We start from the raw sequence: 72,089 nt of genomic DNA on the forward strand, positions 1-72,089 counted from the left end.
CATTTTTGTTTCCTCATTGTTGTTATTTAGTTTACCATTTCACTTGTATATATTTTGTTCACTGAAAATAATGAGTAACTCATTATTATGAAACAAAATCATTACAGGAATGACTATCTGTAAATAAATGCTTAAAACATAATGTTTTCTTACACCATACACACACAAAATGAACGAAATTTCTTCACATAATGTACACGATATAGAATGCAATATAAAACAAAATTCAGCATGATTTCCAACTGTCATGGGTGACCCTCTAAATATCTTGATTTGTATGAGACATATTTAGTATATTCGTAAGCCTTGGCAAAGAGAACTGTATATATACTACTGATTGCAGCTTGATTTTACTGTTTCTCGAGTGGAGATTGATGTCATAATCATCCAACAGAACTAGATCAGAAAATCGTCTCACAGTATTCTTCCAACATCAAAAGCTGTTTACTTCTCCTGACTATAATGGTGCCATGAAGCCCTTTGGCATCACTAGATGAACAAGTTTCTTGTTCTCAGGTATGATGCTATATATGGTTCTTTCACAATGGCAGCCCTATGAATCTAACAATAATACAAATTTTTCTCCCTCACTGGACAGAAAACATGTTTCAAATATCTTTTCAGTTAGTCAGAGTTCGTTTATCATATTTCAATGCTGTCTCAAGCACATTTGGAGCTTCAAAGAGAGATTCCCGAATTATTGGTCCAGACTCACCATTGTTCTCTTTTAAAACTGTGAAAAGTCATGTGGATGATACACCACATCCCAAGGACAAGAAGCTTCTTTATCTGGTGATCCCAAAAGGCTCAGTGGCCAGGTACATTCATGAGATGCATATGGCTTTTGATCTTTGACGAATTTTGTGATAATATTTTCAGATCAAGTTCTGTTGAATGATTATGTCAACCTTCACTTGAGAAACAATGTAGTCAAGCTGCAGTCATTCATATACATACAGTTCTCTTTGCCAAGGCTTACAAATGTATTGAAATATGCCTTATATAAATCAAGATATTTAGAGGGTCCCCCATGACAATTTGAAATAATGCTGAATTTTGTTTTACACTGTTTTTTCTATCATGTACATTATGTGAAATAATTTCGTTGCTTTATGTGCATGATGTAAGAAAAGATTACGTTTTAAGTATTTATTTGCAGATTATGATTACTGTAATGATTTTGTGTTATAATAATGAGTTACTCATTATTTTCAGTGAACAAAATATACACAAGTGAAATGGTAAACCAAACAACAACAAAGAGAAAATAAAAATGAATGTACAACATAAAATAACAATTTGAAACATATATATAAGTAAACTAAATAACTAGGCAAATAATGATTGTTTAGATATTTTAATTAGGTATGTTGAAAATATGGCATTTCAGAAACCAGCTGCATTGCATATGGATGTACAATGCTTGAAAGCTTCTTTAACTTATGTTGGATCAGAAGTTCCCACTTTTCAAAATTAATTGATGGTGGTGGGCATTTTGCAAAATTTAAAATTTTTACAAAATTCTACTATACAGTTTTCAAGTATGTTAACTGTGCATCAACTTTTATAAGAGAGTCTTTTTTTATATATAATCGTTTTGAAGAAGTTCCCTCTGAACCTAACATGTCAAATTACGTTTCAGGACGTGTTTTACCCCTTTACAGTGAAACTGAGTTCAAACAATAATATACAAATTGAACTGTTTTGCTCCCTCTACACAACCACAAAATTTCACAAACTCGTTTAGTCAAACTTGGGAATGTTCCCTTGTACGTGTGCCACAATGAAAGTCTGAAAGGTACCAACACATTCAAAATCCCAATAGAATAAGTAAAAGTTTAAGTTTGACATAGTGCCTATGAAAAGGACGGTGACATACGTTACAAAGTTCGACTACTGGTCATGGTGTTAGAGGCCATGTCTCTTCAGTGTAGAGGCCAAGCTGGCGGATTCTTGATGGGAAGGTTGATATGGATGGCGAGGTCCTGATCGTAGGAATGATTTCACAGCTGATACTTGGCCTGGAAGCTCACTCAGAGTGAAATGGTTCATTTTGACCTCAATGCTGGCTAGAATGCTGCTCGTGTTTGAGGATACTGCTGGTGCTATTGTCAGTCATGTGACCCAGGAGGAGAAAAGATCCATGTTCCAAGTGATCTCTTGTGGCACACAGGTTGTCACCTTGTGACAGTGTTGAGTGTAGCCCTCTTATGTTATGTTGCCCATATAACCTGCCTGTGATGTTGGTTGCTGTCTGAATAGGCACAAGGCCTCAACACAGCATTCCAAACCCCCACCCTCCTTGAAGGGGATAGGGCTGGGTCTCTGCTGGTGGCTGCAGCAGCTGTGAGGTTGAAGTCCACCTCTAATGGCATTGTTGCTGTTGCTGGTATGGTGTGGTGTGGTGTGTGGAGCAGCTGAGAATTTGTCACAGACTGGAGCTGAGAAGGGCTAGTGATGTCAAGGATGTGCACTGTGGAGGACCACCTCTGGAATAAGAGTTGATGTAGAGTAACAGACCATGGAAGAGGGCCACAGCGAGACCACAATTAGTTAATATTCTTACAACAACATACTGTGCCACAGGGAACCAATGCTCATGGTCTTTGCTGAAGGCAGTGGCCCACACAGGACCTGGAATAGATAAATAGTGGCAGCTGTACTAATGAACTATGGAGTGGGCGTTGGTGGGATAGCTGACAGACAACTGAGATTGATGTGGCTGCCAGTGACATTTTTCTACTGTTGTTGACCCTTTCTGGAATGATAAGATGCCAGAAAGAGTGTGAGGGTCTCATTCAGTGTGTGAAGGAGGTTGGATTTGGACAGTTGGACTTCAAAGGTATGCACGTCATGTTTGGCTAGACAATTAGAAGCAGGGTTTCCAGTATGTATTACGATTATGAAACCTACTTCCCTAAAAGTGGACAACTCTGCAGAAGAAAAGTATGGCTGTTTTCTGTGACACCAGTTTCTGAGACCCCTTCAGTCGCAAAAATCCAGGATAGGGTTTGAAGGTCTCCCCTGCTGATGTGTTAGACATGTGTGAGACGTAGTGGGAATCACTGACAGCATCAGTGTTGATCAATCAGGTGAAGCTGATACCATGGGGAAGAAGTGCATGGCCAAAGAAATAAACGACTTAGAGGCATGGATTGTTTGCTCTGGCAGGTGGGCAGGAAGTAAAAATGTGGTTGATCACTGCACCTATGCCCCGCCACTGGACATGTTGGCAGGTCAGGCACTTGGTGGACACCACACTCCAGTGCCAGAGGTATAAGAAATACAAAACAGTGCTGAAGGGCCGCTGGAATCACGACTCTGGTGTGGCAGTTGTTCCATTGTAGCAGGAGCACATTGTTGAGGCTGGAGACCTCAAGCTGATCATCCAAGTATGTCTGGACCTCTGGTTATCACAGCTGCTTGCGATATGGCAGCTAACCACGTTGCACTAGGTGCAGCACCTTGCAATGCACTGGGTCCTTGGTGGTGTGACAGCTCACAGCTTCCTAAATGGCAAAGTGTAGGTGAAAGCAGACTTCAGGATCTGCATCAGAAGAAGGGTCCTGGTCTATGGGTACACGTAAGAGGAGGCTAGTTTTGGCATGTTGGGATTTTGAACAGAACTTTTAGTAAGAGTAAACTATTATTTTTCTGGTCTTCAGCCCTGAGACTGGTTGGGTGCAGCTCTCCATGCTACTCTATCCTGTGCAAGCTTCTTCATCTCCCAGTACTTACTGCAGCCTACATCCTTCTGAATCTGCTTCATGTATTCATCTCTTGGTCTCCCTCTACGATTTTTACCCTCCACGCTGCCCTCTAATGCTAAATTTGTGATCCCTAGATGCCTCAGAACATGTCCTACCAACTGGTCCCTTCTTCTTGTCCAGTTGTGCCACAAACTCCCCTTTCCCCAATTCTATTCAATACCTCCTCATTAGTTATCTGATCTACCCATCTAATCTTCAGCATTCTTCTGTAGCACCACATTTCGAAAGCTTCTATTCTCTTCTTGTCCAAACTATATACCGTCAATCTTTCACTTCCATACATCCCTACACTCCATACAAATACTTTCAGAAACGACTTCCTGACACTTAAATCTATACTCGATGTTAACAAATTTCTCTTCTTTAGAAACACATTCCTTGCCATTGCCAGTCTACATTCTATATCTTCTCTACTTCGACCATCATCAGTTATTTTGCTCCTCAAATACCAAAACTCATTTACTACTTTAAGTGTCTCATTTCCTAATCTAATTCCCTCAGCATCACCTGACTTAATTCTACTACATTCCATTATCCTCGTTTTACTTTTGTTGATGTTCATCTTATATCTTCCCTTCAAGACACTGTCCTTTCCGTTCAACTGAAAGAGACAGAGTTCACCAATCAAAGCGGTCTTTTTTTGGTGGGGATATTTCCTGAAACTTTCAACAGAGGGAGTAAGGGTTTGTGGTTAGTGCACCACATGAAATGGCGGCCACAGACGTAGTCATGAAACTTGTGAGGCCTTCTTTTTCTATGGGGCTGTTGTTACTCTATCCAGCAGATAGGGTCTTAGATACAAATGCGATCGGTTGCTACAGCCCATCAGTTACATGTGAGAAAACCGCCCCCAAGCCATATTCCGATGCATTAGCCGGCAAGATAAGGGACATGGTGGGATCATATGCCGTGAGGCACATGGGACAGAGAGTGGCCTCTTTAAAGTCCCAGAAAGTTTTATCAAATGCTGGAGCCCAGTGTCTCGGTCGGTAATGTCTGCTGCATGCAGGATAAATTTATGGTAATAATTGAGCTGCCTCATCAGTTTTCAGCTGGCTGATGTTGGTGGGAGCCAGGAGCATTTGCACAGCCACAGTATAGTGTGAGGTAGAGAGAATGCTCGATACACTAAAAACATGATGCAAATTCTGTCTGTAGCACAACACCCATAGCACTTGCGTTTGTTGCATTTGAAGTTTGCATGCTGTAGGACTGTGAACGCCCTATGAAGTTTTTTGGGCCAGTTTCGTGCTCCTTTCCTACGATGAGAATACCATCCAAACAGTTAGCTGTGCCTGACCCACTCTGGATGTAGTGCTTGACAAAGAGCTGAAAAATGGCTGGCGCACTGGCAATGTAAAAAAGATGTCTATTATACAGAAATAGACCAAAAGGAGTATTGTTCGTTAACAAGTGTCAGAAATCCTCATGCAGTGGAAGCGGGAAATATGCATCATGGAGTTCAATGTTGGCAAAAACTTTGCCACGCATGAGGCAAGTCATTATGTACTCTACCTTTGTAACAGGGTAGGTGTATCAGAATGGACATTAATGGTTGTCTTGAAGTCCCCAGTAAAGGACAATGTCGTATTTGGTTTTTCAGTGATGACGACAGATGAGGCCCATTGGCTACTGGAAACAGGAGTGAGAATACTCTCATCCTGTTGCCACCGTAGCTCCATTGAGGAACTTTGGTGTCGCTGTTGGGAGAAGAGCTAATGTGCCTCCAAATCTTTTACACCTGAGGAGGACTCTGTGAATACTGAGCTGAACTCAGCAACTTGAGGGTAAGGGTGGAGTCATGGGTGTTTAAGCTAAGCACATTTCACAGGTCAGAAGCATACACGACACAACGAGTGCTGCTTGGGACACTTCAGCTCTAATTCCATATTTACCACAAGAGGTACACTTAGCACATCGGTAGCGACATTGGTGTCTGTAGTGACTAATAAACCGCTGGCTGCAGGAAGGCTGTTGTTGAGGATGGCGTCTGGCCACGGACGACCTCGGTGAGTGGCATAACTGGGGCTGTGGGCGGTGCGTCAGTCAGATGGAGAACACTTGCATATGGTCCTTTAGGTTGGCGGACAATTCGTGAGACTGCTCAGAAGGTATGATAATGGGGAGACATGTTTCTAACGGAGGATCCTTCAATATAAGGATGTCCCTGCGCAAAAGGTCATCATGAACAGGCAAGAGAATGATGTCTGGACCAAAGAAGCCACATATGATTGCTTACATTGAGTATTACTACACTGGAAATGGCAATCGCGAGATAAACCCTGATGATGGGCGACCCTTTCGCGGTAGGATTGTCCATCAAGTTTATAACAGTGAAAACTTTGAGGTGAGCTGCTGCCCCATCCTCCTAGGATTCAAAGTATTCTAACAAGCTGAACTATAACCTGTCATAGTGGAGAACACCTGTGGTCTAATAGCAGCGTCTTTGACTAGTAATCAAAACGTCCTCAACCCTATATTCGTACTTCACCACTGCTTAAATTTTGAAGAAAACTCATCAGCAATGGCCCCCAACGACTTCCAGCATAAGGAGTAACCCTCGTTCTGCCAACGGGCTTGTCAAAGAGGACGGAGGAGTGGACAGAGGTCCAGGGCACTCTCTTCGCTTCGTTTGGAAAACTGGACATGTGACCTGTAACTGAAAAGTTGTCATACTGATCTCTCCATCGGAAATGATTCCAGACTAGTCCGGTTTCGGATCTCCGGGAGGAGACTGTCCAGGGGAGGTGACCACGAGAAAAAAAAATGATTAACCAACAAAAGGGTAACATTCTACTAGTCGGGGCGTGAATGTCAGAAGTTTGAACGTGATGGGTAAGCTAGATAATCTGAAAGGCGTAATGTTAAGACTCACTCTATTTGTATTGGGTGCAGTGAAATGAAATGGTAAGAAGACTAGGATTTCTGGTCAGACGAGTATAAGGTAATATCAACAGCAGAGGAAAAGGGTATAAGGGGAATGGGATTCGTTATGAATAGGAAGGTAGGACGGAGAGTGAGGACAGAGACAATAAACAAACACCGAGAATAATAGTTTAGGTATGCATACCGAAGTCGCGAGCAGACGATAAGAGATTGGCAAGCTGTAAGAAGAAACTGAACGGGTAATTCAGAACATAAAAGAAAATTATAATCTAACAATCATGGGGGATGGAATGCGGCTCCAGGAGAGGAAGTAGATCATTAGAATAGCAGAATATGGGCTTGGTAGTACGAACGAGAGTGCAGACTAATTGAGCTCTGCAATAAATATAAGTTAGTAATAGCGAATACTCTTTTCAAGAGTCATAACAGGAGGAGGTATACTTGGAAAAGGCAGGGAGGTACGGAAAGATTTCTATTACATTACGTCATGCTCAGACAGAGATTCCGAAATCAGATACTGGATTACAAGATGTATTCAGAAACAGATATACACTCCGATCGCATTTTAGTAGGGATGAAGAATAGGACGAAGTTTTAGGGACTAGCAGGAAAAATCAATATGCAAAGAATTGGGATAAGAAGCCGCTTAGGAACGAAATGAAATGCAGGGAAGCTAACGTGAAACGGCTGCATGAGAAAGTGAAGGAACCGAAAAAGAAATGATTGTAAGGAGGATGACTCAGGATAGAGAAACTTCAGAACAAGCTTCGTTGAAGTTAAAAGCAAGGCGAGTAACATTAAGGATGACATGGAAATTCCACTGTTAAAAGCAGAAAAGAGAGTGGACAGATGGAAAGAGTATATTGAAGGCCTCTGTAAGGGGAGGATTTTTCTATAACGTGATAGAAGGAAACAAGTCGACAGGGAACACATAGAGGATCCCGAATTAGAATCAGAATTTAAAAGAGCTTTGGACAATTTAAGAACAAATAAGGCAGAAGGTATATATAACAGTCCATCGGTGTTTCTAAGGCCGTTGGGGGAACGGGCAATAAATCGACTGTTCACGTTAGTATGTAGAATATATGAGACTGGCGATGTACTATCAAACTTTCGGAAAAACATCACCCATACAATTCCTAAGATAGAGAGAGCCGACAAGTGCGAGAATTATCGCACAATCAGTTTAAAAGCTCATGTAACCATGTTGATGATAAGAATAATATACAGATGAATGACAAATAAAATTGAGGATCTTTTTGTACTTAGAAAACGTAAAGGTACGAGAGGAGTTCTGATTCTGCGGTTGATAAATGGAAACAAGACTGAAGAAAATTCTAGACACGTTCACAGGATTTGTCTACCTGGAAGAAGAGTTCAACAGTGTCAAATGGTGCAAAATGTTCGAAATTCTGAGAAAAATGGGGGTAAGCTATAGGGAAAGACCGGTATATGCCACATGTTCAAGAATCAAAAGGGAACAATAAGACTATAGAACCATAAACGAAGTGTTCTCGATTAAATTTCAGGGTGAAAAGATATCAGTTATAAGAATCGCTCATGACATTGCTATTCTGAGTAGAAGCGAAGGATCTGTTGCATGAAATTAACAGTCTAATGAGTGCAGAACATGGACTGAGAGTAAATCAAAGGAAGAAGAAAATAATGAGATGTAGCAGAAATGAGAACAGCAAGAAACTTGACATCAGAACTGAGGATCAAAAAGCAGATGAAGTCAAGGAATTTTGCTACATAGACACCTAAATAACCCATGATGGACGGAGCACGGAGGACATAAAATGTAGGCTAATACTGGCAGAAAGGGCATTCCTGGCCTACACAAGTCTTCTAGTATCAAACATAGGCCTTAATTAGAGAAAGAAATTTCTGAGAATGTATGTTTGGAGCACAATATTGTGTAATATCGAAACATGGACTGTGAAAAAACCTGAACAGAAGAGAATCGAACCATATGAGATGTGGTACTACTGAAGAATGTCGAAAATTAGATGAGCTGATAAGGTAAAGGGTGCGGGGTTCTTCACAGAATCAGCGAGAAAGGAATACAGGGAAAGCAGTAAAAGAACAACGGATATGATGATAGCGCATCTGTTAAGGCATTAGGGATAACTTCTGTGGTGATAGAAGGGACCTGTAGAGTGCAAAAACTGCAGAGGAAGACAGATATTGGAATACATTTAGCAAATAATCGAGGAAGTAGATTGCAGATGCTACTCTGAGGTGAAGAGGTTGGCATGGGAGAGGGATTCGTCGTTTTCCATATCAAACCAGGCTGAAGAATGATGACTTAACGAAAAAAGTCTAGAGCATGTGATTCCATTTCCCATCAAAGATTGTGCAAGAGATGATAAATGCCTGAGATAGCATATGCTCGAAAAAAGGTGCTTTATTGGATATCACCTGCGATGCTGTGAACTAATATATTCTTTTCCTAGAATGCAAAGTAGTTTCCTCATGGCTCAACCTTATCGTCGAACTGCTGGAACCACACGAAACGCTTGGTCATATTGTCGTTGCGGGAGATGCGCTTGAAGATCTCAAGAGGTGACATGGAGGTGACCACCAGATGCATGATCAGAAGTTGATGAGTGCGCTATATCTGGTGGAGCAGTAACAGCCATTGGACAGATACATCAACTGGTTCCGCAGTGCTCAAAGTCATGTTACATTAAGCGTACTTGAAAGCGGACTAGCACACGCCAAAAAACTCTCTATTTGGGCTGGAGTACACACAAGAGTACTGATTAAAAAGGAACCTCAATGCTAACTGATATGTCCGCCGAATACTGTGTAGGAAAAATACTCAGGTGTACTATGAATATGGAGTTTATTGCACTACAAAAACAGTTTTTGCTGAAGGGTGTTAGATGGAACACACTAATGGAAAATCAGAACAATTCTTAAATATAAAACAACAAAATGATAACATAGGCAAAAAGGCCTGAAAATATCACAGTACATTGAAAGTTCCACAATCCCTTAGGCGGGTCACATTCAAAATCTGGAAAGTGCTCATCAAATTTAAGGTCCTGAGAGGACGAGTAAAAGTTTATGTTCGACGTAGTGACAATGAGAAGAATGATAATAAATATTACAATGTCCAAATGCTGGTCATGGCTCCAGACTATTTGTCTTCAGTGTTGAGCCCAAGCTAGCAGCTTCTGGAAGAGAAGCTTAATGCAGACGGTGACCACCCTACTGGTGGCTCCACAGAGAGATCCTGGTTGCAGGAATGCTTTTGCAACTGGTACCTGTCCCAGGAAGCTCCCTCAGAGTGGATTGGCTCATTGTTGCGCAAGTGCCAGGCTAAATACTGCACATGCTCCAGGATAATTCTGGTACTATTTTCAGTCACATGGATTCTGGAGGAGAAAAGGTCCATGGTGGCAGTGGCCTATGGCAATGCTCAGACTACAGCCCTATTACAGGACAGAGCGAGAACCTCTCGTGTCTGTTGTCAGCAGAGATGTCTGTTGCTGGCATGACTCATCCGTGTTGTTGACTGCTGGCTGAGTAGGCACAAGACCTCGACATAGCACTTACCAGACAGGCTTGGCAAAGGACGCTGATATATTTATAATATTCTAACATTCTGTGTGGTGTCTGTTTGTTCTATATCGTGTCTCCCTACCACTTTCGCGCAACGACGCTCTGAGCGTGTTTTTTACGGAATTGTCTAGTTTGAACCTGGGACCTGTTGCTGGTAAGGAGACGCCAGACCACACATGGCATGTAGAATTCAGAAGAGTTCAGTGACACTAGCGATGATATAGCCAAATACTTAATGATTTCAGCGTCAGCTCCACTGCACTCCCCGTAAAAGGATCTTAATACTAACTAAATTTAGTGGAAGGGGTTCAAGGCCTTCCTATTTTTAGTTACCTGGTAAAATAACGTCGAAAAAGCAGCTACGTTTACCATTGGAAATTTTATTCTACTCACAAAACATCGTTTATAAATTACACTATTGATAAAAGGAAATATTTTAATACAGGATGGTAAAAACCAACTGCGTTCAACAAAAATGTGAACGAATATTCCCTGAATGGGTTTCCAAGTTCTACAATGGATCGAAGGATGACCTATGCCATATCACATCTATAATCTAGGTTTAAATTAAGTTTCACAAAAGAGAAAACTATCAAAATGGTCTACAGTGACCCTCAATTATCTTTAATTACTTATCTAACTTGTCGTAAATTACAGTGGCTGATGTGGCTTCTCAATAACTATGCAGGGCTATTACAAATGATTGAAGCGATTTCATAAATTCACTGTAGCTCCATTCATTGACATATGGTCACGACACACTACAGATACGTAGAAAAACTCATAAAGTTTTGTTCGGCTGAAGCCGCACTTCAGGTTTCTGCCGCCAGAGCGCTCGAGAGTGCAGTGAGACAAAATGGCGACAGGAGCCGAGAAAGCGTATGTCGTGCTTGAAATGCACTCACATCAGTCAGTCATAACAGTGCAACGACACTTCAGGACGAAGTTCAACAAAGATCCACCAACTGCTAACTCCATTCGGCGATGGTACGCGCAGTTTAAAGCTTCTGGGTGCCTCTGTAAGGGGAAATCAACGGGTCGGCCTGCAGTGAGCGAAGAAATGGTTGAACGCGTGCGGGCAAGTTTCACGCATAGTAATGTGAAAGATTCAGTGTTTAAACCCCCTCTACCAAGAAACGTGCCAGAACTGCGAGCTCGCATCAACAATGCTTTCGAACTCATTGATGGGGACATGCTGTGCCGAGTGTGGGAGGAACTTGATTATCGGTTTGATGTCTGCCGAATCACTAAAGGGGCACATATCGAACATTTGTGAATGACTAAAAAACTTTTTGAGTTTTTGTATGTGTGTGCAAAGCAGTGTGAAAATATCTCAAATAATAAAGTTATTGTAGAGCTGTGAAATCGCTTCAATCATTTGTAATAGAACTGTATAACAGAAAAATCACCGCATTTCGGATTTTTACTTCGAGTGAAAAATGTGAACACCATGAGCTTTAATTGACGATCGACACTAGTATTACGCAAAAAGGGGGTGTACCAGATGAGACTTCTGCAGTTCTGAGTGAAGCTTTATGCGCTGTTATGCAGCATCACGTGCGTTCATTACCCTGTTGGTGTTCGTCAGGGGGCGGCGGCCGGTGCAGCTCCGTCCAGCTCGCCCTCTCGGAAGCAACTCTGTCCTAACTTCTTCTTACTACAATTTACTGAAGTTGGTTTAAAACAAAGCTATCTGGCTGTGTTTTCATCTGACCAATCAGGGCCTCAATGTTAACCTTAAGCTCCGCCTACAAAAATTCTGTCTATCCAATGAGAAACGCTATAATTTTCGTGGTGGGGCAATGTTTTTAAAGTTTGCAACGTAACAGAGACGCGAAAAAGTCTCACGCTAAAACTTGCGGGTGGTGCGGTCCTAGCGGTTACCTGGCGACGTGGGTGTCCGTCTGTCCCTTATCGTAGGGCCTTCCAGCTTAACACGGTTCTGCTCTCGGCTTCTGTTCTCGTTTCTCCTCTCGGAACTGTGTCTGTCTCCGGGAGGGAAGGTATGACATGCATTTAGGTATTCTTGTGTTAGTCTGTGGTATCCCATTTGCTCACTCGTTACTCGTATTACTTTGGTTAATTTAGTGTCATGATTTACTCGGAGTTATGTGGCATACAACTGGATTTGCTTATCATGTCAGGGTTTTCATGGAAGGTGTTGGATTTGCCTGACACCTTACATATCACCACCCTTCGAACTTAATTTTTGTACTGAAGTTAGGCAATGATTGAATCGTTGTCTAGGCCAGTCAAAAATTATTCCGTTATCTAAATTTTGTTGCTTACTGTTCAGCCACGTTATTCTGGTTCTATGCTAGTTTGTATTACTAATTTATATTTTTATATTCTTCCACATTATTCTCAAAAATGACAAGAGAAGAATATTTTTGTGCTATTATTAGTTTTTAATTATTTTCTTTCTTTATTTAAGTGTGAAGTTTGTTTTTTAAGAAGTTTGTTATCGAAAGTGAGGAGTCATTCACATCGATTTTCTTAGAAAAATATTTTTTTTATAAATGTAGTAATTAAGTAAAATCTATTCCTAACACATTTTCTAAATATCATGTACAAGTAAAATGTTTTTGTTTCTAGACACTCATTTCAACATTGTTACACTAACAAATAAGAATTATTTCCAAGAATTGCTTTGACAATGAAATATACATACACAAGTATTGAGATATTATCCTAACAAATGGTAGAAATGTTAAAAAAGGGAAAACATCCAACAGGATAATTTTTTATTCTTTGTTTTTATAAGGAGAAAAGGAAAATTTAGTTATTCTTTTATTTTTATGAGGAGAAAATAAGTGGCATATAGTTTTAGTGTTTATTATGCCTTACTTTTGTTCTTTATATACTGTCCATTTCAGAACTAATGACTTATTTTTATCGATAGTCTATTTTTTACTGAAGTCCATAGTCAATGACTGTTATTTTGTAGTTTATTAGCTGTCTGGTGTGCTTAACTTATTTAGTTTTTCACACGTTTCTTTAGCACAATTCCTACATCACATAATTTGATTTCGCACATTCACACAATCCTATGAATGTTTAAGCATAAGGTTGGCAAATGTTTTTGCACGAAGGTGGTGGACTTGAGCGAGATGGATGTGGGCAAGTATTTGATGTACAGCTTCGTTCGTCGTTCCTTGTTGGCTTTGCAAGTGTGTGTTGCTGTTGTGGAGGTCCCATAATGGAATGGAGCTGTGAGTGCACAATCTCATGGTTTACTGGCTTTGTATGCGTGAAAGTTATCGTTATGTGTCGCTGAAACCGGTCGTTTTTCGTTGTAATACTTCGCAGATGACTAGTTTAAAATAGGATAGGGATTTGGGAAGGTATGTCGTCTATTCTTCACCCATCTTCTTTCTTGGCCTCAATCTTGCGAATCTTCAACTTCTGTTCTTCCTGCTTTTTCTCTGCTTCTTACTTGATTCTTGGTTCTTCTCTGGGCAGGATATGGAGATATTTATTGATAACCTGTCGCTTTGAAGTTCTCCTCTTAGTAACAGTTTGATAAATTGTTTGGGCATGTCATTTCTACTTTGTGGACGTTTTCTTCAGTTTGGTGCATCAGCGTGCTGTTTAATAGCGGTAGTGTGACTTTTACACATTTTTTTTTTTTTTTGCCAGTGGTGGCTTGCCCAAGCAGTCTTCTCGTTGGGCCGTTTTTTGCTCGCTCCGCTGTCTGGAAGCGCTCGGAGATTTACGAGCGGTGAAAGTCCAGTGTTTGCTAGTCAGTCCCTGCACCCGTCCCTTCCATGTTCCAACACTCTGTGGTTCCCTGTTCTGTCCCAGCAGGGTTCTGCCACCCTGTGGTTCAGCAGATGTACAGCCCACTTCAGCTACCCTCTGTTTTCCTTGCTGTCCTTTCCCTTCTCTCGACACTTCTGCCTTGTAGGCATTGTGTCTTGCTAATTACGTCCTTTTCCTTCTTGATACTTCTCTCGTTGCAACTTGTGGGTCATTGCATCTGGTCTTTGCTGGAGTTTTTACAATGGTTCTTACAAAAAGTTTTACTTATATTCATCTAACATATGTCTAGTACCTACATTATTTTGTGCCTTCTTAAAAAGCTTTACAAATTTCAGCATCCTTTCCATGTTACAATTCTAAGATATTTTGAATCTTAACTTCTACAAAAATCCTCAAATTCGTTTTATTTTTATTTTTTGTGTAGTGTCGTGGTGTATAGCATTTTAGTATTTCATGCTGTTAGACTATCTACGCTTTATCCCTTCATCTTAATCTGTGGTACTATTGGTGTTATTTTTGTTTTTGTTTTTATTGAAACTACTTTCTTTTTCCCACCTTCCTCTCTCTTCATTCTTCTTTCTCCTGACGATCTTATCTGCAACATAATCTTGAAATATTGTGCTGATTATTTACCAGTAATAAAATTAATCTTCAAACTTTTTGATATGGCTCACATGATGAAGTCCTAAGGTTTTGCCTGTTTTTGGGTTCATTAGTTCCACAGCATTATCATGAGCAATTCGGCTAATTATGACAGGTCCTTTGTATGCAGCATAAAACTTATGAATTTTGTGTCTCTGTTTGCTGGAGTGATGGTGTGTTTTTACAAATACTTTATGGCCTACTGAGAATGTTCTTTTAATTGCTGTTCTATCTGCTCTTTCTTTTCTTTTAATGGCTGCCTTTCTGATGTTGGAGAGTGCTGTTGCTATGACTTGTTTGTCATGTCTATGTGGTACAATAGGAAATCTAACATTTTCTCTGGTTATGTTTAGGGGTTCAATATTTTTAAGTACAGTAACTGGAGGTAGTAGTGTAGTGCTATGTGGCATTTCATTTATTACTTCTTGAAAATCTTTAAGGTATATATCCCAAGTGTTGTGTCTTTTGCCTGCATATAATCGGCATAAAGTGCCTATGTCCTTCATAGATCGTTCTGCTGGATTAACGCTAGGTTTGTACTTAGATATGTAGATGGGTTTTATTTTGTGTTGTTTTAATGTGTTTTGCCATTGCACTGATTTGTATTGTGGGTCATTATCCGAAATTATTCGATCCACTCGACCTACTTGTCTGAGAAAATCTTGTCTAAATGCTTTACTTATAGTAAGACCTGTTGCCCGTTTTAATGGTGTCAAGGTAACATATTTAGAAGTAAGTTCCAAAACGACAAATATAAAAATATATCCATTTTTTGTGCGTGGGAGGAGCCCCATCAAATCTGTTGCAGCTATTTGTTTAAATCTTTTAGGGAATATTGGAAACATAGGTGGTTTGGTCTGGAAAGTGACGAGTTTAGCCCTCATACATTTTTTGCATTTGACTAATACTGTTCTAATTCGTCTTTACATATTAGGAAAATGGCTTGTTTGTTTTATTTTTAAAAAGCGTTTCTTTGGTCCAAAGTGGCGATTACTTAAATGTGTATACCATATGTACTTATTAATTAGTTCATCTGGGATATAAATTAACCATTCATTCGTTGCAACATTTCGTCTAAAAAATAAAACATTGTTTTTTACGAGATAGTGCTGTCGAATGTCTGGAAAATCCTTAGCTCCACTTGTGTTTGATTCCTAGTATTTCGGGATCCTTGTCCTGTTCTTTGCCCATTTTTTTCAATGCTGTCGTAATGTACTTTTCGAAAGGTACTTGTTTCATATGGTACATTGTAAACTGGTCTTCTGCTGCTTCCAAACCTATGTTATTGAATGCACCCTGTGAACATCGTGATAAAGCATATGCTAATACATTCGCTGGTCCTGGTATGTGTGTAATAGTGAAGTCAAATTCTTGTAGTATTAACATCCATCTGGCTAACCTCCCATGAGTTAGTTTGGCGGATAACAGAAATTCTAATGCTTTGTGGTCAGTGTATACTTTCGTTTTTCTTCCGAATAGGAAGTATCGAAAACGTGGGAAGCCCCATACAATGGCCAATGCCTCCAGCTCCGTGACTGAATAGTTTCTCTCGCTTTTTGTGGGTACCCGACTGGCAAATGCAATTGTTCTATATGATCTTAGCCATGCCTGTTCGTATTCTTGGAATAAAGCAACTCCTAAACCTGTTTTCGCGCTATCAGTGGCCATATAAAAATTTTGTGCTAGATCAGGATGTGCTAAAATCGGTGCTGTTGTTAGTGCGTTTTTCACTTTTAAAAATTCTTCATTGGCTTGTTGATCCTATAGCCATGGCGTGTTTTCTCCAGTCAATGCACACAGGCGTGGTGTTGCGAGAGAGTCGATCCAAATAAATTTTTTATAGAATCCGGTGAGACCTAGAAATACTCTGACAGTTTTCTTATTATATGGAGTACAGAATTCTTTGATTGCCGTTAGTTTTTCTGGGTCGGGCATTACCCCTTTCTCTGAAATTATGTGTCCTAGAAATTTGACCTCTCGCCTCCCAAATTTGGATTTTGTTATATTTACTGTGACCCCATGCTCTTTCATGATCTTTAAAAACTGGTTAAATTGTCGTTGTGATGTTCCCAAGAGGGTTCTGCTATAATCACATCATCAACATAACAAGTAATTTTTTGTAAAATTTTAGGACTGAGTATAGTATTAAATCCCCTAATAAACGCTGCTGATGATATGTTTAAACCAAATGGCAATCGTTTAAACTGGTAACATCTACCGGATACGATAAATGCTGTAAATTTTCTACATTCTGGGGCCAATTCTATTTGCCAGAAACTACTCCGTAAATCAATTGGTGAAAATATCGTAGCACCGTGGAAGTTTTGCATCAATTCCTCTAATTTTTCTGGGCGATCTGTCTCAATGATTATGATTGTGTTGATCTGTCTGGAATCAAGCACTAACCTGATGCTCCCATCTCGTTTTTGTACAATATGGAGCGGGCTGTTATATGTGGAGGTAGCTAGTTCAATAATATCGTCATCTAACATTTTGGATATCTCCTGGAATACTTTATTCCTGTAGCTTAATGGGATTGTATAGGGTAGCACTCTAAATGGTTTGTGCTGTTTTACTTCAAACTTGTACTGAAAGTGCTTAATACTGCCAGTCTTAGGTAAAAATACCTCTGCTTTATCTCGTAAAATACCCTCTAATTCTGTTTTACTGTGTTCCGAAATACATTGAACTTCTTGCAAATTTTCGTCGATTTCTTTATGGACTTCTAACATGAGTTGAGGCGTTTCCCCCTTTTGTGCATACCATTCTAATTCTTCATCCTCTTTATCTCGCATCATTCTTAATTGTTTGTTTATAACTGGTATTTCTTCTAATTTTAGCTTTTGCTCAAAGAGAAGTGTGACATTCCCGAATGTTACGCTACCTTTCCCCATATCTATTATCGCTCGTCTCTCATTTAAAAAAATCTGCACCTATAATCAAATCTACAGTTAGTTTAGGTATAATCACGATGTTGGCTTCGATCTTTTGACATTGGCACGAAATAGTTAACCTTGTTTGTCTCGTAACTTCCACAGCATTGTTTCTAATAGGACCTCTTACTTTAATCTTACGTGTTTTCAGAACTGGCAATTCCTCATTGGCATTACACTGCATGAATAAATTTTCTGAGATCGCAGTCAGTTCACTTCCGCTATCAATTACAATATTGACTGGGATATGCTTTACCATGGCCTTCACAATTGGTTGAATTTGAAAGGGTTGGTTCTGTTCTTCTTCTTGCATCAACGAATCCTCCACTGAATCATACATGAGTCTTTTTAGGAATTTCCCTTGCGAATTCGAACTTTCTGTAGGATAAGCTTCGACTGCTACTTCTCTCTCTTTTATTTCCTCTTCTCTATTTCTTCCTTCATTTACGCTTTCTTCAACATCCTCTACTTTTTCCTCATCCTCGTCTATCTTCTCCTTCTTCGTCGCTACTTCCACATAATCGCATCCAAATGCTCTAATTATCGCTTCCTAACTTCCTTCATTATATACGTTGGGTTGTGTGCCCACTCGTAACTTATTTTCAACTTCTGTCGACTGCGCATTATTCTCATTGAATTCGATTTACCTGGTTTCCATCTCAAATAGCTCTGCAATACTCATTACTTCGTCCTTTCCTCCTACATTCGTTGTGCATGCCTCTGGTAATTCATCTTCCTCGTCAGTATTCACCCAATTAATTTCGTCCCAACACGATATTGTTATTTTCTTGTTTTCGTTTTCATCTGGTCCCTGCGGATTTGTTTCTTCCTTCTTCTCTTCTCGTGATAAGATTTTTACTTCTCTGTTCAAGGTGCTGCAATTGTCCTGGGTCGGTGCGTCATTCTCTTTGGCATGGGCGCTTAGCTGTCGATTCGAACGTTTATCGGGGTTTGGTGGTCTTACCTCCACCTCTTCTATGTGTATTCTCTTTTCTTGTTCAACTTGTTGATAGTGGCTTCTTTGTTGATAATTTGTCGGTCTATTGGTTCTCCAGTACCCGTTCCGGTTGTCGTTATTCCCTCTGTAATAGTGGTTGCCGTTCGTAGGTGAATTATAGTTATTGACATATTCTCTTCTAAATCCATAACCGGTTCTTTGTTGAAGTCTATTGTCGTTTCTTGGTGCGAAGTTATCACATGGTTCCGAATTATAGTTTCTTCGTACTGTGTCTTGTGGATTCCACTGCTTTTTGCTTTCGTTTTCACGTGCGCTTCGTCTTTTTCTTGCGTCATCTTCCGAAAATATGAACTCTAGTTCCCTTAGAAAACCTTTAAATGCTTCGACGTCATTGCCTCCGCAACCTACTAATGATTGCTGGTATTTCAATGATAGCTTCATCGCGCATAATTTAATCAACTCTCCGTCACTGTATGGTACATCTAAGCATTGATTTTTCTTTGCCATTAATTCGAAAAATTTCACGGGACTCTTCTCTCCTGAATTTTCAAAATATGGGTTCTGTAATAATTCGTACTTCACTCTGTTCTGTGCTTCGCTGAACCAGTATCGTGAGAGAAACTTCTCTATGAAATCTTCGTACGATCGGCATGTCGCTGCAACATTCTGCATGGTTTCTGCGACTGTTCCTGACATGGGTGCACATATAAAGTCTAATTTGTGTGCTAGTGTCCAGTGTTTTGGTAATCCTACTCGGAATTGATCAATAAAAGTTCGTGGATGTAATGTTCGGAATTTCTGAAATTGTCGCTTCGTTTGCGCTTCTATTTTGAATATGCGGTTATCATATCTTTTTAGTGCTGCTTTTGTGATACGTTTGTGTAACACACTGTTTTCAACAATTTCACGCGCTGTACCTGCTGCTTGTCTAGTAATTTCGTTTATCTGTTTCTCTAGTTTCTTGACTTCTCCCTGGGTGTTTTCACGTAATGTTTTGATCTCGTCCTGAGTGTCATTACGCAACGTTTGTACGTCGACTTGTACCTTGTGAATGTCTGTTCTCAATTGATTGTAACCTTTATTAAGTTTCCTATCACTTCTCGAGATTCTTTTGCCTCGTCTTCAATATGACTTAGGTGTAACTGATTTTTTTTGTTTTGTTCTTTAATCGCACGCATTTGTCTCGTGGTTTCTGCATTTTGTTTCGTCATTTCTGCATTCTGAATTTTAATTTGGTTCGCAATTTCTTTATTTTCTCTTGTCATGGTTTCAGTCATTAATTGTAATAATTCTGCCAGATTGGTGGGTCCTATTGCGTTTTCTTCCGACGTCCTAAGCTCTGTGTTTTCGCCCAAGTGTTGGTTCGCAACAGATTGTATTGAACTGTGCTGTGACACGTTTCTGCTCGCATACCTTGTGCTCTGTGGTGAGGGAGCTCTGATTACTTGTACTATGGGTTCTACGTATTCAAAACGCAAGTTAGAATCCTCATCGACTGTCTCTCTACTTTCCTGCTCCTCTGTCGTATGGTGACTTACGTTTTCTATGCCTTGACGTACATTATCCTCGTTATGGTGCGTTATATGTCCTATTTATCGCGATATTGCATCGTCTGTTGTACTGTCCTCTATTCTCTGTCCATTTTCATGCTGGGTCTCTACCTCAACTCGGTCAAGGTCTCGATCCGCCATTGCTAATCTTTCCGAATCTTTTATTTTCTGTTTTAAAAGCAATTCACGCGCCCTACTTCGAGTCAACATGCGCTCATACGATCTCACACGTTTCATAAACTTTTTGCACACACGACTTGACACTACCAAGACTGACAATCCATTCACTTACTTGTTGGGTCAGAACCAACTTGTCAACGATGTATCCGCCACCTGTGCGCTTGCAGTGGAGAGAAAACTTAATTCTAACAATTTTTAAAATTCATAACTTAATTATACTATTTTCTCTGCTAGAATGTCTATCTATTGAATACTTTATTACTATCTATCGCTACAGCTACTGTTTTGGACTATTTATAACGTTCAAAAAAATTTTTTTTTATTACGAAAATTTTTCAACAGGATATTTTTCTGACCTAGTTAGGCATGTGGTCGACCTTCAATCATGGTATCTTAACATCCTGGCAGGGTCGCCATTTTCTAACATTCTGCGAGGTGTCTGTTTGTTCTATATTGTGTCTCCCTACCACTTTCACGCAACGATGCTCTGAGCGTGTTTGTTAGGGAATTGTCTAGTTTGAACCTGGGACCTGTTGCTGGTAAGGAGACGCCAGACCACACATGACATGTAGAATTCAGAAGAGTTCAGTGAGACTAGCGATGATATAACCAAATACTTAATGATTTCAGCGTCAGCTCCACTGCACTCCCTGTAAAAGAATCTTAATACTAACTAAATTTAGTGGGAGGGGTTCAAGGCTTTCCTATTTTTAGTTACCTGGTAAAATAACGTCGAAAAAGCAGTTACGTTTACCATTGGAAATTTTATTCTACTCACAAAACATCGTTTATAAATTACACTATTGATAAAAGGAAATGTTTTAATACAGGATGGTAAAAACCAACTGCGTTCAACAAAAATGTGAACGAATATTCCCTGAATGGGTTTCCAAGTTCTACAATGGATTGAAGGATGACCTATGCCATATCACATCTATAATCTAGGTTTAAATTAAGTTTCACAAAAGAGAAAACTATCAAAATGGTCTACAGTGACCCTCAATTATCTTTAATTACTCATCTAACTTGTCGTAAATTACAGTGGCTGATGTGGCTTCTCAATAACTATATAACAGAAAAATCATCGCGTTTCGAATATTTACTGCAAGTGGCAAATGTGAACACCATGAGCTTTAATTGACGATCGACACTAGTATTACGCAAAAAGGGGGTGTAACAGATGAGACTTCTGCAGTTCTGAGTGAAGCTTTATGCGCTGTTATGCGGCATTGTGTGCGTTCATTACCATGTTGGTGTTCGTCAGGGGGTGGTGGCCAGCGCAGCTCCGTCCAGCTCGCCCTCTCTGAAGCAACTCTGTCCTAACTTCTCCTTACTACAGTTTACCGAAGTTGGTTTAAAAAAAAACTATCTGGCTGTGTTTTCATCTGACCAGTCAGGGTCTGAATGTTAACCTTAAGCTCCACCTACAAAAATTCTGTCTATCCAATGAGAAACGTTATACTTTTCGTGGTGGGGCAATGTTTTTAAAGTTTGCAACGTAACAGAGACGCGACAAAGTCTCTCGCTAAAACTTGCGGGTGGTGTGGTCCTTTCAGCGTTATCGTAAGATCTATACTGTTCTTCTGGAGGGCTCTATCTTTTAACATGGGCTGGGGGATGGTCCTAACGTAACAGAGACGCGAAAAAGTCTCACGCTAAGACTTGCGGGTGGTGTAGCCCTTTTTGTGTTATCGTAAGTTCTATACTGTTCTTCTGGAGGGCTCTGTCTTTTAACATTGGCTGAGGGGGTGGTCCTGACGTAACAGAGACGCAAAAAAGTCTCACGCTAAAACTTGCGGGTGGTGCGGTCCTAGCGGTTAGCTGGCGACGTGGGTGTCCGTCCGCCCCTTTTCGTAAGGCCTTCCAGCTTAAACGGTTCTGCTCTCGGCTTCTGTTCTCGTTTCTCCCCTCGGAACTGCGTCTGTCTCACGGAAGGAAGGTATGACATGCATTTAGGCATTCTTGTGTTAGTCTGTGTTATTCCATTTGCTCACTCGTTACTCGTATTACTTTGGTTAATTTAATGTCACGATTTATTCGGAGCTATGTGCCATACTACTGGATTTGCTTATCATGTCAGGGTTTTCATGGAAGGTGTTGGATTTGCCTGACACCTTACGATATATATTTATATAAAAAAAACAGCTCGTTTTGTGCTATCGTGAAATAGGGGGATGAGTGTTCCGGACGTGATACAGGTGTTGCGATGAAGTCTTTTCACAAAATTTCAGTCACGATCTTTCTCCCTCACATGGTAAACTATTTTGTTGATTCCCACCTACATAGGGAGAAATTACCATCGTAATAAAGTAAGAGAAGTCAGAGTTAGCATTGACAGATTTAGGTGTTCATTTTTCCCACGTGCTTTTCGAGAGTGGAATGGTCGAGAAGTAGTGTGCAAAAACAGAGTAGTAATGTTGATCGTGCAAAGTCTCACTCGTGGCTGCTCTAGCTGTATGAGAGAAATCATGTAATGTACTGCACTGAAGATAGAACAGGAAGTGTTTACTGGCACATTCAGGACAATGTTACACATACAGAATAGTGCTGATGGATTAAACCTATAGATTTAAATCTGACAGTGCTCCAAAACAAATGATCAATGCCCTGTTGACATGTAACTGCATTCAGAAAGATATGAGAATCTACTCTTGGACTGGATAACGTACACCGGCTTCTCAATTCTTTCATATGGTTCCTACCAACCATTATTTCCACCAAAATAGAACAGAGTAACAGTTTAAATTCAACAGATCAGAAGTTACACAAAAATACCACACTTTAAGTTCACACAGAAACAAACGCAATTCACGTCACCATGTTCATCTCTTTTATTAACCAATTATTCCCATCCGAGTTTGATAGTGACTACGACCTTATATGGAGCCGAGTGTTAATTTTTCTAAGCTTACTACACTGAAAATATTGCTCTACAAAGGACCACTAACTCCCGACGTAATGCTGTTACACACTTTTAAACAATATCTGTGATACATTTTAACATGCAGGTCTTTCAGCTAATCAGCTTCAGGATTAGACTACAAGCATTTTCACCCATCATTTACTTCCCCCTGCTGATGGCATTTGCTTGAAAATTGTTAGTTTTTTTTGTACAATAAGCGCTGCCATGAAAGGAAAATCACAAACCTTAAGCTAGGTTACTTTAGACCAACCAACAATTTGCAAAAGATGGTGGATGCCAGCTCGTGCGTCCATAACAGCCAAGACCATGACCCTTGAAAAATATGTATTTGACGCAACAGTAACAGATGAGCAAGAATCAAACACACCCAGTTATGAACAACTACTTTAAAGTAGTCTAGGAAAAAATCCCGGATCCTTGTTGAACTTTAAATTCAAGAACAATGTGAGCATATTTGAAATTGTAACAATGACTCTTAAGCGCACTAAAAAGCAGGAAAGTTACAATTAAATGACAGAATTGAAGAGTTCTCTGTGAATATTGAACATATGCACGAAACTATTAACAACATACAAAACAATCTCCAAGAGTTACAAATCGTACCTTACGAGTACAACTTATTTATTCGTTTTGCCTAATAAACTATAAATATTTACTCTGTGTGGTGACACCAATGGTCCACAATCACATGGTCTCAGCAGCAGAAAGTCTCGGAGTAAGTGCAGTTGCTTCAACTTACTTTGCTTACTGAAAATCGTCTGTAAAGCGAGAAATTCTAACAGGCAACGCATGTGCAGTGTAACTCTGTACTTTAGTCAGAAAAGAAGAAGCACTCTACCCCATGAAAGTACACCCGATTTCAAAACATGCAGGCAAATACACGCGACTGAAAGTGCTTACACCAGAAAACGATGTAACAAGACGCCGACATGAATCGACAGTGGGAATACATGGCAGCATCAGGGCTGTGGAAAATATGGCTCTGAGCTGCGTCGTGTCAACCCTTCCGATATGCGGCTCACGTAACTCCGACTCAGATCTGATTTGACGAACTATGCGCAACGGAAGCTGTTGGGAAATTAACACCCGTGATAAATGACTCGTGGGTGTGTCCTTGCCAAAATTAATAGCAGTTAAAGGAAATGAGGGGTTCATTTAACTACTGAAATCAAAGTTGCGTTCACTTTGACCGACGTTTATTACTATACAATGAAAGAGAAAATGCAAGAACATTATTCATGAACGAAACAAAACATCTCGAAACCAACAGACAAGAGAGGTTTGGGCATCAGAGTCCGCTCAGTACATTCATTTAATACATAAAATGTATTCACAGTTGCGAATACGGACAACTATGAACTGAATAATTGAATGACGATAGAAAATTTGTGCTGGACAGGGACTCGAACCCGGATTTCCCGCTTTATGCGAGTGGTCGATTTAACCATTTTTTTCCAGGTAACTTCCTCACACTCCTGAATATACCTAAGCCTACAAAAAAGGAGGAACAAAGACCAACGCCATTTTTACCCCAAACTTAAAACGGAGAACCCCCACCAAAAAAAAAAAATAAAACTCCTCCACTTAATGCGTTGGCCTCAGTCAATAAAGACCCCAATAACGTCTATCAAACAGGAAAGGAGGACAGAAGTAAGGTTTGTTTTATTCAAATTTATTTTATTTTTCTAAGTCCCTCACCGTTCAGCCGGCACGTCCTCGCAAAGACTGGCGATCTTCTTTGACATCAGTGTGAGAAAGCACACATACTGGCAATGCATCAGCGGCTTCTTGCAAGTGTGTATAAACATTCGTTGAGGGGATCGAATCCGTTAAGTGGAGGAAAGGAACATATGTCAGTGCTCCTAGCATGGATGATCCAGCTGTGATGGGGGCTGCGGAAAGCACTTCGGAGAAAGTTCGAGAAATATTGTTGGTACTTAGGGTTCTTAACAACTGCACAATGTCGGTCGTTAAGGTGTCGCCAGAAATCAAGGGCTGATTTGGCGCCGCCACCAAACAGGTAATGGACAGCGAGCCTACAAATTTAAGTCACTGAGTTTGTCTTCAATCGCAGGAAATATTCCGTGTCCCGGAAGAGAAGCATTTGTGCTGTGATGCTGTCAGGAGTCGTGCGCTTGATGAACGCCAACATCTGGCGGTCCAAACGCCCAACATCGCTCGTCTCTCTGCAGAAAAGTCGATGACCCCCGTCATCCTGCACACCACATGTACATATTGGCGATGCTGCCGGATGTACCCGGTAGAGACGCGTCTGGCGTACCTGCTTCCCGCGTATTTGGTGGATTGAACATCTGACACAAAGTAAGGGCGTGCACTGCCCACTACATGTCATTCCACTGGACAAGGGGGTGTTTTTCTTGAAACGCATTCGGCGGTAGCCACGATTGCAGTGAGGCATACACCATTTTCGCCGTCGATGAACGTGGAGGGAGAAGCGCGGTTTGCATGTATGTGTATTCAAGAAAGAAACAGCTCAAGAAGATAAAGGGTGCTGGGACCTCTGCCGGTAGAGCAGGTGCAACGAGCTGGCTGGAGGTAAGGGACTTCATCAATAGATTGGTGTGGCAAGTCGGAGCATGTTGCAATATCTTGACATGCATGTTTACAAAGAGGGTTGTTGCTTTATGTTGGACATGATAAAGATTGATGCTTCCTTTGCCCTTTGGGCGGGTGAGAGACTCACACCTGACTTCAAATAACGTGTGTTGACTTATCACGTCGTAGACCGCAGTGGAGCGATGCAATCATTGGGCAGCCCACGTCCTATAAGAAGTGTGCGAATTTTAAGATGTTAATGATGCTACCTGAAGCAGGGCTGTAGGACTCCATCGACTTCAATACTGCATAAACATCAATGCCTTTGTATAGAAGGAGGACCAGTTCGTCCATGTAGGCTGTGCAACAAAAGTGTGTTCACGAAGAATCATCCAGCCAAGGCATTGGCAGAGGCTGCAAAGTAATGGTCCAATGACGAGAGCCTTCAGGATCGCGGAAAGAGGGCATCCTTGCCGCACTGATCGTTGTACCAGGATGGGTGGCATAAGATGACCACTGTCAGGATCCGAGATGGCGTTCCCCAGAGCAGACGCATTATTACCTTCATGAACCTGTCTGGGAAACTCATATTCCGCATCACAGCTGCCAGAATGAAGTGGTTAACCCTATTGAAAGCCTCGCTGAAATCAACAGAGAACAGGGCCCTGTGATACGCCATGACCACGCAAGTACAGTCATATCTCAGTATCGATGTAAGGCAGTCCAGACGCCTGATCGTGGGAAACCAGGAAGTGGGTGACCCTTCGTTGGCATGGTGCCGAAAGCTGGGTAAAGATCTTCCTGTCAGAGTTCAGGAGTGATATGGGGCGATAACGAGCAACATACATTCCACCATTTGGTTTATGAACAGGAAAAACCCTTCAGGGAAGGCACAAGGAAGCTGTACCACAGGGGACATCAGTTCACAGCATATGTACATCCAGGCCAGAGTCAGTAAAGGGCAGTAGGCCCTGTAACTCTAATGGGAGGCCGTTCGGTCCTGGCAATTTGTGTGGCGCACTGCTCAGTATAGCTGCAGCAACTTCTTCTCCATCACATCCTCGAGTAATCCCATTTCCGAGTCCTACAGTAGTGCGCCATATGTAATGTGAGAAATCTCAATTGCATCCAGGGGATGCAGCAATTTGCGGAAGGGTTTCATTTCTGTCACGTTGACAAATTCTCTTCAGTCGTCGTTGGTCCTGTTCTTGTAGGGTGTTTTCCCGGCCGCAGCGATCTCGGAGATTTGATGTTTATTCCTGATATTCACGGTACGCTCGTGAAATGGTCGCAAGGGAAAATCTCCACTTCATCGCTACGTCGGAGATGCTGTGTCCCATCGCCCATGTGCCGTTCTGACTCAAGTAAATCTTGATGACCCGCCATTGTATCAGCAGTAACCCATGTAACAACTGCGCCAGATACTTCATGTCTTATAAGGCGCTGCCGATCGCAGCGACGTATTCTGCCTGTTTACATATCTCTGTATTTGAATACGCATGCCTGTACCAGTTTCTCCGGCGCTTCAGTGTAGTATTGACAGCAGCAGGAAGATTTGTACCAAATAAATTAATAAGGGATGGAACTGATCCCACACGGTATACAAAAAAGGTCAGAATACTGTTGCAGATGCAACTGAAAGTGCAGGCCAAACTTTAAAGAATGTAAAATCTTCAAAATTGGCGAAGTTTCACAGAAGGTCAGAATTTAGTCCGAATTTCATTGCGGGACGCTTTTAATACTTTCCACATCTTAACTTCACCTCGAAATGTGGCGGGAAATCCAAAGATATTCTGGTCGGATGTAAAGTACACCACCAGCAAGACACAGTCAATATATTCACCGCACAGCGATGGAAATATTACTGATGACAGTGCCACTAAAGCGAATTTAAGAATTACATTTTCTCAAATACTTCCATCAAAAAAGACGAAGTAAATATTGCAGAATTCAAATCAAGAACTGCTCCCAACATGAGTAATTTAGAAATAGATGTGGTCCGTTAGTGAAGTCTTTCAAATCTCTTAACAGAGGCAAGTCTTCCGCTCCGAACTGTATACCAATTACAGACCTTGCACAGTATGTCGATATAATAGCTCGATATCTCGCAATCATGTATAACCGCTCGTTGGAAGAGCTATACTTACCAAAAGATAGGAAAACTGCACGGTCACACCAACACGCAGGGAAGGTAATAAGAGTAATCCGCTGAATTATAGACCCATATCATTCATGTCGATTTGCAGTAGTATTTTGATACATATCTGCGTTCGAGCATTATGAAATCGATTTATTGATAAAAAGAAGTCAACACGTATTTAGAAAATATCGTAATTCTGAAACGCGACTAGCTCTTTATTCTCACGAAGCAATGAGTACTGTCGTCAGGGGACCTCAAGTCGATTCCACATTTCTGGACTTCCAGAACGCTTTTGATACCATTCCTCACAAGCGGCTTCTAGCCAAATTGTGTGTCGATGGAGCATCGTCTCTGTCATAAAGGTCACAGTTAGCGTTAATTAGCATAAATTGACGGAAAGCTATCGAGTAAAGCGAAAGCGATACCCGGCGTTCCCCAAAGAAATGTTATAGGATCTCTGCTGCTCCTAACCTACACAAATGATTTAGGAGACAATATGAGCAGCCCTCTTACATTGTCCGCAGGTGATTTTGTCATTTACCGGCTAGTGACGTCATCAGAAGATCTAAACTAATTGTAAAACTGTTTAGATACACACCCACACCCACACACACGATCTCTCTCTTTCTCTCTCTCTCTCTCTCTCTCTCTCTCACACACACACACACACACACACACATATATATATATATATATATATATATATATATATATATATATATATATATATATATATATGTAGTTTCAAAAAAGGCTATTGACTGTCCATTATAAAAAGTGTGAAGGCATCCATCTGAGTTCTAAAAGGAATCCGTTAAATTTCGGTTTCAAGGTAAATCACAGAAATATGATGGCTGTCAGTTAAACTAAATACCTAGGAATAATAATTGCCGCGCGGGATTAGCTGAGCGATCTAAACCGCTGCAGTCATGGACTGTGCGGCTGGTCCCGGTGGAGGTTCGAGTTCTCCCTCGGGCATGGGTGTGTGTGTTTGTCCTTAGGATAATTTAGGTTAAGTAGTGTGTAAGCTTAGGGACTGATGACCTTAGCAGTTAAGACCCATAAGATTTCACACACATTTGAACTTTTGTTTTTGAATAATATTTATAAACAACTTACATATCAACTTAAGAATCAATCTGGATTTAAAAACATATGTGATTGACGAAATCTCAGGTCGCAAAGTTTAGATGAGTTTCGTTCACATCACTTCAAGCGACTTCCGTTGAAGATGATGAATACGAAACTCATGTAAACTTTGCGACAAGGCAACGTCACCACTCGGCTGATCACCTGAGAAGATTTCGTCTGTCACATGTGTTTTTAAATCCAGGTTGATTCTTAAGTTGACGCTTAAGTTGTTTATAATTATTATTCCTAGGTATTTAGTTGAACTAACAGCCGTCATATTTCTGTGATTTACCGTGAAACCGAAATTTAATGGATTCCTTTTAGAACTCAGATGAATGACCTCACACTTTTTATAATGGAGAGTCAATCGCCTTTTTTGAAACAATGATTCTATCGTTGCAATATTGCACTATACTATCTGCCATTCGGGATCTCCTGCGTGTGTGTCTGTTGCCCTGGAGCTAGAATGGAATTCAAAAACCGCCCAGTGTCCTAATTACAGATCACACTACTAAATACCACTGACCACGGCTGGATGTCAGCCTCCTTTGATCTTTCGGCCCCAAACTAAGCGTCAAGTGGTATCATTCTGTTCGGGAAATTCCAGACTTGCTTCTTGTCTCTGTCACTCTCAAGAGGCTACTTCCTGTTTGTGTTGTGAACCAACGTCTCCAAACATGCAGACAGAGGTTTTCATCTCTCCTCGGAATGCTGTGTTCTTATTAGCTAACGCTAGGGAGAAAAGGGAGAGATGAGCCATTTCGATATAAAAAAAAAACATAGGGACATAGTTAATTTGTACTATCCTATTAAATTAGTTGTTTAACAATCCACAGGAGTCTAAAAAATCGCTTAAAACACTCCTCACCACCTTCTGATGATACATCTTTGAAATAAAAACATATTTTCACTATCTGAGAATTACACACAAACACTTTGCAAATCAAGTAATTAAATATCTGCCATAAATGGATTGTTGTGCTAAATATATCTGTGAACATATCTAGTGAAAATGTCCTACCAGTCACAACAACTCACGATTGTGAAGAGCGCACCACCTGCTGACCGCTGAGAGATGCTGCTGGTCGGGAAATAATGTCGTCACACAGGTGCTGGCCAGGAGAGACCCACACACACATCAGCAGCTGGACATCCATTCCCCAGCATCTACACGCCAGCCCTACCAATCGCTCAGAGGTTGAAGTGACTGTTACCAAGCTGTCAACCGATCAATTTACATGAAGGGGAATAATCGTCCAGTGCAAACACCACTCATATTGAATCTTCTCACACAACACATACGTCCGCTTCCGTCGTCGCTTGCCCAGCATACTAGTCACTTTGCTAGTCAGTCACCCAGAGAGTGCCGCCACCGGAACTTGCCCACATACCCACGGGTAAGAGCTGAGAGATAGGGGCATTCTTTGTAACTAATCATTAGTCACAGGCTAAGCTAATCCGTGACTTCAGTCGACTGAAGCCTCGTGTCTCCTTGTGCCACTGGCTACAGTGCACTGTGAGACAAGTAGGTGCATCTTTGGTGTTTAGTTCTAATTGCAATTCCACCCCAACATGGACTGCCCCCATCTAAAAAATCCACTTCACTCAATCTGAGGCAGTGATGTTGTTGACTATACACCTCAAATTTTTCATACAAAATGTATATTTCTTCCTTTTATACAAGTTATTTTGGGAGACAGAAGAAATTTTGGCATACACGCGTTTTCAAATTGCTAAGGTATCATAGTTAAATTCTGCAACAGTATACCATTGGTTATACACTCCTGGAAATTGAAATAAGAACACTGTGAATTCATTGTCCCAGGAAGGGGAAACTTTATTGACACATTCCTGGGGTCAGATACATCACATGATCACACTGACAGAACCACAGGCACATAGACACAGGCAACAGAGCATGCACAATGTTGGCACTAGTACAGTGTATATCCACCTTTCACAGCAATGCAGGCTGCTATTCTCCTACGGAGACGATCGTAGAGATGCTGGATGTAGTCCTGTGGAACGGCTTGCCATGCCATTTCCACCTGGCACCTCAGTTGGACCAGCATTCGTGCTGGACGTGCAGACCGCGTGAGACGACGCTTCATCCAGTCCCAAACATGCTCAATGGGGGACAGATCCGGAGATCTTGCTGGCCAGGGTAGTTGACTTACACCTTCTAGAGCACGTTGGGTGGCACGGGATACATGCGGACGTGCATTGTCCTATTGGAACAGCAAGTTCCCTTGCCGGTCTAGGAATGGTAGAACGATGGGTTCGATGACGGTTTGGATGTACCGTGCACTATTCAGTGTCCCCTCGACGATCACCAGTGGTGTACGGCCAGTGTAGGAGATCGCTCCCCACACCATGATGCCGGGTGTTGGCCCTGTGTGCCTCGGTCGTATGCAGTCCTGATTGTGGCGCTCACCTGCACGGCGCCAAACACGCATACGACCATCATTGGCACCAAGGCAGAAGCGACTCTCATCGCTGAAGATGACACGTCTCCATTCGTCCCTCCATTCACGCCTGTCGCGACACCACTGGAGGCGGGCTGCACGATGTTGGGGCGTGAGTGGAAGACGGCCGAACGGTGTGCGGGACCGTAGCCCAGCTTCATGGAGACGGTTGCGAATGGTCCTCGCCGATACCCCAGGAGCAACAGTGTCCCTAATTTGCTGGGAAGTGGCGGTGCGGTCTCCTACGGCACTGCGTAGGATCCTACGGTCTTGGCGTGCATCCGTGCGTCGCTGCGGTCCGGTCCCAGGTCGACGGGCACGTGCACCTTCCGCCGACCACTGGCGACAACATCGATGTACTGTGGAGACCTCACGCCCCACGTGTTGAGCAATTCGGCGGTACGTCCACCCGGCCTCCCGCATGCCCACTATACGCCCTCGCTCATAGTCCGTCAACTGCACATACGGTTCACGTCCACGCTGTCGCGGCATGCTACCAGTGTTAAAGACTGCGATGGAGATCCGTATGCCACGGCAAACTGGCTGACACTGACGGCAGTGGTGCACAAATGCTGCGCAGCTAGCGCCATTCGACGGCCAACACCGCGGTTCCTGGTGTGTCCGCTGTGCCATGCGTGTGATCATTGCTTGTACAGCCCTCTCGCAGTGTCCGGAGCAAGTATGGTGGGTCTGACACACCGGTGTCAATGTGTTCTTTTTTCCATTTCCAGGAGTGTATTTCCTTCAAGCATTTTCTCATCAGGTAAAAAAAAACTGTTCTAATCAGCTTAATGCCTGTTACATCCTGCATCACGGGACTAGAATATTAAACTCATTTTTGGCTCATGAGGGAGTGCCAACATTTCTCAGACAATGGGTCCTCGCTTCCGAATTCTCTTAAAGTAAGCAAATAATTCGTCTCTTAAGTTAAAAACACAGAGTAGTTGTAAATATTAGGTTTATACTATGTATCACTTTACAAATTCTCTAATATGGCTGATTTTTTTACGATGGTTATTTCTCCATTTGTAGATGGGAGATTGTAATTTCAGTAAACTATATCGCCACAACGAACAATTACCTGATTACTATTCCAGCTGCTGAATCACATCTGTGGTGCTCTAGCCCTCGCTTCCACCCACCTGGCAGCACATCACTGATATCAATTTGATAGGTTAATTAATTAAATTGATCAGAAGTGGCACTTTCAAGGTGATTAAGTTTTTTCCACCAGTCAGATTACGTTTCCCAGGCAGCCCAGATTGGAATTCCTGGAAGGAAGACGATGCTCTTTTCAAGGAGCACTACTGAGAACCTACATTTGAAGTTGATCCCAGAAGGATTCAACCCCCACCAACATACATTTCGCATAAACCATGAAGAAGTTAGCGCTCATAAAGAGGCATAAAGGCAGTCTTTTCCCTCGTTCTATATAGGAAAGGGAATAATTAGTAGTAGTGCAGGGTACCCTCCACCACACACCGTACGATAGCTTATGAAATAATAATATAGACGTAAAAGTAAATTTAGTCTGCCTGTTCAGATGTCACTCTATCCATTTGTAGTCACACGAAACTCACAGGAGAATGTTGTCTCTTATTTACCGAGAAAATAAAAGATAGTACTTCTGCTGCTGGTGGTCTCTTGATAAAAATCTTCATATTAACTCCTAATTTTCTCATTCCAGTCACTATACGAGACGAATGTGATAGGTTGTACTGTGTTTGCTCACAACACTTAGAAAGAAAAGTGGTATACAGCTCAGCTCTCAACGCCCCTTTTGGCAGAGTATTGCTTGCCTGCCTTATTCTCATGAACCCTCCAGTCTTCGATGTATAGCATTTGAATCTACATAATTTCCATGTGTAAGAGATGTCCCACTCCAAGTCACAGACACCAGTTAATTCCATGTAAATCCCATTCCATTAGTTAGAAGGCTTCTGTCACTGAAAAAATAGAGGGCTATCACAATGAGAAAAATAGCACACTAACGTACAGGAGGAAATTCAGAACCTTGCAGTGTGTACATGAACTGCACTAAGAAATTCAGAAGCATAACACCTATAATTCATCGATATCGAATGATGGTATATAAATATCACCCTCTACATGTCCTGATCTCCTTTATCGTATTCCTATGATTACTACATTAGAAATACAATAGTGTAATGGTGTCAGAGATTTCGCTGGCAACACAGTCTCTCTCTCTATTCGTCATTTTTATAAACTCCAATTGAGTACAACTACGAACTACAAAAACTTCACTAACATCACTTGCAAAAGAACTCAATAAGATATTAATAAGTCTCTCTCCCCCAGTATATCGAAAACAAATACCATCTGCATGTTGACATTGTGCATATTATATATACACAAATTGGTCCATTAGAGCAGGCAGCCAGTGATCGAAGTAGCTTGCTCAGATCTGTGTAAAGTTTTGCCAGTGTACTATAGGAACACCATATCCCACAGACTATCAATCACAAGAGAGGGTTTCTTTGTTGTTGTTTCATAAGCAGTTTGATTCATTGTTTCTTTGCTGCAACACATCCAAGCAGCACCATATATTTTGTTTTCTACCCTGACTTTGCAGTCTGTGTCAAATGCTGAACTGGCGTTAACATGTTTCAATCCATCAACTCTGGAGAAAGGTGAACATCACATGGTGTAAGTTAAGCTGCTCCCACAACACATAAGATGGTTGAAATAAAAGCCAGAGGCGGTGTTTCTCATTGGCAAAACTATGGAAGACATCTCAATATATGGAAACTGGAAGAGTTTGTGGCATTGCAGAGTGCTTCCAAACTTACTTACTTACCCACATTTAATCTAATCATCCACAGTGATGGGATAGAGAATGCCTCAGTGTTCTGTTTTCGAAGAGACTCAGAGCATTGATTCCTCATGTTGGTGGTGCATATTGCACGCAGGTAAGTGATCGCTGTTTCTGTGTCCTAGGTGATAGTCATCCTGACCCCCAAACCCTTGGACTCTCTGTCTTTCATTTTCATAACTTACAATGTATAATTACATGTGAAACAAGGTGGTATTCTGCAGGTATGAAACCTATAGAGCACGGGTAGTATGCACCATCAGATGTCAGTTGCACCAATGGAGGAATGGTGAGCAAGCAAGTACCCTAATCCCTCCACACTTTTTGTTGTATTTTCATCAGTTTTACCTATTTTCCATCAGTTTTCGTAATTTTACCATGTTTTCCGTAATTTCAACACATTTTATTCAATTACTCGATGTCAAAACCACTACTCTTGATGAGTTGTCGTTTCAATGAAACATCTCATCATGTCAATCTCCTGATGCTATCAGCCAATGACATTGCAGCACATTTAAAACTTTCTGTATCATTGCTATACCACGCCTCCACAACTTTTTGACAGTCGTATATATGGCAAATGCTTTCTATTCCAGTCTTTGATCACAATATCAATACTTTAGACGATGACCCGTTTCAGTCCGTAATGACCATCCTCAGATCTTTTTTACACTATGTCCTAAAGTGACAATGCCATAATGCCATACATGTGGTCATATAACGAATCCTGTTACACTGCCTATATCACATGACACAAATACGGTATCTTAGTGTAGGAAACAGCCATAGTAGAGATGTGGTGTAAAATTTACTTTCCTTAGCTGAAAGACATTTTTAAATTTGGTAAGATTTTATTACGATTGCCTCTCTCCATACATTGATGGGAATCATAAAGTATTCCCACATTCATGGGAAAAGTAGGAGATTCAAAGATCTAGCACTCTGCCATCTATTTGAAAACGAGCTACCCCTTTGTTGAACCTTTAGGCAAAGAACACGAAGTAAAACTCTAGATGACCTCTCTCTAAGTATGTTGCAACTCTTCCTCTTTCTGTAACCAACCCTCCCTCTAACGTTGACTCCAATTTAATTTGAAACTGACCAGAAGCAGAAGCGTACTGTACCCATTACGTTCGATGTCTCATGAGCACACAGAATGCGCTGAGTTCCAGGTAATCAATACCCATTGATACTATGCATTCGCAAAGAGTATAGCACGTATTCCAAACCTGTACTGGCCAATGCTAGTGACAAAGACCGATATTCTTTTTCCAGCACTGCAACTGCTGTTCTGTGAAGACTGTTCTGTATCAACCTTACTCACATATCCACTCAGTTACAAATGATCTCTCTACACGCTTACATATTGAGGAGTTTAGAACTTTTTGTTGGTTTGTGGTAGATATGAGCCTGATACCTTATTGTGGTGATGTAACAGGTGTTCAAAAAGAAGAAACATATGAATTATGCATAATGGAGCTCCAGATGGAACCAATTTGAAACATTTGACGTATTACACTTGAGCTATCTATTCTATAGCATTGTTCAAATGGTTCAAATGACTCTGAGCACTATGGGGCTTAACTTCTGAGGTCATCAGTCTCCTAGAACTTAGAACTACTTAAAAGTAATTAACCTAAGGACATCACACACATCCATTCCCGAGGCAGGATTCGAACCTGCGACTGCAGCAGTCGCGTGGTTCCGGACTGAAGTGCCTAGAACCGCTCGGCCACCGCGGTCGGCTATAGCATTTTTGTACTGTTTGGATCCCATGCCAAGAAGGTACTTAGAAGATCATAGATCATATAAACATACTCCTAAGGCTACACAGTTCTGAACATAGATCATAAACACATACTCCTAAGGCTACACAGTTCTGCAATGAAGCTTGCTACAATGTTGAAGCAGAACAGTTTCTGATGTATTAGCCACATGGAATGAAATGCTGTTAAAACTCTAATGCAGAAAATATATTTGCAACACATTATACACTTTCACCCATCAAATTTTCTATCCCACTCACTATGGTGGGAAACTTTAAGATGATAAAGCTACTACCGTCTACACCAAATGAAGAAAAATGTAGATTCTTTGTGATCAGTGCACTATATAGCTTTCCTGAGGTATATGGAGTCCACTGTTCACATCTGATTATGGTTCAGAAATTATGCTATGCTCCCATCAGTACTATAATATGATCATCAGCAGTGGAAAATGCAGGATACAACGACATCTTATGAGGAAATAGACAAACTTATATGACAGTGTTTGACGTGTAAAATTACACGCTATGCTGCGCTAACTCTGTGAAATTCTAACACAGTCTCTTCTACACATGACATCTATTAAGCAAATGCAAACACAGTGATTGCAGTACTCCACAAACTCCTGTCACTAACGTACAATCACTGCTGTTGTGAAACTGAATACTCGATTTATGTACAATATGTGGCAGGGGAATGGAGTACTTTGCATATATCTTTGTTTGTCTAGAGGAGGGTGTTGAAACAGATTTTCCATTGATTTTGTGGAAATGATTCATCACACATACATTGGAAGCCCTCTGCTGACCATGGTATGGAGAGGTTTGCTGATAACAGTAACAGGTAGATAAAGCTCTAAGAGACATACAGAACCCACAACCGTATACAAGTTGAATGCAGGTTGTACCGTGCAACTGGTACACCCCAGGAGAGCAACAGAAAAAAAATGATTAAATATATGATAAATGACCTGCCATAACATGTCCCTCTCTCTACAATACATCATCAGTCTACCATTAAACCACACCTCATTACAGCCCCTCTCAACCGATTACTCCATCTACTTTCTACCATCCTTTAATGCAGATCCATGTCAATTTGGGGGCAGGTGGTCCTCTTTTTCAGCAAATCATTGAAGTCCCTATTATCTCAATGAATATACAGCAGAATGCTGTTAAAAGCCATGCAGCAACTGTTCTGTAAGCTATTTGTTACCTGACACTGTTAGGTAGTGATTAGTAGAGAGTACAGAGAAGCACATTGTAAATAGTGTTTGTTAGAGTTTAAAACATGTAAACACTCTTGGACGGGATCGAACATGCAATCTACCATGTATTTGCATACTGCAGGCCCCATGCTAATAATTCAGTGCTCTTTAGCTTAGAACACTTCATAAAAATCTATAAGCTAGTTGCTGACAACTTTGGGGTAACACCTGGCTTTGTTATCTGATATATATATAAATTTATTACTCTACATTTGGAGGTCATCCACATTAAACAATCTATTCCACCCATCTTATCACTGTACACGAAAAAATGACTGTTTCACTGATTTGTGGTGCTTCTAGGTAAACTTTTTCTCATGTTCCTCTTGCTGTCACATACTCGTTTCCATGTACAAGAATTTTCTTGCCCCAAGTATACATGAAAGTACTCCCTCATTCTCCCTCAATTTTCCCACATTTGTCCAGGGGAGCAGGGGGGGGGGCAGAGGAGAAAGGAGGGGCTGAGTTTTTCCTGCTAATTTCCAATAAGGTAGCACTCAAAATAAATAAATTCCCTATGTCTTTCTTCTCCAGCAGCTCAGCACAGGCCGACTATTTTTCCACCAAGTTCCAGATGGGGAAGGAGAGGGGCAGTGGGGGGATGAGACAGAGGATAGGGATTTCCCTGAGAGGGATGGGATAATTAATTGATCGGTTTAATTAATTAATCAATCAATTTGATATTAAAAGTGTGCTTTTATCGGCGAGGGGGATGCGTGGAGGCTTGAAGATTTCCCAGAGGGGTGGTGGAGGTGGAAGTGGAAGGGGACAGGTCGGGGAGTGGTAGGGGGATCTCTCAGAAAGATGGATTATCCTTAGGGTGTCATAAATCAACCCCAATAAGTCATAAATTAATTAGCACTACATTAGAATAAGATCATAAATCAATCAAGTTTGTCCCTGAATGTATACTTGCCACTGAATGTATGCAACCCAAACAAACAAACCATGCAAGAACTCTCTTTACCCTACTACTATCAATGTCCATGAACGTCTCTCTTCAGGACTCCAAAAACTTGAGAATAGCATGGGGAGAGATCGAAAATGTGTAGATGACATGTAAGGGCTTCCGAGTGAAACGTCTGTAGCATATAACAAACTTCGCAAGATGTTGTGGAAAGGGGGGGGGGGAGGGGCACACTTTGCAACAGAATAATGCTGTCTGTCAACACTCCTGGACTCCTGGAGTTGATGTGGAGTGGTTGATTTTTTTAAAAGTATCGACGCAAAGCTGTGCATTAATCATCGCTAGTGAGCAGTGGGCCATTGGAGAGGAACTGGTCTGCAATGTGTTGAGTGAATCAGTGCGCCTCAGGTGTTGTCTCTTACACTTGCTGTATGGGTCAAAGCGCTGAAACTGTATTTGATCTCCTACACCAATTTTTCATCATGATACTGTTCCAGCTGCTGCAGCGATGTGCACATCCTGTTAAATTTCTGCTGCTCCGTCAGGCTGTGGGGAACCCACCGCACATGTATTTTCCAGGTCTCCGCATTCTCTGCCATTATGGTGTGAGCGGTACCGTGAGTGAAGCCGAACATGTCTCCCAGCGACCGCCGTCGGTCATTTCCGACGGCAGCACCTACCGCAGCTATTACAGAAGGGGAAATGACTCGAAGAGCCTGTCCTGGCCCACTGCTGGCTTTCAGTGACGCCCAACCTTCTCGAAATCGTTTATCCCACGTATATACATGCGCACATCACTTACTGTAATTGCCATACACAGAAGACATTCTGGCATGAATCTCACTTCCCGATTCTCCTTCCATGGTGAGAAACCGAACTGCAGCTCCATGTTCCTGTTTCCCGGCGTCCATTGTGAAGTCGGACGCAGATACGAGTGGCTGACTTGACGTCGAACACGTCTAATAGGGAAATTGCACAGGAGTGAACTTTCACTCTGTTCGATCCTGGTTCCCAATAGAAGGTTACCAATGACACCCAGAAAATATTAGATACAGGCTCCCACGTAGATGCAATTTTCCTTGACTTCCGGAATGCGTTCGATACAGTTCCGCACTGTCGCCTGATAAACAAAGTAAGAGCCTACGGAATATCAGACCAGCTGTGTGGCTGGATTGAAGAGTTTTTAGCAAACAGTACACAGCATGTTGTTCTCAATGGAGAGACGTCCACAGGCGTTAAAGTAACCTCTGGCGTGCCACAGGTGTGTGTTATGGGACCATTGCTTTTCACAATATATATAAATGACCTAGTAGATAGTGTCGGAAGTTCCATGCGGCTTTTCGCGGATGATACTGTAGTATACAGAGAAGTTGCAGCATTAGAAAATTGCAGCGAAATGCAGGAGGATCTGCAGTGGATAGGCACTTGGTGCAGGGAGTAGCAACTGACCCTTAACATAGACAAATGTAATGTATTGCGAATAGATAGAAAGAAGGATCCTTTATTGTATGATTATATGATAACGGAACAAACACTGGTAGCAGTTAATTCTGTAAAATATCTGGGAGTATGTGTACGGAACGATTTGAAGTGGAATGATCATATAAAATTAATTGTTGGTAAGGTGGGTGCCAGGTTGAGATTCATTGGGATAGCCCTTAGAAAATATAGTCCATCAACAAAGGAGGTGGCTTACAAAACACTCGTTCGACCTATACTTGAGTATTGCGCATCAGTGTGTGATCCGTACCAGGTCGGGTTGACAGAGGAGATAGAGAAGATCCAAAGAAGAGCAGCGCGTTTCGTCAAAAAAATGGTTCAAATGGCTCTGAGCACTATGGGACTCAACTGCTGTGGTCATAAGTCCCCTAGAACTTAGAACTACTTAAACGTAACTAACCTAAGGACATCACACACATCCATGCCCGAGGCAGGATTCGAACCTGCGACCGTAGCGGTCGTGCGGTTCCAGACTGAAGCGCCTTTAACGGCGCGGCCACTCCGACCGGCCCGCGTTTCGTCACGGGGTTATTTGGTTACGGAGATGTTTAGCAGACTCAAGTGGCATACTCTGCAAGAGAGGCGCTCTGCATCGCGGTGTAGCTTGCTGGCCACGTTTCGAGAGGGTGCGTTTCTGGATAAGGTATCGAATATATTGCTTCCCCTTACTTATACCTCCCGATGAGATCACGAATGTGAAATTAGAGAGATTCGAGCGCGCACGGAGGCTTTCCGGCAGTCGTTCCTCCCGCGAACCGTACGCGTCTGGAACAGGAAAAAGGAGGTAATGACACTGGCACGTAAAGTGCCCTTCGCCACACTCCGTTGGGTGGCTTGAGGAGTATAAATGCAGATGCAGATGTAGATCGTGCCATCCTCGTTATACAATCTTTTTCTCTTTGACTGTTTTTTATAAATGGATGTAGTTCTACTTCCTTCCATCTGGATTCGAGTTACCTCTGGCGAAGTACCGTCAACAAAATTCATCGATTCTGGGGGCAGGTGGGAATTACATACAAAGCGATCTACTTACAATCAGATGCAACTAGTACCATCGACGTGGAGGTCCCTTTAGCTGTAGCACAGAGAAGCGTGCGCCTTCAGGGTGCTCTTGCGGCTGTGACAGGTGACGGGCGCGCCGGTAGCAGAGCGCGGGCGCCCTCGCGGCCCACAAAAAGGCGGCAGCCCAGCTCCGCGCGGCCCGGCCCAGTCGGCGGGCGGATTCCTGCCTTTACGACGGCGCAGGTGGCGGCGCTGATTACGACTCATTACGGCGTCACGCACGTCAGCGTCCGCGCCTCTCGTTAGCCGCCATCGGCCGCTCTGTCACGGTCATCACGCAGAACGACACCACTTTTATGCGCGGCCCAACTGGTGGTCGTTATTCTCAACTGCATCGCATAATTACTGCCTCCCTTCCGAGATGGATTTTCAGCCAGCAGGCTGTTTCCGTTCAGTGGGTCGCCGCCGAGTAGTTCTGGTGCGGCCTGCCGGCGTTAGCCCCGTCTTCTTCTCCTCCACTCTGTCCTGTCTTGCTGCTCCCCCTCCCCCCCCCCCCTCCCTCTCTCATTCTGTCTCACATACGAACAATCGTCTTATCCATCCATTTCAGTCCCAACAATATAAGAAAATCTATTTCCACAAAATTTACCTTTATCATCATAGCAAGAAACGAATTCGGGAAGAAATTGGCAGGACGTAAATAACCAATTACTTTAAGGGGGTAGGACATCAAACGGGCCAACTTGGAGCAGGAGAGGCACCACAGGACATTTTATTTTCTACTGTCTATACTTTTACAAATAAATTCATAAAACTTTGTCAGCCTGACCAGGAAGGGTTCAGGATTCACACTCATAGCAGTGGAAGTGCAAAAATATAACAAAATAAAAAATTTTTAAATATGAAATTTCATCATTTTTTCCACTTACTGTTGGCTGCATTTGTTGCTATTTTTCTGCACAATTAAGAGAGATTCTTTGATGAATTTTGCACAGCATACAAACCATACTTACAGGTGTATGAAACTCTACAATTTTCCAAATCTATTAAAACTGTGGTAAAAATTGAGATAATTAACTACAAAATTTGATTTTTTTCTAAACATAAAGTTTAAAACGTAACAGCTCATTCATTTTTTCATCAATTAAATAGATTCTAGAGTTTTAGACACCTGTGAGTATGGTTTGTATGCTGCGCAAAATTCATCGAACAGTCTCTCTTGCTTATTCAAATGGCTCTGAGCACTATGGGACTCAACTTCTAAGGGCATTAGTCCCCTAGAACTTAGAACTAGTTAAACCTAACTAACCTAAGGACATCACACACATCCATGCCCGAGGCAGGGTTCGAACCTGGGACCGTAGCGGTCTCGCGGTTCCAGACTGCAGCGCCTAGAACCGCTGGCCACTTCGGCCGGCACTTTTGAAGAAAAGTGTACCTATACCAACAAATGCAGCCAATAGTAAGTGAAAAAATGATGAAATTTCACACGTAAAAAAAATTATTTTGTTATGTTTTTGAACTTCCGCTGCTACGAGTGTGAATCCTGAATCCTTCCTGGTCATGATGACAAAGTTTTATGAATTTAATTGTAAAAGTATAGACAGTGGAAATGAAAATGTCCTGTGGTGCCTCTCCTGCTCAAAGTCGGCCCGTTTGATGTTCTACCCCCTTAAGGAGATGGTTTCACAGTCGAATATAGTTTTAAAATTTCTTTCACAGAATTAATCTTTATTATCATATTAAGCAATTAATAGAAGAACAAATTGGAGAAAAGTAAATAATCGATTGTTTTCAAATTGTGGGTTGAGTTTGGAACCACTGGGACATACAGTTTTCAACCTTCCATCACTTCATGATATATATTTGAAAGCAATTTCCGAAGCCTCCTAGACACAATCCCACATTAGAAACTTCCATGAACTCATAAAGCGTAAAACTAATTGTAGTGCCACATAACGAACAAAATAGTCATAATTTAATAAATTTATAACAAAACTGTATACTACTCCAGTGGTTTCACATAGAAATCACTCGTAACAGCAGTAACAAAATCTCAGATTTGCATTACAGTAAATGCTGATGTCCTTACATTCACTGTCAATGACATCCTCAGTATGATTACTACAAAAGAAAATCACAACCTTCTACAGTCACACTGCACGATCACCACACTGACTGTTGTCTTGAATGCTTTATGAGACTTGTACGATGCACTACATGCCTAGGAGTACGACTAGATGTTTCCTCTTGTAATAGCATCTAATGAGAATCTACAGCAAACCAACACCGATAGTTCTGTAATAAACTTCAGCTAGTAACAGCGAATACTATGTTCAGGAATCATACGAAGAGGAAGTATATTTGGAAAAGGACGGGTGATACGGGAAGATTTCAATCAGATTACATCATGGTGAGACAGTGATTCCAAAATCATATCCTGGATTGTAAGGCGTACCCAGGAGCAGATACAGACTCTGATCACTAAACAGTAGTGATGAAGAGTAGGCTGAAGTTTAAGATATTATTCAGGAAGAATCAATATGCAATGGAGTGGGATACTGATGTACTTAGGAATGACGAGATAAGCTTAAAGTTCTCTGAGGCTATAGATACAGCAGTAAGGAATAGCTCAGTAGGCAGTACAGTTGAAGAGGAATGGACACACCCAAAAAGAGCGATAACAGAAGTTGGGAACGAAAACATAGGTACAAAGAAGTTAACTGTGAAGAAACAATGGGTAACAGAAGAAGTACTTCAATCGATCGATGAAAGAAGGAAGTACAAAAATGTTCCGGGAGACTCAGCAATACAGAAATACAAGTCGCTGAGGAATGAAACAAACAGGAAGTGCAGGGAAGCTAAGACGAAATGGCTGCCTGGCAACAGTGAAGAAATCAAAAAATAAATGATTGTCTGTAGTACTGACTTAGCATACAGGGAAGTCAAAACAATCTTCGGTGACATTAAAAGCACGGTTGATAACATGAGGAGTGCAACGCTAATGCCACTGTCAAATGCAGACGAGAGAGCGGATAGGTAGAAAGAATACACTGAAATCCTCTGTGAGAGGGAAGATTCGTCTGATGTGATAGAAGAAGGAACAGGAGTCGATTTAGAAGAGATAAGGGACCCGGTATTAGAATCAGAGTTTGGAAGAGCTTTGGAGGACTTAACATCAAATAAGGCAGAAGGGATAGATAACATTCTATCAGAATTTCTAAAATCATTGGGGAAAGTGGCAACAAAACGACTATTCACGTTGGTGTGTAGAATGTGTGAGTCGCGCGACATACGATCTGAGTTTTGGAAAAACATCGTCCACACAAAAATATTCAAATGTGTGTGAAATCTTATGGGACTTAACTGCTAAGGTCATCAGTCCCTAAGCTTACACACTACTTGACCTAAATTATCCAAAGGACAAACACACACACCCATGCCCGAGGGAGGCCTCGAACCTCCGCCGGGACCAGCCGCACAAGCCGGCCGGAGTGGCCGAGCAGTTCTAGGCGCTACAGCCTGGAACCGCGCGACCGCAACGGTCGCAGGTTCGAATCTTGCCTTGGGCATGGATGTGTGTGATGTCCTTAGGTTAGTTAGGTTTAAGTAGTTCTAAGTTCTAGGGGACTGATGACCTCAAAAGTTAAGTCCCGTAGTGCTCAGATCCAGCCGCACAGTCCATGACTGCAGCGCCGCAGACCGCTCGGCTAATCTCGCGCATCGTCCACACAATTCCGAAGAAGGAAAGAGTTGACAAGTGCGAGAATTGTCGCACAATCAACTTAACAGCTCATGCACCCAAGTTGCTGGCAAGAATAATATACAGAAGAATGGAAAAGAAAATTGAGGGTGTGCTAGATGCCGATCGGTTTGGCTTTGGGAAAGGTAAAGGCACGGGAGACGCGATTCTGACGTTGCGGTTAATAATGGAAGCAAGACTAAAGAAAAATAAAGACGCGTTCATAGAATTTGTCGACCTGGAAAAGGCGTTCGACAGTGTAAAATGGTTCAAGGTGTTTGAAATTCTGAGAAAAATATGGGTAGGCTAAAGGGAGAGACGAGTCATATACAATATGTACAACAGCCAAGAGGGAATAATATGGGTGGACAACCAGGAACGAAGTGCTCGGATTAAAAAGGTTCTAAGACAAGGATATAGTCTTTCGCCCCTGCTGTTCAACCTGCACGTCGAGGAAGCAATAATGGAAATAAAAGAAAGGCTCAGGAGTGGATTCAAAATTTAAGGAGAAAGGACATCAATGATACGATTCGCTGATGACATTGCTGTCCTGAGTGAAAGTGAAGAAGACCTACATGATCTTCTGAATGGATTGATCAGTCTAATGAGCACAGAGTATGGACCGAGAGGAAATCGGATAAAGACGAAGGTAATGAGAAGTAGTTGAAATGAGGACAGCGGGAAACTTAATATCAGGATCGTCTGTCACGAAGTAGATAAAGTTAAGGAATTCTGCTACCTAGGCAGTAAAATAACGAGTGACGGACGAAGCAAGGAGGAAGTCAAAGGCAGACTAGCAATGGCAAAAAAGGCATTCCTGACCAAGAGAAGTCTACTAACATCAAATCTCGGCCTTAATTTGAGGAACAAATTTCTGAGAATGCACGTCTGGAGTACAGCATCGTACGGTATTGAAACATGGACTGTGGGAAAACCGGAACAGAAGAGAATCGAAGCATTTGAGATGTGGTGCTACAGCCGGATGGACTGAGAAGGTAAGGGATAAGGCGGTTCTGTACAAAATCGCAGAGGAAAGGAACATGTGGAAAACACTGATAAGGAGAAAGGACAGACTGATAGGACATCTATTAAGACATGAGGGAATGACTTTCACGGTACTAGAGGGAGCTATAGTAGGCAAAAACTGTAGAGGAAGACAGAGACTGGAGTACATCCAGCAAGTAATAGAGGACGTAGGTTGCAGCGGCTACTCTGAGATGAAGAGGTTAGCACAGGAGAGGAATTTATGGCGGGCGGCATTAAACTAGTCAGAGGACTGATGACACAAAAATATAGCATCGGTGTAGCACATTATAATTAATCTTTGACAAACAGAGATTATAAAAACATTCAGATGTCCGATCTCACAGATGCCTTAAATGAAATGTTACCAAAGGGAAAAGCACTTTCCCTGATACGCCACTACACGAAATTAGTACGGTGGGTAATTGTAAGGTGTGGCGTTTCCCGTCATTTTAATAAGGTTGTGACCATAAGTACTGCTCCAGCCTCTCATTCTTGAGTACTTAAGTAATAATGTACATCTGGCTCAGGTTGAACATCCATCCTCTTGTACACAAAATCCCCAAAAATGTGCAGTGGAAAATTGACACACCTGTCTGTTAGTGATAACCTGGCAGAAAGTTCACCATTGTGGCATTTCTCTTTGTTTAATAGGGTTGTTGCTACAAAACATTGCCTGACTGCTGACACTAAGAAACTAGAATTCCTCGGCACTTAAATAATAACACAGATCTGGCTCATATCAAACGTCTATCAGCAGGGGCCTAATACTGTCAGGTGGCAAGATTTTACATCTTACATGGAATTAGAATAAGTTTTGATATGATTTGATAGGAAAAAGGCTGTTTTATTGTGAATTCAGAACTTGATTGTCGTCGATAGGTACACCTTGGCGCTAATAACTGAATCTCACTTGCACGCTTGGTGAATGGTGTTAAATGCAGCGTTGCTGGAGAAGATTTGCTGGAGAGACGGGACAAGAGGGACCTCGGCCGGAGGACAGCCAAGACAGTGGGGAGTCAGCCGACGGCTGGGTGCACAAAGGCTCTGTCTGCAGTGGCTCGACACATCTGGGGGTGTCTGGAGATGAAACAGCAGCAAGGGTATTGTAAGCGAGTAGTCGCAGAGCTTGGAGCCGCCGTTGGCACCAGTTTTCACGAGGATGCGGCCTTGTCGGAATATGAGGGCAGCCTGCGTACAATGACGGCCGACAAATTTTTTAGCCAATACAGAAACCGCACGGAATGTTTTGGGCACTTGAACGGAAACACCAGCCGTTAGGACGAGGTCGCATCCGCCAGTCTGCTTCGCGCGATTTTTAACGCGGACGGTTCCCATTGGTAGACTTGTATCACGCAGTGAGAGGTGAAATTTGTTCTAGATGGTTCAACGGCAGAAACCAAACCTGAGTTTGTGGTTGGCCAGGGCCTTTTAGAGTGAGGAGGGTGGGAATATGAACAGAGAATACTAAAGCGATGATTCGCCTGCTCGTACTTGGGAGGGAGGAAAGTAGGCGTGAGCTGTGGAGGCTGCAGTTTTAAGAAGAGAAAGGGGCCCGAGACGCGGACCTGTGTAGTCTTCTGTCTGAGCAACAGAGCTGTGCAGAGTTATATCAGAACCCTTGTGCCGAATAGAATTCCTCTTGCCGGCAGTAACTCGCATAGGCAGCTTTCCTGTTCGTTTAAGGCTATTGTGAACTTCGCCTCTTGCCTGGGAGTTCTCGCCTTGCGTCCGGCGTACAGTTTTCTGAAGATATCCTTCTCCCTTATACGCTTTCGATTGAGTTATTTAGAATTTTGCCTTTTTGGCTGGGAGTTGTTTGTTGGCAGTGAAACTATCTACACAGAGCTTGGATTTAGCAGTTTATGGGCAGTAATCTGCTGTCTGAGGATTTACGTTTCAACACGGAAAACATTTCAGGGCCGCCGCTTCGCTCACAACACACGACAGTTTGAGTGTCCTTACTGGACGCTACCACCACACTGTCTGAGATGGTGAAATCGCCATCCTCTCCGCCAATCAGGGAAGATAGTTTAAATTGCTGGGATCGCTTGTAGAACGTTTCTCCACTGAGGTGCACATCAACTGATTGGAGTAGATTCTTCTAGTTTTTCAGTACGGAAGCGAAGTCAGTCAAAAAAATGGCTCTGAGCACTATGCGACTTAACTTCTGAGGTCATCAGTCGCCTAGAACTTAGAACTAATTAAACCTAACTAACCTAAGGACATGACACACATCCACGCCCGGGGCAGGATTCGAACCTGCGACCGTAGCGGTCGCTCGGTTCCAGACTGTAGCGCCTAGAACCGCACGGCCACCCTGGCCAGCGAAGTCAGTCATTCTGTGTAGAGACTCTCAGATACCGTTACTTCAAAAAAATTCACATGTGTATGAAATCTTATGGGACTTAACTGCTGAGGTCATCAGGCCCTAAGCTTACACACTACTTAACCCAAATTATCCTAAGGACAAACACACACACCCACGCCCGAGGGAGGACTCGAACCTCCGCCGGGACCAGCCGCACAGTCCATGACTGCAGCGCCTTAGATAGCGTTACTCACAACTGGGTAGAATTAGGCAGAAGGTAGACAATATCATTTTTTTTCAGTCACTTTGTATTTTATTGTCAGCTGGAGACTCTGTAACTTATTTATTGTTCATGTTTATCATGTAGGTGTCACACCAAATAAATTGTTTTGCCAAAACAGGCATTTGTCCTTTCGGAAGAAACACAGCTCACCCATCGTCGTTTAATTTGTTCGTATGTTTGCATTTACTAATTACTGGTATTTGATCTGAGTCAGCAGGACACGAGATTGAGTATTTGATTAACCTCGTATCGATTGGAACAGTTCGCTAGATACATCCATGTTGCAGGGTACTATTACTGGGCAGCAGTTAGGGAAAATGTACCAAAGAGTGTGCAGTCCAAAAGAAGGCTCAGCTTGTGTTCCTCACAGTTGGCTAAACTCATCAACTCGCCACTGACTTAGTTGCGTTCAGTGTGGTATTAGAAACACCTCAAAAAAGATGTGTGAAGAAATGCCTTATTTCGGAAGTGAAATAGTAAGAATCACTTTTCAGCTTTCTTTTCGTAATTCTGGTACTCAGTTGCCTAAGTTATTCCTAGAATACACGAGCAATAGCCTTTAATTCTGGACTGTATTCTCAAAGGCTGGATTTCAGTCTACCATACTACATCCATGTGTTCTGCAAATCTGACGTGTACTGCAATCGATTGACTTTACTTGGAATCATTGTTACTGTACGAAAGAACGCGCAAATGTCGTCCTTAAAGAGTGCGCGGGTACTCTTTAGAGCACAACTCCAAATTTGTGCCATCTTGCATGTGCGGTGGAGTTTGAAGGATAGCTTTTGTTTCAGAATGACTTTAAATTTTGTACGAAAATCGGACAGTAAACTCATCTATACTGAAGGGTTGTTCAGTGAGGCCAGAAAACGAATGGAGAAGCTGCTCTTGGTACGAAGGAGTCAACTTTAAGGAGAAGACTGAAACTTGTGAGAAACAGAACCTAGTTTTTCAGGTTTCCTTGTTGAACGCCCAATACACCTCTTATGTTCAAAATACTTCCGATTACTGGTTGCGTTTTCTGTTAGTGCACTGTGCCAACGTCACTGAGACGCTTAAAAAGAATTTTCTAAGGTGAACTGGAAAAGGAAACAGCAAGCCACGTCAGGGTTATTGATGTGAGGTTGCACGATGTCAGCAGGAAGCAGCTGATGCAACTGGCGAATGCGTACGCAGAAGTTAGCAAGTTGGATCATCACTTCTGTAAGGACACAAAGGCAGCTGTACATCACTGCGTTCGAGATTCCTGCAAAAGGAATCATCTTACTCTTCGGACTACAGAGAAATGCAGTGTAAGCAGGAGTATTGATTTCAATACAATTTAAAAAAAAATATGAAGCAGATATCAGAGGAGAAAACGTCTCTTGCTTATCGCATCTGTAACATGGTTAAGACAGGAATATCTTCTGTTCAAAAGGGAAAACGTCTGGGAAGGTTGTTTCAGCAGAAAGAGGACAACCCGTCACAGTAGTCTGTGCAATGAATCCTGTCGCTTTCTTCATACCACGAGCCATAATCTTTCCAAGACAGAGAAAATAGCCTAGGCACTTCAAAGGTGCACCCGAAGGAACTCTCCCCATGATCTCAAATAGTTTCAAGAACACGTATGTGTTCCTTGCCTGGCTACAGCACATCAGTGACTATGCCAAACGAACTAAAGATGACCAGTCGTATTGATACTTGACAATCACATGTCACATTGCAGTCATCAAGCTGTTCTCTATTTTCGAGATCAGTTCATAGTTTTGTTATCCATACCACCATACACCGGTCATAAACAGCAGCTCCTAGACCGTGGATTCTTTGGCCCAAAGAAAACTGCTGGCTGAGTGACATCTTCCTGGTATTTCGTGATGCCCCTGAATCACTATGCAGAAGACGAAGCATTCCTTCCATGCAACAGGTGTGCACCTATTTAACCCCAAATTGTTTTCAGAGGAGGCGTTTATTTCATATAATGTAACTGATCTACCCCAGGAAGATCTGAAGAAAAAGAAGAACTTCCACCACAAGAGTGACCCAAGTAGAAGCTCTCTGTTTGTGGGAAATGAGAACACAGCAGAAATACAAGCGTCTCGCAGAAGTCTTGTCTTTACCAATGCTAAACAAGCACTAAATAGGAGGTGAGAAGACAATCAGAGATCATGAAATCCTCTTCATATCAAATTTGTATTTTGGAGAGAAATACCAACAGAAAGCACGTGCAATCTTCTAGGTCTAGTACTGGGAGGCATCCTGTTCCGTCAAGAGCATTGCTTCTGTGGATGCATCCCGTTCCACGTGGAATAGGCCAATTGCACCTGAAGAGACAGCAAACAAGTCGTGTGCTTCTGTTCAGGATGTGACAAGCAGTATGGGGAGCAAATTGTAGAGGACTGGATCCAGTGCATTATGTGTGAGAAATGGTAGCACTACAGTCCTCTTTATTTTGGAATGCTATTACGTTCATTTGTGACATTTGCTAAATGGGTACTCTTTGGGCACGTTTTGTGTACTCTTAAGCGCAGGTCAATGAAAGGGTGCGCATTTCCCATTTTTTATATTTTTGAGAAGTTCAATAAAAGTATTACCTACCTTCTGCTGTTGTTTTCTGAACGTGTAGACATTGTGTTAATAAATATTAACCTAAAATCATTTTGTTTTCCCAATGATAATAACCCAGATATTTAAGGTTATTCCTTCACTGTGATCTCCTTGGTATGGTTCCCGTCTCACTTTTAAGAATTTGCATTCTAGACATCTCCTTTAGAGCGGTGTTTATGAGTGACAGGGCCACCATTTAAGATAGCGGTTTGAAAATTCCGTTGAATAAGTAATACTCTGGTAAATACCCTTAGTTCGCATATTTCGAAACTGAGTACTAGAGATGTATAAAATCTATACATACAGAGAAATAAGTAGAGTGAACGACTGCCAGGGGAAGGGGGCTGGGGCGGGGAGGTTTACAATACACAAAATCCCCCAAAGTGTGCAACGGATAGTTGACTAAACTGATTACTAACGATATCCTGGCAGGAAGGCCGCAATTGTAGCGTTCCCCTTTATTTAATGCGATTGTGGTTTGAAACATTGCCTGGCTGCTGACTGCACCAACCTTCCATTCCTGACCACTTAATCTAGCTGACGTGAAACATCCATCAACAGATGCCTAATATACAGAATCCATGAAAATGCCCAACGGACGGAACTGTCTATTTGTGGCCATATATGTGCATCTGCCTGCATAAGTAACGAAAGTTTCCATTATACAAAAAGTCTAAAAATCCTAAAAACAGCTATCAGTTCCACAAGGTAAATAATTACTCCACATCACACGTAACATTTTTCTCTTTAAGTTCATTTCGTAAACCGAAAGTTCACGTACTATCTCAAAATCCCGAGAAAACGACATAATGCTTGAGTGACTAAACTTCAGCCACTCTGTAATAAGTGTTACAAGAAACAGCGCCTCGTAATTCCCTAAACGAGCTCTTCGTCCAGGCCGTGATTTCTGAACGGATGTGTACCGGCCGCCGTGTCATCCTCTGCCTTATAGTGTCATGCGGATGCACTACAGGGGGCATATGGTCAGCACGCTCCTCTCCTGGCTGTTTTGCAGACTTTCGAGACCGTGGAACCGCTACTGCTCGGTCAAGTGGCTCCTCAGTTGTCGTTACGAGGCTCCACAGTCCTCCCACAGAGGAGAAAATCCCTGGCAGTACCGGAAAGCAAACCTGGGTGCTTCACATGACAGCCATCGACGCTGACCGCTCAGCTGTGGAGGCTTACTGCAATTCCCTAGCTATCCCTTAAATATTTCAATCAACACTCATTCATATGAACTGGTCTGACGCAGCTAGTATCATAATGTCAGTCCAGTACTTACATAGTACACTTACTGACCCATACACAGATTAAATTAACTCTTCATTAACTAATGTCGCCTCTTTGCCCGTAGACAAATTGCCATGCAGCCGCCAACATGCACATGATGTTGTTAGGTCCTACATTCCCTAGCGAGTCTAACTACTGCAGGACGATACTTCACTCCATTCAAAAATCGTCGCGCAAATTAATAAATGTTTTTTCCCCACTTGCAGCATGATTCTGTCGTTCAACAACACTTCTTTCTTTACATCGCCCAAGCCTTATCACTTAGTACGAAGGAATAAAAAAGGCTGAAGGAACAGTTGATACAGCCGGACCGACACAAGAGTTTCAGTCATTACCTGGAAAGGATAAAGATACGAGAGTTTTTCCAGGCACATGTCTGCTGTCCTGTTGCACACTCAAATCCCTCTGCATCAGGATCGTAGCACGCCGCTAGAGGACCCGAAGCAAAATTTGGCAGCCCATTGATAAGCTGCAGTACTGCACTATAATTCAGTTCTTACATTTGGATGAGATTAACTCTGCAACAAATTTTATTTATTTTGCGTATGCTCTAAAGTAGGAGAAATTCATGGTTAGATCTGAATGTCATTTGTGGATGCACAGAAACAATGGCTATCACCAAGCTGAGGAACCATTAGAAATGATTTTGGATCACAGAGATGGGTACATGATTCCATTTGGCTTCAACGCTTTACTAGACTTCACTAATCGTAGTGGTTGGTAAGTGGTGGTGTGCCAGATTCTTGGCCGCGCATGACGAGAGGTCCTGATTGGTTTTCAGTCGTAACCCACTGTGTAACGATGTAGTTCAGGACGGCATGGACTACATGGTGTCTTGTGTGGTGTTCTGTTCCTGACAACATGGTTTTAAGTAGAAATTTGTCAGTGTAATAGAAGGAGTTGCCAGGTTAGTTAGATTTAAAACTTGTTTGGCTACCCGACTCCCTTCTGCCAGTGACTAATTTAATATTGGGTAATACAGATCATTTTCCCGTCTAGTGTTGTAGATATGGACATCATTTTTCCTCTCATACCATCACGGATAATTTATGGCAAGTTTCAATAGCGAGTGTACGTATTGTAGATGGCGCAGTTAAAATGTTTCGCTCTTTGCAGATAAATTTGCTTAACGTTCGTGGCTGATCAACACATATTATTCTTGCTGCGCGGTTTTACACAAGCAATACTTTCTTTCTAAGTGATGAGTTACCCCAGAAAACTATTCCACAAGACGTTATTGAGGGAAAATATGCAAAACATGTCAGGAGGTTGATTTCTTTCTTTCCAAGATTAGCAACTATATGAAGACCAATGGAAGACGAATGGAAAAACTGCTAGAAGCCGATCTCGGGGAAGATCAGTTTGGATTCCGTAGAAATATTGGAACACGTGAGGCAATACTGACCCTACGACTTATCTTAGAAGAAAGATTAAGGAAAGGCAAATCTACGTTTCTAGCATTTTTGGACCTAGAGAAAGCTTTTGACAATGTTGATTGGAATACTCTCTTCCGCATTCTGAAGGTGGCAGGGGTAAAATACAGGGAGCGAAAGGCTATGTACAATTTGTGCAGAAACCAGATGGCAGTTATAAGAGTCGAGGGACATGAAAGGGAAGCAGTGGTTGGGAAGGGAGTGAGAGAGGGTTGTACTCTCTCTCCGATGTTATTCGATCTGTATATTGAGAAAGCAGTGAAGGAAACAAAAGAAAAATTCGGAGTAGGTATTAAAATGCATGGAGAAGAAATAAAAATTTTGATGTTCGCCGATGACATTGTAATTCTGTCAGATACAGCAAAGGACTTAGAAGAGCAGTTGAACAGAATAGATAGTGTCTTAAAAGGAGGATATAAGATGAACATCAACAATAGCAAAACGAGGATAATGGAATGTAGTCGAATTAAGTCAGGTGATGCTGAGGGTATTAGATTAGGAAATGAGACACTTAAAGTAGTAAAAGAGTTTTGCTATTTGGGGAGCAAAATAACTGATGATGGTCGAAGTAGAGAGGATATAAAATGTAGACTGGCAATGGCAAGGGAAGCGTTTCTGAAGAAGAGAAATTTGTTAACATCGAGTATAGATTTAAGTGTCAGGAAATCGTTTCTGAAAGTATTTGTATGGAGCGTAGCCATGTATGGAAGCGAAACATGGACGATAACTAGAAGCTTTCGAAATTTGGCGCTACAGAAGAATGCTGAAGATTAGGTGGGTAGATCATATAACTAAAGAGGAGATATTGAATAGGATTGGGGAGAAGTTTGTGGCACAACTTGACTAGAAGAAGGGATCGGTTGGTAGGACATGTTTTGAGGCATCAAGGGATCACCAATTTAGTATTGGAGGGAAGCGTAGAGGGTAAATATCGTAGAGGGAGACCAAGAAATGAATACACTAAACAGATTCAGAAGGACGTAGGTTGCAGTAGGTACTGGAAGATGAAGAAGCTTGCATAGGGTAGAGTAGCATGGAGAGCTGCATCAAACCAGTCGCACGACTGAAGAACACAAAAACAACAACTTGAAGACCAAAAATAGCTGAAGTTAGTTGTTTGAGGAGCTCCGTAATGTGCTTCTTCCATTCCAAGTTTTCATCAATAGGTCGACCCAAACATTTCGGGCGTTCTGCCTGTTTATTGACTCTTCCTCACGCGCTTCATCAATTGTTACTATGAGCCTGTTTGTTGCATATTTCTGAACACAGTGTGTGTGTGTGTGTGTGTGTGTGTGTGTGTGTGTGTGTGATGTCCTTAGGTTAGTTAGGTTTAAGTAGTTCTAAGTTCTAGGGTACTGATGACCTCAGAAGTTAAGTCCCATAGTGCTCAGAGCCATTTGAACCATTTGTGTGTGTGTGTGTGTGTGTGTGTGTGTGTGTGTGTTTTCAAAACTTATGGACATATCATTTTCTGAGAACAACTTTATAGATCTTTGGAAAATAGCGTTTCCCATGCCTTCTCTTGGTTTGTCTCTAAAGGGATGTATTATAGTATCAATTTCGCTTGTTGAGAGTTAAGTGGAAGATATTTCACGCATATAAGGAATAGGAGTGGATCCGAAATTGAGCCCTGAGCGACCACCTATGTGATATCTGTCACTAAAATTTTATGCCCTTCCAACATTGTTTGAATTATTCAGCACAACCTTCTGAATTATGTTTCTTTAGTATGATTCAAACCAGCTGTGTAAGGACAGGAATTCCACAGAACATGAGTTTCTCTATCAGAGTATCATGATCTACTTAAAGAAACACCTTGGAATGATTACAAAAAATACTTGGGATGTTTTATTGTTTTGCGCTTGTACTATGTTATGAGCGAATGTATAAATAGCATTCTCAGTCTAGTAACTTTTCTGGAATCCAAATTCTTATATTGGTAAGTAAATTGTTTGCACTTAAGTATGAGACCACGAGGACGTCACTTTTCGAATTTTTTGGAAAAGGATATCAATAAGGCAATTGGACGATAACTGTTTAAGTCTTTCTTAACACCTAACTTATGAGGAGGTTTAGCGACACAGGGAAGCCACGTCGTTTGGGGCGACTTGTCATGGTCCATGTTGTAAGGTGTCAGGCAAATCCAACACCTTCCATGAAAACTCTGACATGATAAGCAAATCCAGTAGTATGTCACATAGCTCCGACATTAAATTAACCAAAGTAATACGAGTAACGAGTGAGCAAATGGAATACCACAGACTAACACAAGAATGCCTAAATGCATGTCATACCTTCCCACCGTGAGACAGACGCAGTTCTGAGGGGAGAAACGAGAACAGAAGCCGAGAGCAGAACCGTGTTAAGCTGGAAGGCCCTACGATAAGGGACGGACGGACACCCACGTCGCCAGCTAACCGCTAGGACCACACCAACCGCAAGTTAGCGTGAGACTTTTTCGCGTGTCTGTTACGTCAGGACCACCCTCCAGCCAATGTTAACAGCTAGAGCCCTCCAGAAGAACAGTATAGATCTTACAATAACACAAAAAGGGCTACACCACCCGCAAGTTTTAGCGTGAGACTTTCTCGCGTCTCTGTTACGTCAGGATCACTCCCCAGCCCATGTTAAAAGATAGAGCCCTCCAGAAGAACAGTATCTTACGATAACGCTAAAAGGACCATACCACCCGCAAGTTTTAGCGTGAGACTTTTTCGCGTCTCTGTTACGTTGCAAACTTTAAAAAACATTGCCCCACCACGAAAAGTATAACGTTTCTCATTGGATAGACAGAATTTTTGTAAGCGGAGCTTAAGGTTAACATTGAGACCATGATTGGTCAGATGAAAACACAGCCAGATTGTTTTTTTTTTTTCAAATCAACTTCGGTAAATTGTAGTAAGGAGAAGCTAGGAGAGAGTTGCTTCCGAGACGGCGAGGTGAGCGGAACTGTGCTGCCGGCCGCCCCCTGACGAACACCGACAAGGTAATGAACGCACGCGATGCCGCATAACAGCGCATAAAGCTTCACTCAGAACTGCAGAAGTCTCATCTGTTACATCCTCTTTTTGCGTAATACTAGTGTCGATCTTCAATTAAAGCTCATGGTGTTCACATTAGCTACTTGAAGTAAAAATCTGAAACGCGATGATTTTTCTGTTATATAGTTATTGAGAAGCCACATCAGCCACTGTAATATACGACAAGTTAGATAAGTAATTAAAGATAATTGAGGGTCACTGTAGAACATTTTGATAGTTTTCTCTTTTGTGAAACTTAATTTAAACCTAGATTGTAGATGTGATATGGGCATAGGTCATCCTTCGATCCATTGTAGAACTTGGAAACCCACTCAGGGAATATTCGTTCACATTTTTGTTGAACGCAGTTGGTTTTTACCGTCGTGCATTAAAACATTTCCTTTTATCAATAGTGCAATTTATAAACAATGTTTTGTGAGTAGAATAAAATTTCCAATGGTAAACTTAACTGCTTTTTCGACGTTATTTTACCAGCTAACTAAAAATAGGAAAGCCTTGAACCCCTTCCACTAAATTTAGTTAGTATTAAGATTCTTTTACAGGGAGTGCAGTGGAGCTGACGCTGAAATCATTAAGTATTTGGTTATATCATCGCTAGTCTCACTGAACTCTTCTGAATTCTACATGCCATGTGTGGTCTGGCGTCTCCTTACCAGCAACAGGTCCCAGGTTCAAACTAGTCAATTCCCTAAAAAACACGCTCAGAGCGTCGTTGCACGAAAGTGGTAGGGAGACACGATATAGAACAAACAGACACCACGCAGAATGTTAGAAAATGGCGACCCTGCCAGGATGGTAAAATACCATCATTGAAGGTCGACCACATGCCTAACTAGGTCAGAAAAATATCCTGTTGAAAAATTTTCGTAATAAAGAGTTTTTTTTTCAGCGTTATAAATAGTCGAAAACAGTAGCTGCAGCGATAGATAGTAAGAAAGTATTCAATAAAAGTGAGACATTCATTCTGGCAGAGACAATAGCATAATTAAGTTATGAATTTTAATATTGTTACAATTAAGTTTTCTCTCCAATGCAAGCGCACAGGTAGCGGATACTTCGTTGACAAGTTGGTTCTGACCCAACAAGAAAGTGAATGGTTTGTCAAGTCGTGTGTGCAAAAAGTATATGAAACGCATCGTATGAGCGCATGTTGACTGAAAGTAGGGTGCGTGAACTGCTTTTAAAACAGAAAATAAGGGATTCGGAAAGATTAGCAATGGCAGATCGAGACCTTGACCGAATTGAGGTAGAGACCCAGCATGAAGATGGACAGAGAATAGAGGACAGTACAACAGACGATGCAGTATCGCGATAAATAGGACATATAACGCACCATAACGAGGATAATGTACGTCAAAGCATAGGAAACATAAGTCAGCATACGACAGAGGACCAGGAAAGTAGAGAGACAGTCGATGAGGATTCTAACTTGCGTCTTGATACGTAGAACCCATAGCACAAGTAATCAGAGTTCCCTCACCACAGAGTACAAGGAATTCGAGCAGTAACGTGTCACCGCACAGATCAATGCAATCGGTTCCAAACCAACACTTAGGCGAAAACACAGAGCGTAGGACGTCGGAAGAAAACGCAGTAGGACCCACCAATCTGGCAGAATTATTACAATTAATGACGGAAACCATGACAAGACAAAATAAAGAAATTGCGAACCAAATTAAAATTCAGAATGCAGAAATGACAAAACAAAATGCAGAACCACGAGACAAATGCGTGCGATTAAAGAACAAAAAAAAAAAAAAAAAAAATTCAGTTACGCATGAGTCATATCGAACACGAGGCAAAAGAATCTCGAGAAGTAATAGGAAACTTAATAGCAGGTCATAATCAATTGAGAACAGACATTGACAAGGTACAAGCGGACGTACAAACATTGCGTAATGACATTCAGGACGAGATCAAAACATTACGTAACAACACCCAGGGAGAAGTCAAGAAACTAGCGAAATAGATAAACGAAATTACTAGGACACCACTACGGTCGCAGGTTCGAATCTTGCCTCGGGCATGGATGTGTGTGATGTCCTTAGGTTAGTTAGGTTTAAGTAGTTCTAAGTTCTAGGGGACTAATGACCTCAGAAGTTGAGTCCCATAGTGCTCAGAGCCATTTGAACCATTTTGAAATTACTAGACAAGCAGCAGGTACAAAAATGGTTCAAATGGCTCTGAGCACTATGGGACTCAACTGCTGAGGTCATTAGTCCCCTAGAACTTAGAACGAGTTAAACCTAACTAACCCAAGGACATCACAAACATCCATGCCCGAGGCAGGACTCGAACCTGCGACCGTAGCGGTCTTGCGGTTCCAGACTGCAGCGCCTGTAACCGCACGGCCACTTCGGCCGGCCGCAGCAGGTACAGCGCGTGAAATTGTTGAAAACAGTGTGTTACACAAACGTATCACAAAAGCAGCGCTGAAAAGATATGATAACCGCATAGTCAAAACAGAAGCGCAAACGAAGCGACAATTTCAGAAATTGCGAACAGAGTTGTTGCAAGCCATTGAAGAGCGTAGTGAACAGGATCGAACAAGCACAGAGTCTGCAATCACATCCGTATCTGTAACAGCACCGGAAAAACAAGCAATTAACGAAGATATCAAGCATTTTCGATTCCAGTCACAGGCGGAAAGTAACATACGTGAAATCAGACAGCCTGCACAGCGGGTACGCGAAAGTTACAATGGGCAATATCCAAAGGATCTACCACAACCGGAAAGAACGACGGGAGAAATGATCAGAAACAAAAGTGGCGAAGAATCGCGAATTTCATATGGAACTATGACGAAGTACGACAACGATCATTTCCTCACAGTCAAAAAATTTCAACACTTTCGTAAAGGAAACACATCCACGAACTTTTATTGATCAATTCCGAGTAGGATTACCAGAACGCTGGACGCTAGCACACAAATTAGACTTTATATGTGCACACATGTCAGGAACAGTCGCAGAAACCATGCAGAATGTTGCAGCGACTTGCCGATCGTACAAAGATTTCAGAGAGAAGTTTCTCTCACGATATTGGTCCAGCGAAGCACGGAACAGAGTGAAGTACGAATTATTACAGAACCCATATTTTGAAAATTTAGGAGAGAAGAGTCCCATGAAACTTTTCGAATTAATGGCAAAGAAAAATCAATGCTTAGATGTACCATACAGTGACGGAGAGTAGATTAAATTATGCGCGATGAAGCTACCATTGAAATACCAGCAATCATTAGTAGGTTGCGGAGGCAATGACGTCGAAGCATTTAAAGGTATTCTAAGGGAACTAGAGTTCATATTTTCGGAAGATGACGCAAGAAAAAGACGAAGCGCACGTGAAAACGAAAGCAAAAAGCAGTGGAATCCACAAGACACAGTACGAAGAAACTATAATTACGAACCATGTGATAACTTCGCACCAAGAAACGACAATAGATTTCAACAAAGAACCGGTTATGGATTTAGAAGAATATGGTAATAACTATAATTCACCTAGGAACGGCAACAACTACTACAGAGGGAATAACGACAACCGGAACGGGTGCTGGAGAACCAATAGACCGACAAATTATCAACAAAGAAACCACTATCAACAAGCTGAACAAGAAAAGAGAATACAGATAGAAGAGGTGGAGGTAAGACTACCAAACCCCGATAAACGTTCGAATTGACAGCTAAGCGCCCATGCCAAAGAGAATGACGCAGCGACCCAGGACAATTGCAGCACCTTGAACAGAGAAGTAAAAATCTTATCACGAGAAGAGAAGAAGGAAGAAACAAATCCGCAGGGACCAGATGAAAACGAAGACTAGAAAATAACAATATCGTGTTGGGACGAAATTAATTGGGAGAATACTGACGAGGAAGATGAATTACCAGAGGCATGTACAACGAATGTAGGAGGAAAGGATGAAGTAATGAGTATTGCAGAGCTATTTGAGATGGAAACCAGGGAAAGCGAATTCAATGAAGGATAATGCGCAGTCGACAGAAGTTGAAAATAAATTACAAGTGGGCACACAACCCAACGTATATAATGAAAGAAGTTATGAAGCGATAATTAGAGCATTTAGATGCGATTATGTGGAAGTAGCGACGAAGAAGGAGAAGATAGACGAGTATGAGGAAAAAGTACAGGATGTTGAAGAAAGCGTAAATGAAGGAAGAAATAGAGAAGAGGAAATAAAAGAGAGAGAAGTAGCAGTCGAAGCTTATCCTACAGAAAGTTCGAATTCACAAGGGAAATTCCTAAAAAGACTCATGTATGATTCAGTGGAGGATTCGTTGATGCAAGAAGAAGAAGAACAGAACCAACCCTTTCAAATTCAACCAATTGTGAAGGCCATGGTAAAGCATATCCCAGTCAATATTGTAATCGATAGCGGAAGTGAACTGACTGCGATCTCAGAAAATTTATTCATGCAGTGTAATGCCAATGAGGAATTGCCAGTTCTGAAAACACGTAAGATTAAAGTAAGAGGTCCTATTAGAAACAATGCTGCGGAAGTTACGAGACTCTTTCGTGTCAAGGTCAAAAGATCGAAGCCAACATCGTGATTATACCTAAACTAACTGTAGATTTGATTATAGGTCCAGATTTTTTAAATGAGAGACGAGCGATAATAGATATGGGGAAAGGTAGCGTAACATTCGGGAATGTCACACTTCTCTTTGAGCAAAAGCTAAAATTAGAAGAAATACCAGTTATAAACAAACAATTAAGAATGATGTGAGATAAAGAGGATGAAGAATTAGAATGGTATGCACAAAAGGGGGAATCGCCTCAACTCATGTTAGAAGTTCATAAAGAAATCGACGAAAAATTGCAAGAAGTTCAAGGTATTTCAGAACACAGTAAAAGAGAATTAGAGGGTATTTTACGAGATAAAGCAGAGGTATTTTTACCTAAGACTGGCAGTATTAAACACTTTCAGTACAAGTTTGAAGATTAATTTTGTTACTGGTCAATAATCAGCACAATATTTCAAGATTATGTTGCAGATAAGATCATCAGGAGAAAGAAGAATGAAGAGAGAGGAAGGTGGGAAAGTAGTTTGAATAAAGAAAAACAAAAATAACAAAAATAGTCCTATAGATTAAGGTGAAGGGATAAAGCGTAGATAGTCTAACAGCATGAAATACTAAAATGCTATACACCACGACACTACACAAAAATAAAAACGAATTTGAGGTTTCTTGTAAACGTTAAGACTCAAAATATCTTAGAATTGTAACATGGAAAGGGCGCCGAAATTTGTAAGGCTTTTTAAAAAGGCGTAAAACAATGTAGGTACTAGACATATGTTAGATGATTATAAGTAAAACTTTTTGTAAGAACCATTGTAAAAAACTACAGCAAGGACGAGATGCAACGACACAAAAGTTGCAACGAGAGAAGTATCAAGCAAGAAAAGGGCGTAATTAGCAAGACGCGATTCCTACAAGGCAGAAGCGTCAAGAGAAGGGAAAGGACAGTGAGACCAACAGAAGGCCCTTGTATCGAAAGTGGGCAATAAATCGGCCCGCTAGACGGAACCCTTCTGGGACAGAACACTGAGCCGCACAGTGGCAGAGCCCTGCAGAGACACGACGGGACGCCGAACGCCGGAAGGGTCTCTGAGCGTCCCGAATGAATGGAGCGAGCAAAAAACGGCCCGACGAGAAGACCACTGCTTGGGCAAGCCACCACTGGCGAAGAAAAAAAAGTGTAAAAGTCACACTACCGCTATTAAACACCACACTGACGCACGAAACTGAAGAAAACGTCCACAAAGTAGAAATGACATGTCCAAACCATTTATCAAACTGTTACTAGGAGCTTCAAAGCGGCTAGTTATCAATAAATATTTCCATATCCTGCCCAGAGAAGAACCAAGAAGCAAGTAAGAAGCAGAGAAAAAGCAGGAAGAACAGAAGTTGAAGATTCGCAAGATTGAGACCAAGAAAGAAGATGGGTGAAGAATAGTCGAAATACCTTCCCAAATCCCTATCCTATTGTAAACTAGTCATCTGCGAAGTATTACAACGAAAAACGACCGCTTTCAGCGACACATTACGATGAGTTTCACGCATACAAAGCCAGTAAACCACAAGATTCTGCACTCACAGCTCCATTCCATTATGGGACCTCCACAACAGCAACACACACTTGCAAAGCCAACAAGGAACGACGAACGAAGCTGTACATCAAATACTTGCCCACATCCATCTCGCTCAAGTCCACCACCTTCGTGCAAAAACATTTGCCAGTCTCATGCTTAAACATTCATAGGATTGTGTCAATGTGTGAAATCAAATTATGTGATGTAGGAATTGTGCTAAAGAAACGTGTGAAAAACTAAATAAGTTAAGCACACCAGACACCTAATAAACTACAAAATAACAGTCATTGACGATGGACTTAAGTAAAACATAGACTATCGATAAAAATAAGTCATTAGTTCTGAAATGGACAGTATATAAAGAACAAAAGTAAGGCATAATAAACACTAAAACTATATGCCACTTATTTCCTTCTCATAAAAATAAGAGAATAACTAAATTTTACTTATTTTCTCCTTATAAAAACAAAGAATAAAAAATTATCCTGTTGGATGTTTTCCCTTCTTTAACATTTGTACCATTTCTTAGGATAATATCTCAATCCTTGTGTATGTATATTTCTTTGTCAAAGCAATTCTTGGAAATAATTCTTATTTGTTAGTGTAACAATGTTGAAATGTGTGTCAAGAAACAAAAACATTTCACTTGTACATGATATTTAGAAAATGTGTTAGGAATAGATTTTACTTATTTACTACATTTATAAAAAAAATATATTTCTAAGAAAATCGATGTGAAAGACTCCTCACTTTCGATAACAAACTTCTTGAAAAACAAACTTCTCACTTAAATAAAGAAAGAAAATAATTAAAAATTAATAATAGCATAAAAATATTCTCTCTTGTCATTTTTGAGAATAATGTGGAAGAATATAAAAATATAAATTAGTAATACAAACTAGCATAGAACCAGAATAACATGGATGAACAGTAAGCAACAAAATTTAGATAACAGAATATTTTTTGACTGGCTTAGACAACAATTCAATCATTCCCTAACTTCAGTACAAAAATTAAATTCGAAGGGTGGTGATATGTAAGGTGTCAGGCAAATCCAACACCTTCCATGAAAACCCTGACATGATAAGCAAATTCAGTAGTATGCCACATAGCTCCGAATAAATCGTCACATTAAATTAACCAAAGTAATACGAGTAACGAGTGAGCAAATGGAATACTACAGACTAACGCAAGAATGCCTAAATGCATGTCATATCTTCCCTCCGTGAGACAGACGCAGTTCCGAGGGGAGAAACGAGAACAGAAGCCGAGAGCAGAACCGTGTTAAGCTGGAAGGCCCTACGATAAGGGACGGACGGACACCCACGTCGCCAGCTAACCGCTAGGACCACACCACCCGCAAGTTAGCGTGAGACTTTTTCGCGTGTCTGTTACGTCAGGACCACCCTCCAGCCAATGTTAACAGCTAGAGCCCTCCAGAAGAACAGTATAGATCTTACAATAACACAAAAAGGACTACACCACCTGCAAGTTTTAGCATGAGACTTTTTCGCGGCTCTGTTACGTAAGGGCCACCCCGCAGCCCATGTTAAAAGATAGAGCCCTCCAGGAGAACAGTATAGGTCTTACGATAACGCTAAAAGGACCACACCAGCTGCAAGTTTTAGTGTGAGACTTTTTCGCGTCTCTGTTACATTGCAAACTTTAAAAAAACATTGCCCCACCACGAAAGGTATAACGTTTCTCATTGGATAGACAGAATTTTTGTAGGCGGAGCTTGAGGCTAACATTGAGACCATGATTGGTCAGATGAAAACACAGCCAGATAGTTTTTTTTAAACCAACTTCGGTAAATTGTAGTAAGGAGAAGTTAGGAGAGAGTTGCTTCCGAGACGGCGAGGTGAGCGGAGCTGTGCTGCCGGTCGCCCCCTGACGAACACCGACAAGGTAATGAACTCACGCGATGCCGCATAACAGCGCATAAAGCTTCACTCAGAACTGCAGAAGTCTCATCTGTTACACCCACTTTTTGCGTAATACTAGTGTCGATCGTCAATTACAGCTCATGGTGCTCACATTTGCCACTTGAAGTAAAAATTTGAAACGCGATGATTTTTCTGTTATATAGTTATTGAGAAGCCACATCAGCCACTTTAATTTACGACAAGTTAGATAAGTAATTAAAGATAATTGAGGGTCACTGTAGACCATTTTGATAGTTTTCTCTTTTGTGAAACTTAATTTAAACCTAGATTGTAGATGTGATATGGGCATAGGTCATCCTTCGATCCATTGTAGAACTTGGAAACCCACTCAGGGAATATTCGTTCACATTTTTGTTGAACGCAGTTGGTTTTTACCATCCTGTATTAAAACATTTCCTTTTATCAATGGTGCAATTTGTAAACAATGTTTTGTGAGTAAAATAAAATTTCCAATGGTAAACTTAACTGCTTTTTCGGCGTTATTTTACCAGCTAACTAAAAATAGTTAAGTCTTGAACCCCTCCCACTAAATTTAGTTAGTATTAAGATTCTTTTACAGGGAGTGCAGTGGAGCTGACGCTGAAATCATTAAGACACGATATAGAACAAACAGACACCACGCAGAATGTTAGAATGTGTCTCCTCCTGTCGGAAGTTCGAGTCCTCCCTCGGGCATGGGTGTGTGTGGTGTCCTTAGCGTAAGTTAGTTTAACTTTGATTGAGTAGCTCGACTGTGCTGATGATCGTATAATCAATTAACAATTGGATAGACAACCGCTTCGGTGTCTATAAAAACGTTATGAAATAATTCCCTACTATCTTTCTGCACACTAATTGGAAAATTGACTACCGAAATTAGACTGAAATACCCAAATAATGGTTACAGGTCTTTTTTCAGTCTGTATAGCTATTTCTTCTAGTATGACAGGTATCTCGATAATACATCTAGACCTCTCATAAATTGCTTAAAGTTCCCTAGACGGTTTCTGTAGATTGTTACAATTATCAGAGAAGTATTCTGCGATAACAACTCACAAGCACATGCCTCTATGTTCCGCTCAACACAAAACCTATTTGTTGCTTTTTTTTTAATTTTTTGTCGAAATTTTACTTGTGCGGCAACTCCACCTTTTGGCAAGTTAACTCCACATGAAAATGATGGAGGTCTATAATCCCTGATTTATAACTTCTCCATCCCTGTGGTTATTTGGTGTTTAAAGAGGCACAGAACGTCTATCACTTAAATTTTTCCATTTCTATTAGGTGTATAAGATTCTCATCTACCTGGTTTTTCAACCCTCTAATGTTCTGATGAAGCAAATTACTTTTACCTTTCTGGAAGTTTTTACACATATTATGGGCCTATTTTGCTCTAATTTGTTTCAGTATTATGCATTTTCATCTTTTTGTGTCTTAATGAATATCAGCCATGCAGATGCTACTTATTCAACTGATATTTTGGTCACATATCATCCGGCTCTTGGTGTTATTAAACTGCAGGGAAATATCCAACGTGTTACAGTGATAAACGAATCGAATGTCTGAACACTGTCACCACAGGTAGCACTTGGGTAGGTGTATCTCTTTGCAGCCGACCAGCATCTGTGCTTGCATTTGCAGTTCCACCTTGGCGGAGCATGTAACGTCGCACTTGGCACCTCATTCTCGAAGAAACTTCAACGACCTCCCCCTCCCACGTCATGAGCTCTGCCTCAATATTTACCCATCCTGCCGGCTATAAGTCTCACCCCATTTTCCCATACGTCTTTCTTCCACAACCCCCTTTCCCAACAACTATTAGTTTCACCAGTTCCCCCCCTGTACTCCATCCCTTCTTCTGTCTCAACAGCTACTACTACCCTGTCGCTGCTACGCCCCAGCCCTAACTCCTCCTATCACTATATTCATAACTTACTCACCAGCCAACCTTTCCCCCTTCAACAACAGTGTCTCCATCACAGGGAAAGTCCTTCCGGTTCTTAGTAACAGAGAAGTGCGCTAATTGTGTTTAGTTTTACCTTTTATTATTACTGCTTTAACTCTCGTTGCAAGAGGTCATATCTCTCGTATTGGGATCATCAGTTTGGATTCTGGAGAAGTGTAGGAACATCCGTTGCAATACTGACTCTACCACTTACCATAGAAGATGGGTTAAGGAAAGCCAAACCTACGTTTATATCATTTTGTAGAATTAGAGAAAGTTTTGAAAATGTTGACTGGAATACTGTCTTTGAAATTCTGAGGGTATCGGGGGTAAAATACAGAGAGCGAAAAGCAATTTACAACTTGTACATAAACCAGCGGTCGTTATAGGAGTCGAGGGGTGTGAAAGGGAAGCAGTGGTTGAGCAGGGAGTAAGACAGGATTGTAGCCTATCCCCTATAACATTTAACCTGTACATTGAGCATGCAGTAAAGGAAACAAAATTTGGAATACTAATTAAAGTCCAAGGGGAAGGAAGAAAAACTTTGAGGTTTGCCTATGACATTGACGTTTCTCAGAGACAGCAAAGGACTTGGAAGCGCGTTTGATTGGAATGCACAGCACATTGAAAGGAGGGTAGAAGATGAACACCAACAAAAGCAAAACAAGGTTAATGAAATTTTGTCGAATTAAATCATGTGATGCTGAGGGACTTAGATTAGGAAACGAGACACTTAGAGTAGTATATGAATTTTGCTATTTTGGCAACAAAATAACTGACAATGGTCAAAGTAGAGAGGATATAAAATGTAGGCTGGCAATGGCAAGAAAAACATTTCTGAAGAAAAGAAATTTGCTGACATCAAATATAGATTGAAGTGTCAGTAAGTCTTTACCGAAAGCATTTGTATGGAGTGTAGGCATGTGCGTTAGTGAAACCTGGACGATAAGCTGTTTATACAAGAAGGGAATAGTATCTTTTGAAATATGGTGCTACAAAAGAATGCTGAAGATTAGGTGGGTAGATCACATAACTAATGAGAAAGAACTAATTGAACTGGGGAGCAAAGAAATTTGTCGGACAACCTGACTAGAAGTAGGGATTAGTTGGTAGGACACCTTTTGAGTACTGGAGGGACGAGTTGGGCGCTAAAGTCGTAGAGGGACCAAGAGAAGAAAAGGACAGTATGATTCACATGATGCTCAGTATGATGCAGGAAAATATTAATTGTAAGTAAGTATCCTCCCCCCATGAACCATGGACATTGCCGATGGTGGGAAAGCTTGCGTGCCTCAGCGATACAGGTAGCCGTACTGTAGGTGCAACCACAATGGAGGGGTATCTGTTGAGAGGCCATACAAACGTGTGGTTCCTGAAAAGGGGTAGCAGCCTTTCCAGCAGTTGCATGTGCAACTGTCTGGATGATTGACTGATTTGGCCTTGTAACATTAACCGAAACGGCCGTGCTGTGCTGGTACTGGGAACGGCTGAATGCAAGGGGAAACTACAGCCTTAATTTTTTCCGAGGGCATGAAGCTTTCCTGTATGGTTGAATGATGATGGTATACTATTGGGTAAAATATTCCGGAGGTAAAATAGTCCCCCATTCGGATCTCCAGGCGGGGACTACTCAGGAGGACATCACTATCAGGAGAAACTAAACTGGCGTTCTACGGGTCGTGGAATGTCGGATCCTTTAATCGGGCAGGTAGGTTAGAAAATTTAAAAACGCAAATGGATAGGTTAAAATTAGATGCAGTGGGAATTAGTTAAGTTCGTTGGCAGGAGGAACGGGACATCTGAGTCAGGTGAATACAGGGTTACAAATACAAAATCAGATAGGGGTAATAGGGGTAATGCAGGAGCAGGTTTAATAACGAATAAAAAATAGAAGCGCGGGTAACCTACTGCGAACAGCAAGATAGACAGTAAGATAGACAAGAAGCCCACGTCTACCACAGCAGTACAAGTTTATATGCCAACTAGTTCCGCAGATCACGAAGAGATTGAAGAAATGTATGATGACATAAAAGAAATTATTCAGATAGTGAAGGGAGATGAAAATTTAATAGTCATGGACGACTGGAATTCGATAGTAGGAGAAGATAGAGAAGGAAAAGTAGGAGGTGAATATGAAATTGAGATAAGGGATAAAAGAGGAAGCCGCCGGGTAGAATTTTGCACAGAGCATAACTTAAACATAGCTAACACTTGGTTTAAGAATCATGAAAAAAGGTTGTATCTGTGGAAGAGGCCTGGAGACTGTGGAAGTTTTCAGATAGATTATATAATAGTCAGACAGAGTTTTAGGACCCAAGTTTTAAATTGTAAGACATTTCCAGAGGGAGATGTGGACACTGAGCACAATCTGTTGGTTATGAACTGCAGATTAAAATTGAAGAAACTGCAAAAAGGTGCGAGTTTAAGGAGATATCTAGAGGACAAATGTAAGGATGTATAGGCATATATCACTAGGGGTAAGATAGATACTGCCTACAGGAAAATTAAAGAGACCTTTGGAGGAAAGAGAACCACAAGTATGAATATGAAGAGCTCAGATGGAAAACCAGTTCTAAGCAAAGACGGGAAAGCAGAAAGGTGGAAGGAGTATATAGATGGACTACAAGGGCGAGGAACACTTTTATGAAAACGGAGAGGACGTAGGTGAAGATGAAACGCGAGATACGATACTGCGTGAAGAATTAGACAGAGCACTGAAATATCTAAGTCGAAACAAAGATGAAACGCGAGATATGATACTGCGTGTAGAATTAGACAGAGCACTGAAATATCTAAGTCGAAACAAGGCTCTGGGAGTAGACAACATTCCATTAGAACTACTGATAGCCTTGGCGGAGCCAGCCATGACAAAACTCTACCATCTGGTGAGCAAGATGTATGAGACAGGCGGAATACCCTCAGACTTTAAGAAGAATATAATAACTCCAATCCCAAAGAAAGCAGATGTTGACAGGTCTGAAAGTTACCGAACAATCACCTTAATAAGACACGGCTGCAAAATACTGACATGAATTCTTTACAGACGAATGGAAAAAATGGTAGAAGCCGACCTTCAGGAAGATCAGTTTGGATTCCATAGAAATGTTGGAACCTGTGAGCCAAAACTGACCCTACGACTTATCTTAGAAGATAGATTAAGGAAAGGCAAACCTACGTTTCCAGCATTTGTTGACTTAGAGAAAGCTTTTGACAATGTTGATTGGAATACTCTATTTCAAATTCTGGCAGGGGTAAAATACAGGGAGCGAAAGGCTATTTTCAATTTGTGCAAAAACCAGACAGCAGTAGTAAGAGTCGGGGTATATGAAAGGGAAGCTGTGGTTAAGAAAGAAATGAGACAGGGTTGTAGCCTATCCCCGATGTTATTCAATCTATAAATTTGTAAGTGGGCTGTTTAGGTTTTCTTATTGGTAACGCCACGTAGTGCTCTGTATGAAAATCACTGGATGTGCTGTGTGCAGTCTGTGGCTAGTTTGCATTGTTGTCTGCCATTGTAGTGTTGGGCAGCTGGATGTTAACAGCGCGTAGCGTTGCGCAGTTGGAGGTGAGCCGCCAGCAGTGGTGGATGTGGGGAGAGAAATGGCGGAATTTTGAGAGCGGATGATCTGGACGTGTGTCCATCAGAAACAGTACATTTGTAAGAATGGATGTCATGAGCTGCTATATATATTATGACTTTTGAACACTGTTAAGGTAAATACATTGTTTGTTCTCTATCGAAATCTTTCATTTGCTAACTATGCCTATCAGTAGTTAGTGCCCTCAGTAGTTAGAGTCTTTTATTTAGCTGGCAGTAGTGGCGCCCGCTGTATTGCAGTAGTTCGAGTAACGAAGATTTTTGTGTGGTAAGTGATTTGTGAAAGGTATAGTTTAATGTTAGTCAGGACCATTCTTTTGTAGGGATTATTGAAAGTCAGATTGCGTTGCGCTAAAAATATTGTGTGTCAGTTTAGTGTTGATCAAAATAAGTAAAGAGAGTAATGTCTGAGTACGTTCAGTTTTGCTCAGCTGTTTGAAAATCAAATAATGTAAGAGGTTTATCTGCATAGTAATTCATTGAGTTTTCTAAGGGGACGTTTCAAATTGAGCAAGGAGTAAAGGAAACAAAAGAAAATTTGGAGTAGGAATTAAAATCCATGGAGAAGAAATAAAAACTTCAAGGTTTGCCGATGACATTGTATTTCTGTCAGAGACAGCAAAGGACCTGGAAGAGCAGTTGAACGGAATGGACAGTGTCTTGAAAGGAGGCTATGAGACGAATATCACCAAAAGCAAAACGAGGATAATGGAACACTGTGTAACTAAATCAGATGATGCTGAGGGAATTAGATTAGGAAATGAGACACTTAAAGTAGTAGATGAGTTATGCTATTTGGGGAGCAAAATAACTGATGATGGTCGAAGTAGGGAGGATATCAAAAGAAGACTGGCAATGGCAAGACAATCGTTTCTGAAGAAGAGAAATTTGTTAACATCGAATATAGATTTAAGTGTCAGGAAGTCTTTTCTCAAAGTATTTGTATGATGTGTAGCCATGTATGGATTTGAAACGTGGACGATAAATAGTTTAGACAGGAAGAAAATAGAAGCTTTCGAAACGTGTTGCTACAGAAGAATGTTGAAGATTAGATGGGTAGATCAAGTAACTAAAGATGAGGTACTGAATAGAATTGGGGAGGAGTTTGTGGCACAACTTGTCTAGAAGGAGGGATCGGTTGGTAGGACATGTTCTGAGGGCAGCGTGGAGGGTAAAAGTCGTAGAGGGAGACCAAGAGATGAATATACTAAGCAGATTCCAAAGGATGTAGGGTGCTGTAGTTACTTGGAAATGAAGAAGCTTGCACAGGAAAGAGTAGGATGGAGAGCTGCATCAAACCAGTATCTGGACTGAAGACCACAACAACAAACAAGTAATTTTCGTAACTAACTATACTAAAATTTCAGTATTAAACTTTAAATAGATTTTTCTCAAAATTACACTTTATGATTTTCGGGTACCATTATTTTCTGATCGAAATGGCTTATAAATATAAAATTTGGTCAACTTGTACTCAGTATGGTAATAAGTTATTACAATAAATTGAGAACTACCAACCCAATGGTACTGTTGTATGATCACTAATGCATAAAAAGTGTGAAATTTTATTAGTGAAAGGTAAAATGAAAATCCTTCAAACCTATAAGAGGTATTTCACTCATTTTACTTGTAAATGGGGGAATATATGTTATACAAAATTCAGAAGAAAATTCCACCACTCTGAAACAGAATTCTTTTGAAATATGTACCTATCCAAAGGGTAAAATAGCATTGGCAGAAAAGGTATAAGGACTGACTTCCGTCACCCCTTAAATAAATCTGTGACATTGTTAGTTATCTTTCTGATGAACAGATTATACTTTTCTTGGTTTCACAACAATCAATTTTTAGATCCTGTCTCGAATTTACTTTGTTTCATTATTCTGTTCTTCGCTATAGTTCATCTTCAGTAGTCGCAAACGGTACAGTTTCATCAGCAAGTGGTTCATGTATTAAAGAATTATTTCTTCTTTATTTTCTTTAGTCAATTATTTAAAAACTCCTTTGGGATAGCTGAGAACGCGTTTTCTTTTGCTTAGAGTCTGTTGGTACTGACGAATTCAGAACA

This window comes from Schistocerca americana, chromosome 2 (assembly GCF_021461395.2).
Source record: "Schistocerca americana isolate TAMUIC-IGC-003095 chromosome 2, iqSchAmer2.1, whole genome shotgun sequence".
In the NCBI taxonomy this organism is placed as follows: Eukaryota; Metazoa; Arthropoda; class Insecta; order Orthoptera; family Acrididae; genus Schistocerca; species Schistocerca americana.